At 44.8% G+C, this 62,121-nt stretch overlaps 1 protein-coding gene across 3 annotated transcripts; it reads left to right on the forward strand.

The window, feature by feature from the left end:
• Positions 1-3,615: 3,615 nt before the first annotated feature.
• Positions 3,616-56,163, forward strand: BNIP3 (BCL2 interacting protein 3). Of its 3 annotated transcripts, none has more exons than XM_066601191.1 (6): positions 3,616-3,816; positions 21,606-21,786; positions 23,034-23,118; positions 34,713-34,819; positions 35,205-35,275; positions 47,287-56,163. In XM_066601191.1, the coding sequence occupies exons 1-6, from the start codon at positions 3,771-3,773 to the stop codon at positions 47,307-47,309; spliced, it is 513 nt and encodes a 170-aa protein (XP_066457288.1). In that variant the 5' UTR covers positions 3,616-3,770; the 3' UTR covers positions 47,310-56,163. The 3 variants fall into 3 exon arrangements, with proteins under 3 accessions (XP_066457288.1, XP_066457286.1, XP_066457287.1); XM_066601189.1 differs by having other exon boundaries at positions 3,634-3,816; positions 35,205-35,354; XM_066601190.1 differs by having other exon boundaries at positions 3,647-3,816; positions 21,609-21,786; positions 35,205-35,354.
• Positions 56,164-62,121: the final 5,958 nt, after the last annotated feature.

Raw genomic sequence — 62,121 nt, forward strand, 5'->3', positions numbered from 1 at the left:
GTTGTTGAGAGTTTGTTCCCTTCACTTCATGTCCAGCTGCTGCTCCTGCAGTTACCTTGCTACCTTGCATTCTGCTTGTGTTCTGTGTTCTTCGTTTGTGTACTCTGTAGTCTGTTGTTCTCGTTGTCTGCTTCTGTTTATCCTTGTCCGCTTCTTCCTCCTTTGTTTCTGTACTCCCCGGTGTTGTTCTATCTTTGTCTTATAGGTGTTCTGGCCCGCCAAGGTAAGTCAGCACCTAGAAGAAGACTGTGTGGTTGTCCATATCGTGACGAGTGCTCCGCTTGTAGGCAGGGGTCTCCCCCTGCTGGTTATCAGTTCAGAGCAAGATACTTTCCCTAGTTTCCATCTATATACAGGGCTCTGGTATCTTACCTCCCACACTGGGGTTGGCTGTCAGCCATGCTGGATCGGATCTTCACCTACCCGGTAGGTTGACACAGTGTTTCCACATCCATAGTCCTTACAAGTTTACTCCTATTCATTGTCTGTGGAGGTGTTACAGGTTTTGTCCAGATACGTATAGGCCATAGTCACACAAGTAGATTAGGGGTGCAATTATGCACCGGAAATACGGCTGAGTGTCCTGACCTGACTGTGAGTTGATGTGACCTGACTGCTCTGAGTTCAGGTCAGTAGACCGGCGGTCGGGCCAGTTTATTTGACTACGTATAATTATGCCTGTAATACTGGCCTTAGATATAAAATCTATAACAAGTCCACAGACAGTGAATATGAGTAAATCGCTCCACCTTGTAAAGCCTGACAGAATCCACAATGTGTGAACCTGGTCGGAGCGCTTCTCCTGATTGTAAATGTTGGGGCTACAAAGTTATTGTTGTTATTATTGTTTTTGGTGTTATTGATATTAGGTAAAAAAAAATATAACTAAAAAAATTGGACATCAGCGACTGAAATTCCCTGCTGCACAAAAATATGGAACCTGACCAATCTTTAGTGCGCAAAGTGCAGGAGTTTTCATAGATTCCAATGGGTGATGAATAAAAGGGAGGGGGAGGAGTTCACGCTCGGAAAAGAAGACAGCTGCCTGTATTTTAGACATTAGATGTCATTAGGATGATTTCTACCGACCGCGGGAATTCCGAACATGTGAATGGGTGATTTAAACGCTAATGAAGCTCAGGACTTAATCAAGGAAAATCGCCCGTACATTTTTAGCGGAAATAGCCGTGGTTTTTCTGCACACAGAATTTTTGCACGATTAGGTCCCTCGCGTGAACGAGCCCTTCAGCCTTATTCACACGAGCGTTTTTACGTGGCTAATTTAGCTGTGCAAAAAAATCGTAACCATCTGAAGCGTTGCTTTCCCATTCAGACAAATGATTTTTGGGCACACAAAAAGGGCCGACCAAAAAATATAGCATATAGCCGCTTGAAATCAGCAACCGAAATTCCATACTGGTGAAAAATATAGGCCTTGCCCTATCTTTGGGCCGTACAACACTGGAGGCTTCATAGAGTTCTATAGGAGTCTATGGGAGCTGTCAGGAAAGGAAGGGAGTTTAGCAACGGCGAGTAAATGAGAATGCAGCCAATTCTGCGCCATTTAGGTGCTGAGGTGGCCACAATGGAATTAGAATTGCTGCGGGTATTCCATTGTGGAATACTCAGTGATTCTGCAATGTGTGAAGCCAGCCTTAAGCCTCTTTCACGCAAGCGTTATTTAAAATCTCCAATAGCTGCGCTAAAAAATGGTGAATATTGCGTGAACGAAGAATTGGTTGTGGCTATTTCTCACAGCTGGCTGTGGCATCTTGCAGTGCACTGACGCCGCAGCCCCAAAATCCTTCGCTCGGCAAAACAGCTGTAACGAGTTGAAATGCCTCACTAGACGCACCTGTCATTGTTTAGCTGCCTGTCCACGGGCGTTGCAGTATCCTGCAGCGGATCTCCGCCACAGGAGCTGCCGCCCGGGAGCAGGAGCTGGCAGACGGATCTTCGCTGTCAGCCTATCTGAGAGATAGGCTGACTGTTGAGAATCGCGGCAATTTGCAGCATGCTGCAAATTGCCGGTTGCAAGTGGAGAATCACAATGATTCTCCACTCGTGGACAGGAGACCGGTGCTGGAAAGTTTCAGACAGCGAGATTCGTTGCAGCTTCTTCCAGTTAATGCGATTTTCGCCCGCATTGTGGAATCTCAGCAAAATTCGGCCCTGGGAGCAGCAGCGTCCGCGCATACCTGTCACTTTCAGTTTTCATCTACACTGTTTATGGTCTGCATGGCTTGCCTAGTGATGACGTGGAATCCGTGTGTTTTCCGCAATGTCATTGTGGAAGGGCTGCGGATCGCATAGCTTCCATTGACTCCAATGGAAGCCGTCCGAGTTGAATCTGCGGAAAAATAGAGCTTGCTGCAATTTTTCCTCCACTTGTGGAAACTGCAGTTAGTTTCCGCAAGTGTGGAGGAAGAATCGATTTCCCATAACATGCTATGGGCACTACTTGCTGCGGACCCGCAGTGCGGGCACCTGCCGCAGATTCCGCAGCAAATATCCAGCAGTGGGCAGGAGCCCTTCATGAGTTCCCCATCACCACATCCTCTCGCAGAGAGTTCCATAGTCTCACTGCTCTTACACTAAAGAACCCCCTTCTATGTCGGTGTAGAAACCTTCTTTCCTCTAGACGTAGAGAGCGCCCCCTTGTTACAGTCACAGTCCTGGGTATAAATAGATGATGGGAGAGATCTCTATATTGACCCTTGATATATTTATACATAGTTATTGGGTTGTCCCTCAGCAGTCTTTTTTCTAAACTAAAAAAACCCAATTTTGATGACTTCTGGGTACTGTAGTCCGCCCATTCCATTTATTACTTTAGTTGCCCGCCTCTGTACACGCTCAAGCTCTGATATGTCCTTCTTGAGTACTGGTACCCAAAACTGTCCACAATATCCCATGTGTGGTCTGACCAGTGACTTGTAAGAACAATGTTCTCGTCATGTGACCCTAGACCTCTTTTGATGCACCCCATGATCTTATTTGCCTTGGCAGCAGCTGCCTGACACTGGTTGCTCCAGTTAAGCTTACAGTTAACTAAAATCCCCAAGTTCTTTTCCCTCTCGGTGTTCCCCAGTGGTTTCCCATTTAGTGTGTAATGGTGACATGTATTTCCTCTGCCCATGTGCAGAACCTTACATTTATCAGTGTTAAACCTCATTTGCCACTTTTCTGCCCCCAACTTATCCAGATCCATATGCAACTGCCTTGTGTCCTCTCTTGTTTCCTATTTCTTTACATCGTTTATTATTATAATTAGGATGAAAGTTCCTATTCTGCGTGTTGCTATGATTATTGTTGTTCTTATTGAGATGATGAAAGTTGTTATTATTCTTGTTGACGCACTTCTTCTCCATGCTTTCCTCTAGTCATCGCCTGCTCCCCACTTCCTATGTGACTCTACATATCCCAGTGATCACAGCCAGTACTGCAGTGTCTCAGTAACAGCTCACAATCAAGCTAAGGAAACCAAATGACAAGCTCCTTGCAGCCAATCATTGCAGCCTTGACATAGAACTTGTGCAGAACTAGTTGGGCTGTGTGCAGACCAATGGCCGCCTGTGATATGTCAGTCCTGGCCCTCCAGCATAGAGGGTGGGAGCAGCTCCAGCTAATCAGCTCCTGGCTACGTGTGAAGCGTCATCCTTGGAGCTTAAAGCAATAACAATAACAAGCCAGTGACAAAGCCAGCTGCAGCAGCTGTGACAGTACATGCGAACAGTGGAGCGCAGCTCTGAGCACCCAGCACTGGCACCATGTCCCACTCTGAAGGGCACAACCTCCAGGATGAGCCCCTACAGGGTAAGAATATCTCCTTCTACCCTCTCATCTTCCAAAAAAAAGACCTATACTCTATTATGCATTTCTAATAGAAGCAGATGTAGCAGAGCTGAATATGTCATTTGACTCCGAATGCATTGTATATTGCAATAGCATAGAAGGTTTTTACCGGTATTTAATATTAATATTTCCATAATATGGTGCTGAGTTGTGCCAAGTGATAAAGTCAGCTCTGCTACATCCTCCAAGAATAGCAGATTGCACTGTGTACATTGAGCGTTCTAAGCAGCGCAAGCCTTATTTGCCTTCTAAACCTGCTTCTTTGTATTTGTCGTCTGCGTTCCCTGGCACATGTGAAAAGCATGCGGTGTGATTGCTTTTCCCAGGGGTTTGTTGACATGCTCTAGACTAGGGCAATTGGAGTCCATCGCTGCGTGTTTCCTAATAGTCAGCAGAGCTGGATTCCTGACATCAGCGACCGGTGACGTTGGCTGCTACAACGATTAAATTGTCCCCAAATAGAACCTGTCTGCAGATATGACGTGAAATATACAAGTGTAGCAGAGCTGAGTTTGTCAGTGTAGCAGAAATGAGATTTGGTTCTGCTTTTACATAGTTGTACTATATAAACAGCAGAATGACACAATCAGCTCTGCTACATCTGTAACAGTGTTATGTGTTGGCTTCTGTGTAAACAATGACTCCATGAGGACTGTCAGCTCAGCACTGCTGTATAGGCTATTCTTGTGAAAGGACCTTTGTTGTGTGAGTTATGGTTACAAGGTAGTTTTTTATGTGTATCATGGGTTAGTTTTCGGCCAGCGGTCGTCTACAAACCGTTGCTTGAACTAAGATTGCCAATATCCCCCTTGGAGTTGTAGTTCAGCAACAGCTTTAAGAATCGCAGCACCTTGAAAATAAAGAATCCATTAAACTCTGGTTTATTTCTTCTGATCAGTTATTAAGAGCATGTGGCAGGACGGGGTTAACGCTTCAGTGCCATTAAAATAATGTAAGGGGTTAAAATTCTAAACCAACCGAAACGCAACACATGGAAAGTAACTAATCCAGGAAAATGTAAAACCGTGCTCAGAAAATCTATGGAATTATCTGTAATCACCGGCATAATCTCACAGGGTCGTCCCATGGCAGCTGCTGATGTGCTGCTGCAGTTGTGCAGAGATCTGCTACAATGTATCAGTGTAGGTCAGATGTTGCTGTCTGGGATTCTGAATGTTTAGCTGATTGTTTAGACTGGATACAATTGTATCCACTTACTGTAAGCACAGGCTCACATGTATGTTAGGACTATGAGCTGCTGTGACAGCTTGAAATGTGTCTGCTTGTCGCGCCATTCTATGTCCTTCCTGTTGGGATTTTAGTATGTGTCAGTAAAGCCGTGATTTTACGGATATTGGATGCATTTCTTGCTGTCTTATTGCGGATTTTGATGCCGAACTCACCCCCTCATTGAGAAGAAATGGATTCTGCAGCGTAAGCGGCAATAAAATTGACATGTTGCGGATTTAAATTGCGCGCCGCATGTCAATTTCTGCGCAAGTCTTGTGCAGATTTTTTCCGTAGCATGTGACCGAGATTTTCAAAATCGCATCTACTTTGCTGCTACTGTAAATGCCGCAGATTTTGTCTGTGGGGGGTCCGCACGGAAAATCCACAGCAAATCCGCCCCATGTAAACATGGCCTAAGCAGTTCTAGGGCTGCAGAGGTTTTTGGGCTTTTCTTGAAGAGTTAAATGTTCTATTTTACTGACAGCAAGCAGAGATCTTGAAAATTGTGAGGAAGGGGAATACAAAATATAAGAATTGCTGAATTTTTCATGAGGGCTCCTTCACACTGGCGAGAAAATCGCGCGATTTCCCCAGTGCTGGCCCTATTGAAAACAGTGGGAGAACATCGTGAGAAGAAGAGAACCCCCGCAGGGATGCCAGGCTGTTTCCATGTGAAAATGCCTCGCATCCAGGGGATTTCATAAGGATTGCGAGGGCGATATTGGCAGGGAATCACAGCCCGATATTGCTCTAGCCAAGGTGCAGGAGCCCTGATTGAGGCCGGCTTCACATGAGTATGCGCAATGTATTTGCGCACTGAACGAGGCTTTTTTTGCGTGCGTATCAGCGCATTTCACTGTACTTTTTAGCCCACCGGGCATGTTCAGTTGTGCGCAGGACACAAAAACGCACCAATTGAAGTGGCTAATTCGTCTACTGAGTTGCAGATGTGTTCTTTTTCCTACGGAATTATGCAATGTTTCCCGCATTTTCCCGCGTATTGAGCACGCATGTGACGTCTATGGGAACTTTGGTGCGCAAACACACACTTTTTTTTTTTTGCGTGGCCAAAATGTGCGCACAAATTACAGAAATGTGTAAAATCTATTGATATCAATGACTTTCTATTCTCTGCTCATTAAGTGCGCAATTTTTTCCCATGCAAATACATCTGTGTGAAGCCGGCCTAAAGGGGGGTTTCCTGGACTAAAATATTGATGACCTGTCCTCAGAATAGTCTTGTCACCAGGTGTCCAGCAGCACTCTTATATATATATCCAGTACAGGGTGAGGTATCAGTCCATGCACAGCCAGCGACAGGGGATCATGGACCTTCAAATCCCCAATGTAAGTCCAAAAGCACGAGGAATAGTGGCAGCATCAAGGGTGTAAAGTAAAAAATCAAGATGTCTTTATTGCTTTATGTTCTAAAAAGGCAACGTTTCGACCAGAGGTCTTCATCAAGCCTTAAACACATATGTCAAATGCCAATTTTATATACAATGCAGCAGACATAGCCATACCAATCACCATTAAAAGACCCACCCACAACAAGAATAAACAATAAACACCTGTAAAAACCATCATGTGGTTAATGGATAACATCTTCCAGATCTTTGCCTCCATGTCTCCTGTGTTTTTGTTGGCGAGTCCAAAACGGAAGAGCGCATGCGCGGGAGTATAGAGAAGCCATGGTGATTGGTATGGCTATGTCTGCTACATTGTATTTAAGATTGGCATTTGACATATGTGTTTAGGCTTGATAAAGACCTCTGGTCGAAACGTTGCCTTTTTAGAACATGAAGCAATAAAGACATCTTGATTTTTTACTTTATACCCTTGATGCTGCCACTATTTCTCGTGCTTTCCTCAGAATAGATCATCAGTATAGGGGCTCCTACTCACTTGCATTTTTTTAAAGCTGCGATATCGCTGCGTTTTCTTAACGCGAATGTCAATGGGACTTTCTAATGTTAAAAATACATCGCAGGTTTGTGCTTTGCTATTTTTGTGCGATGCGTTTTTAACATTAGAAAGTGCCATAGGCAATCGCGTAAAAAAAAAAAAAAGCAGTGATATCGCAGCGTTAAAAAAAACACAAGTGGGTAGGAGCCCTAAGATTGGTGGGGTCTGATTTTCAGGACTCTCGCTGATCAGGTCATACGGCACAGCAGCCTTTTCAACCAGCTGATCAGTAGACCCCTGCTGACTTGATATTGGTGACCTATCCTCAGTCAGCAGTATCCATGTCCCAAAAATCCCTTTAATCTTTAGTTGCGTAGAGTCTAGCTTTACTATAATGCATCTACTCATGGATTACAATGTGGGGAATTGATTAAGAGCTACTTTAACACAGGGCTCAGGATCAGGCTTACTGGGGTTTCCTCTAGCAGGGAAGAACAAGCTGGGGATTCGGGCCGGGGCGCTGCTACAGGACCTTGAGGGTCAGTCTGTACTACAGCCGGTATAACTGAAGGAGTCATGGAGGATTCATGAGCCTGTTTCAGAGTCAGGGACATCAAGTTGTCCAACTTGGGCCACGTCCAGTTGGCTGTAAGATGGTGGCGTTCAGCCTCATACGCCGCTTGGGGGTCAGCAACCCAACAGGCACTCTGGGAGAAATTTTGAAAAGATGGAGCCTTACTCATGCTTTGCTTCAACAACTTTAATGTGAATGATAAAACGAGTTTTTAATGGAGGCCTTACTTGGGCGGCTGGTAAGTAATAAAAGTTTCTTTACTGTAATTGAAGTGCTGGTTATTGTAAATCAAGACATAGGTGAGACTCAGCCAGGAGTTCCCACACAAAGTTTCTGGAGTATTTAGATTCCCATACGTTGAGTTTACTTAAACACGGGCTGTCCTGAAACTTGTTCTCGCCATTGGTGCAAACAGGGCTGCATGGTGGTGGAGCCGTAGGGGCCCTTTTACACTTCCCATGCCCGCGGGTATCACATCTTATATCAAAGCTAGAGGTGGTACAACAGGGTACTAGAACCTCCATGCCCACCTGTATCACATCATGTATCCAAGTTTGAGGTGGACCAACAGGGTGCTAAAGCCTCCATGTCCACCCGTATCACATCTCCTATCAAGGTGTGAATATATTTAGCCCTGCACTTTTATATAAGCCACACCTCTTAGAAAGGCCACTCCCATTTGCCCCATTACTTCTCTATTTTACACAATTATAAGCTATGGCTGCTAGGGGGCAACTGCACCATCCTGCAATAATCTTCATACATCAGACTGAATGTCTTTTATACAAAGACAAGTAATAAAGAGCCGAGATGATTTATGTTCTGTCCTATAATCAGCACTGCTAAAATAAACTTCCAGTTAATGTATTATTGATTTGACATTGCTGTGTGTCGCCATCTGATCTTCAGGTCTTAGGTATAAAATGGATTACTGGTATAGCAGCTCAGCCCCCCCACAAGAGCTGATTTTGGGGGTGCTCAGATTCAGACCTCACTGGTCTAACATTGATGAACTATCACTTTTTAAAAAACTTTAAAACTCCTTTAAAGGGAACCCGTCACCTCCTTACAACACTGTAGACTAAGTTATGGTGCTGTTAAGGGACATGACGGGGCCGGGTGAGGTATTTTTTATATCCACCCATTCCCGCGATCCAACACTGTTAGCTGTTGAAGTAGGTGCGTGGCATGGAAATCTGACTCTTTTCAGGGTTCCGTGCATGCGCTGCCCCATAGACTTGTATAGGACCGCATGTGCAAAGGACTCTGAAAGAGTTAGACTTTTGTGCCGCGCCCCAACTTCAGAGGGGGGCATTGCTATAACTTAGTTCATGGGGACATGACAAGATCCCCTTAGAGGGTTATCCCTATCTTTGAAATTATGCTCTATGTCTATGCTTTATGATTGATGCAGATCCGACCTCCGTGGCTCCCATGTGAATGAAGGGGCCACAGAGCTGATTTGGTGCTGCGTCATTTTCACTGATTTCCCCTGCACAGCAGCGCCCCATGCCGCCTCCTGTGCAGGTGAAGCTAAGGCTGGATTCACATACATCAGTTATATCAAGCCAGTTTTGGCGCAACTGACGCCATTTTAGTGCACTTTTTGCACAGCTCCGGCATCCGTAGCCAGAAACAGACGGACAGGAAAACGCTGCATGCAACATTTCTTCTATCTGGTGCAAGGAGGCTTCGGGCAAGAGAAACTGGTGCGCCGGATGCCTAGAACTGTCCCACGGGAAACTAGCTCTAGCATCCATGACCCTCTGGCATTTCCGACCTTTCACTCTCCACATTGTGGGTCTCCCAGTGTTAGACCTCCACTAATGATAAAGGGATGGCAGATCCTTGTGCTAGGCCAAAAATGTATAAATATCACTATAAGGTCAGGTTCACACAAGCGCATGTGTATTTGCGCGCACATAAGCGTAGCATTTTTAAAGTACGAACGGTGCTTTTTTCTGTGCACATTGGGCTATTGCACTATACTTTCTGCACCCATGCATGCAGCAAACTAAGACGCACCAATTTAAATGGCTAATTAGTCTAATGAGTTCCAGATGTGTTCTTTTGCCTGCGCAATTACGCAGGGTTTCATGCACCTCCTAGCATATGGCGCATGCATTTGCATCTCCATTGACTTCTATGGGGACTTTAGGTGCACAAATGTGCAGGAAAATAGCGCATGTTGCGTTTTTTTTCGCATGACCGAAATGCGCAAGATACGTGCATATGAACAAACCTCTTGAAATCAATGTGTCCTATTCTCTGCGCACACAAATATATCCGTATGAAACTGGCCTAAAAATGGTATCCTGTTTTAGAAATTTTTTTTTGGCAATTCTCAACACAAAGTTGGGGCAAATATCTATGAAAACTGTTGAACCGTAAAACCGTATTGGCTATCCATGACAACCAATCAGAGCTCAGCTTTCATTTTACAACCGCAGTTTAAAAACAATGCAAGCTGAGCTCTGATTGGTTGCTGTGGTCGACGAAGATAGTTTTACTGTTATACAGTTTTCATAAATGAGGCCCAAAATGTCCAATGTTAAGTGTTTTTGGTTCTTCCATCCGTATCCAAGCGGCGCACGCCTGAGACATTTATTCCTGCACAATAATGAGGACCAGAAGAGACTTTTATGACCCCCTCTTTGATATCACTATAATTACTGTATAGTGAGATGTGACAAGCGGCAGACCCAGAGGAGCGGTGGTGACAAGAGCCCTGGCCCGCAGCAAGGAGACGGCAGGTTATCTACTGTGCAATTACAGTATGGCGGTAATACAAGCATGGAAGTGATCTTCATATTTCTATGTTTCTAGAAGTCACTCTGGGGATTTCTTAACCCTTTGATTGGCATCTTAGTTCTGCTGCATCAGAATTTTTGTCGGTGTCCGAGTCCTGTCCTTGTATTTAATGGGCAGCAACCAGATCCATTATAGTCAATCAGGCTATACATACAGGCGCTTTTCACATAGAACGATGTGAAAAAAAATCACAGCATGTCCAATCTGCATCTGTATCACGGATGAGAATCAGACATGTAATGACTATTACCACCGGGGATCAGACAGGACATAGATGTGTGTCTGGTGATGTCTGTTGGGTGTTGCCTAAGAATATTAGGTGCAGCTCAAAGGCATAACTTGAAGCTTCTGGGCCCCAATGCAAAACTTGTAACAGGGCCCCCAACTATAATGCTTTATTCATAGTACTGGGCCCCCTATATGGAGAAGAGAGGCCTTATGGCCCCCTAAGGCTCCTGGGCCCGGGTGCAACCGCATCCCCTGCACCCTCTATAGTTATGTCCCTGGTGCAACAAATAACGCTGTGGGAATCCAGACTTATGAGACACTTTTGAGTAAATATCAGGTCATTATGACACAGGTACCGATGTACAATGGGTCACATTTACTAAGAACGGCATTTCATATATCGGCGGTCTTACTGAAATGCCCTGTCGCATCTCTGGCTGTCCGTGTACTCGAAAGTCTAATCTACACCAACCACAGGCCATGTGCAAGAAGTTTATCTCAGTCTCACCCTGCTGATAAATTCATATCCATGTCTAGAACTGTGGAGCCACTTTTAGAGACTCACATCTACTGAAGTGACACTGCGACTCAGAGCATAACCTGAAGCTCCCGGGCCCCGATGCAAAACTTGTAACAGGGCCCCCAACTATAATGCTTTACTCATAGTACTGGGTTCCCTATATGGAGCAGAGAGGCCTTATGGCCCCCTAAGGCTCCTGGGCCTGGGTACAACTGCATCCCCTGCACCCTCTATAGTTACGCCCCTGCTGCGACTCATTTTGTGACTTTTTAAAAAGTTACACTTCTTCAGTCCAGCTTAAAACCTCGTTCTACACGAACGCCGCCACCATTTCACTCCTTTGCAAACGTGGAGTGAAAAACATAAGTCAGTAAAAAGTTGCAAATATTTGAGGGAACTCCCACTTGTGCAAAAATGTTGCAAAAATTTGCACCATTTGGATGACAGAAAACGACTGCACGGCCCTTGACAAGTTCCTTCCAGAGCAAATGTCATACTGATGAAGCCACATATGTGTGAATGTGTTAGGAAAAGTGGGTGGAGCTTCAGAAAAGCACTTAGTGCTACTTATTTCTCGAGAAGTCTTGGGGCAAATTCAGCATTGCATGCTGGGCATGCTCGGAGCTTGGGAAAGATAGAAACCAGGACTGCAGTAATGGGCAGTGACTGCTGCCAGCTCTGTCCATCCCACCCCTGGCTTGCTATATTCCGCCTCTCCCCAGTCCTGGTATCTATTTTCCATGCTCCGAGCATGCTCAGAATGCAATGATGAATAGACCCGTGATGAGAAACACTTTAAGAGGGCAAAGAGAGGTAAAAAGATGTGAGTGACAAACCGGGACTGTCTGTCCCACAGCGGCAGCTGAGAGGTGCTATATGTACGCCAGGTTTATATGAGGATGATCATTCTATGGCAAGCTGCCTCCGATCTGTATGTAGGGGCTTCTAGTAAAATATAACTAAATCTGTACTTTTACGGGCATTTCCTACACCATTTTCCTGAGAACACAATGAGATTATGTCTGAGATTAAGTAACCGGCAAGTCTAGACATGCTGCTCCAGGTTTATACCACCTCTCTGACTAATACAGGAATATAGCAAAAGCAGCATAAAATGATCTACATAATATAATACTGTATACTCACTCATTTAGCCTGTCCAGTAGACCAACAATTCAGTGGTAAGACCCCCATTGATCAAACTTTTATCGCTTTTCCCATGGATAGGTGATAAATAGAGATGAGTGAGCATACTCGGTAAGGCAATATACTCAAGAGCATCGCCTTTTTCGAGTACCTGCTGGCTCGTCCCTGAAGATTCGGGGGGAGCCGCGGGGGTCAGCGGGGGATGAGAGAGAGAGAGAGAGAATATATAAATATAAATATATATATATATATATTAATGAATTATGGAGGCTGCTGGGCTCTTCGGAACTTTCAGCGCAACAGATGTTTTGTGAAGCCTTCTCCAGATCTGTGCCTCCACACAATCCTGTCTCTGAGCTCTACAGGCAGTTTTGGCTCTGATATGCATTGTGAGCTGATTATGGGGTAATAGGTGCAGAATGATGAGAAAAAAACTGATTTTTTGGGAAAAAAATTGCACAAGACCACAACCTAACAAACAGTGAAAGGGTCTGAAGACTTTCTGAATGCATTGTATGTAAACTAGAGAGTGCCCCTTGACCATATGAACTTAAGGGACCCTTAGAGACTTGCTGTATCTCTAATAAGAAGAGTGTGGTAATAAGAAGCTGGCCTGGGCTGGATAGTACTAGGAGAAGAAATATTTCATCACAAGTTTTCTACTTTTGGACAACTGCTTCTCCGTGTCGAATAGCAAGAAGGGGAATCCCTCTTCATTAGGAGGTCTCCATAACTGCAATGCTTGTCCTGCACAGACCTGTCCGCTGGACTACGGGAAACTCTATACTGTTTATCACGTACTTTATTTTTAGAGCAAGTCATTATAACAAGGCCAAGGATACATGCTGACTTCTACCATTTACAGGTACAACTTGGAACTTGCAATTTAAAGGGGTTATCTGGATGTGAACCAGGCATCCAAATCTGTTAACCCTTTCCAATCCACTGCCTGGCATCTGAAGACATTCTGATTGAAGGCTGTACCACTCTGATGTCGGAAGACGTCCGGCAGGATATTCTTACTGTAGATTACTGTCCGCTCTATTGTTGGGGGCCTCTCCAGCATCTCCCATACGCAGTACTGGCTCTAGCCATTGAAGTCAATGGAAGCCATCTGATCCAAGGCCCGTCTGTAGTGACAGCTGTGAATCTGCATCATTGCCTAGCGAGGGCACGGCATCTTCTGTACATCCGCATATGCAGATGAAGACACTGAAGACAGGTATGCACGGGGTCTGCAGGGGTCGCCAGCCGGGCAACCGGTCAGATTCCGCTGCGGGATCCTGCATGCGGAATCCGACTCTGTCGGGTGCATCCGGCCTAATACTGTTTTTCCATCAAGATTGTACAGGAAGTCTTATAAGCCAGGCAGGGCTTCCTAGAAAAAAAGGTATGCAAATAAGCTTGCATCCAGAAGGAAGAAGGCTGACTCTCTAGTGCCCCCTATTGTAAGCCAACTCTATAAATCAATTTCCAACCCATTATAGAGATTATCTAGCCCCTAAATTGTTTGAAAACCTGCTTAGTTTGTTAAAAAAAAAGTCATACTCACCTCACTAGATACTTAACTGCTCTGTTCTACTGGTGTCTGATCCCTTGCTGTTCTCGTTGCTCTCTAGCCAAAACTTTCTAAACTGTATGGTAACTAATGCTAGAAGTCTGACCAATACGTTTAATGAACTGGAAGTAATAATGTCTGAGGAAAACTGCAACATAGCAGGAATAACGGAGACCTAGTTGGATGAAAGCAGTGACTGGGCAATCAACTTACAGTGTTACAGTCTGTACAGAAGGGATCATAAAAAATGGAGAGAGGGAGGGGCTTACCTTTATGTAAAATCCTATTTAAAGCCCACTCTATGGGAGGATATGTGAGGGAGATGAACAAGTAGAGTCTCCATGGGTAGAGATACGTGGAGGGAAAAACAATAATAAAATCCTAATAAGGGTTTTCTATAGACCACCGAATATAACTATCTGGATATGAACTGAGAAGCCAAAACCTGTGAATCTTTTATCAGGAAGCTACAAAAATAACAAACTTTAGGAAGGCAAAGTTTGATCAGCTTGGAGATGCCCATAACCTTACTGACTGGAATAATGTCCTCAAAAATAAGAGTACAAACAATAAATGGGAAATGTTTAAAAACATCTAAAATGCTCACTGTGAGGGGTTAACTCTGGAGAGTAAGCTCTCCACTAAATGTCACCAGTCTAACCCAGGAAGAGGTACAGAGCTGCCTTAAAAAGATTGAAGTAGACAAATTGCCGGGTCCCAATGGCATACACCCCTGGGTTGTAAGGGAATTAAAGGGGTTGTCCCGCGCCGAAACTGTTTTTTTTTTTTAACCCGCCCCCCCCCCCCCCCCCGTTCGGCGCGAGACAACCCCGATGCAGGGGATAAAAAAACAAACCGGAGAGTGCTTACCTGAATCCCGGTGGTCCGGCGTCTTCATACTCACCTGCTGAAGATGGCCGCCGGGATCCTCTCTCTCTGTGAGCAGGGCTTCTGTGCGGTCCATTGCCGATTCCAGCCTCCTGATTGGCTGGAATCGGCACGTGACGGGGCGGAGCTACACGGAGCCGGCATTCTGCACGAGCGGCCCCATTGAAGACAGCAGAAGACCCGGACTGCGCAAGCGCGGCTAATTTGGCCATTAGAGGCCGAAAATTAGTCGGCACCATGGAGACGAGGACGCCAGCAACGGAGCAGGTAAGTGAAAAACTTTTGATAACTTCTGTATGGCTCATAATTAATGCACAATGTACATTACAAAGTGCATTAATATGGCCATACAGAAGTGTATAGACCCACTTTGTTTCGCGGGACAACCCCTTTAAGTAATGTGATAGAAAGACCGTACTTACTTATATTTAAGAACGCTATAGTGACAGGGTCTGTCCAACTGGATTGGTGCATAGTTAATCTGGTGCCAGTATTTAAAAAAGCATTGAAAATTGAGCCCAGAAACTACGGGCCGGTAAGTCTTACTTCTATTATGGGTAAAATGTTTGAAGGGTTTTTAAGAGATGCTATCCTGGAGTGCAGCATCCGAGGAGTGGGCCCCAGCCTAGAAGACAGCGGGGTTTAGTTGTAGGCCTTGTCATGGTGGCACTACCGTTTCCCACCCAGAGGGTAACCAAGGACACATCCAAGGGGCCGAGAGCAGGCTATTAAATTAGGTTAACCCACTGGTGGTTTACCTTAGTTCGCGTTGTCACGGGTGACACCATCGTTCCTTCCTCCGCGATGCAGGAATAAAGAGTCCACACGCAGGGTTGAGGGTTACAGGCAGAACCAGCAACGGTCGGTAAAGCCATTTACTTAAACACAACTTGAAACAAAATCCAGTCCAGTCCACACTTGACATCCACTGGCGGTATAGGTAGTGCAGGAGATCACGTGGTGTGACACAGAGGAGACATCGGAGGACAGAGTGACTTACACAGGCTAAGTTATCTGTGAATCTCTGGTCCTGGACACCTTCTCACGAACACTGACTCTCTACCGGCACACACTCGCGGACTAGTAGATTTGGACACTGTGCTGCACAGCGGGAACTCGCAATTCTTGCAGCTTAGTGTCCAAATCTACTACTCTGTAGTAGATTTTCACTCTCCTATTCCTCCACACGGGGAAGAAGAAGGGGGCCACAACACACGCCTTCTATCCTCTCAGCCTCTTCCATATCCACTACACACAGACTGAAGGTGTCTGTGTGCAGATCGGACTCTCTCAATGACAACTCCTCCAAAGGACAGACTGTAAGGAATCCACACACTCATGCACCTTGCACCCACATATATAAAACAAGGTCACATGACATACAAAGAGATACTTTTCCAGACATAACCCAGACAGTAACCCATTCAGTGCTGCAGGTGTGCAATACACATCATATTCACTCACATGGAACACATTGACAATACACATAAGTACAAGACTACATAGATCATTCAGAAACATCCAGAAGCTTCTACACATTAACTTCTGTACACTACAGAAAATAGCTGTATTATCCATATCAGCATGGGTTTATGAGGGGTCGCTCCTGTCAGACCAACCTGATCAGCTTCTACGAGGAGGTAAGTTCTAGACTGGACCGGGGAGAGTCATTGGATCTTGTACAAACCTGAGTGCTTGATGCTGTGCTGCATAATAGGGTGGTATATAAAATGAGAATGCTTGGTCCGGGTGAGAATGTGTGTAAGAGGGTAAATAACTGGGCAGTGATAGAAAGCAGAGGGGGATATTAATGGTGCATACTCTGAGTGGGTCACATACTAGTGGGGTACCATAGGGGGCGGTACTGGAGGGGTCACCGTTACTAGTGGGGTATCACAGGGGTCGGTACTGGGGCCTATTCTTATTAATATATTTACTGATAAATGCAAGGTCATACACATGGGCAGAGGAAATACATGTTACCATTACACAATTATTGGGAAACCACTGGGTAACCAGAAAACCCCCTTTAGCGGATGAGAAGAACTCAATGACTTATTCAGTGGAGATTTTCCTTTAGGGTCAGCAGAATATCTTTGCATTGATACAACACTGACCGGACAACTATGATGTTGAAAGTGCATTATTGCAGTAACCTCTCTGGGCATTGCATCAGCGACCATGTATCCGGGTCATACTGCCATTCTCTGGTGTTATGCAAGAATCCGGGAATCTTCCATAATGTTACACCAAGTGCTTTTATTTTGGATTATGTTTGCAGTGATAATACTGGCAGAATGTGCCCCCATCATAACATATAAGGAAGCTGTATATACATTGTATTCTCCTCGTGTAGAAAGCTGCAAGATGGCCACATAACAACACCAAAACACATCAGTGAATAGATACGGTGCCAGAACCAAGATCATAAATAAAGCAACAGAACCAAGTTCAGAACATACATACAGGGATATAATAGCAAGGGTGAAGCCCAGCAGCAGACATTCCTGTGACCCCCTTGCGTGTGGCCGAGCATTATCCTGCTGGAAGCAGCCATGAGAGGAACACATGTGGCTGCAGGATGCCCTGAACATATTGCTGAGCTGTCATTGTCCTTCATTTTACTACGGTACTAGGGGGGACAGACAGTTGTATGTGATGGCCCCCAGACCATCACACCAGCAGTGAGAGCAGGATTGAGATGCTCACCCCTAGGTTTCCAAACATGAACATGACAGGTGTTCTTGCCCAAACTAAATCTGGATTCATCACTGAAGACAACTTGGTTCCATTTTGTAGCGTCCAGTTTCGCCGTTCACAACACTAATGGAGGCAACAGTGTGTGGATGTCAGAAGCAGAACACGTAATGGGCACTATGAGACTAAATGTCCTTCAGCCAAGTGCCTGGAAATTGTTCCGACAGACACAGGCGCCTGTAACGATGGTGCCAACTGTCTTTGGATGTCAGACAACGAAACAGTTGGAGCTGTTCGTTCTTGTCAGACGCTCCTCTGTTCTGGTGGTCTGTCAAGGGGGTTCTGAGCCCGGTCACCTTGTGTACTCTCACTCATCCACTGGTCCCAACACCTCCTAACAGTCTGGTCAGACGCTCCTCTCTACTGGTGGTCTGTAGGGGGCGTCCAGAGCCCAGTCACCTTGTGTGCCCTCACACATCCACTGGTCCCAGCACCTCCTAACAGTCTAGTCAGATGCTCCTCTCTACTGGTGGTCTGCAGGGGGCGTCCTGAGCCCGGTCACCTTGTGTACTCTCACTCATCCACTGGTCCCAACACCTCCTAACAGTCTGGTCAGACACTCCTCTCTACGTGTGGTCTGTAGGGGGCGTCCTGAGCCCGGTCACCTTGTGTACTCTCCCTCATCCACTGGTCCCAACACCTCCTAACAGTCTGGTCAGACGCTCCTCTCTACTGATGGTCTGTTGGGCATCTTGAGCCCAGTCACCTTGTGTGCCCTCACACACCAACTGGTCCCAACACCTCCTAACAGTCTGATCAGACGATCCTCTCTACTGGTGGTCTGTAGGGAGCATTCTGAGCCCAGTCACCTTGTGTGCCCTCACACATCAACTAGTCCCCACACGCCCTAACAGTCTGGTCAGATGCTCCTCTCTACTGGTGGTCTGTCGGGGGTCCTGAGCCTGGTTACCTTGTGTGCCCTTACACATCCACTGGTCCCAACACCTCCTAACAGTCTGGTCAGATGCTCCTCTCCTAGTGGTCTGTCGGGGGGGTCCTGAGCCCGGTCACCTTGTGTGCCCTCACACATCCACTGGTCCCAACACCTCCTAACGGTCTGGTCAGACGCTCCTCTCTACTGGTGGTCTGTAGGGGGCGTCCTGAGCCCGGTCACCTTGTGTACTCTCACTCATCCACTGGTCCCAACACCTCCTAACAGTCTGGTCAGACGCTCCTCTCTACTGGTGGTCTGTAGGGGGCGTCCTCAGCCCGGTCACCTTGTGAGCCCTCACACATCCACTGGTCCCAACACCTCCTAACAGTCTGGTCAGACGGTCCTCTCTACTGGTGGTCTGTCGGGGGTCCTGAGCCTGGTTACCTTGTGTGCCCTTACACATCCACTGGTCCCAACACCTCCTAACAGTCTGGTCAGATGCTCCTCTCCTAGTGGTCTGTCGGGGGGTCCTGAGCCCAGTCACCTTGTGTGCCCTCACACATCCACTGGTCCCAACACCTCCTAACGGTCTGGTCAGACGCTCCTCTCTAGTGGTGGTCTGTCTCGGGTGTCATGAGCCCAGTCACCTTGTGTGCCCTCACACATCAACTGCTCCCAACATTTCCTAACAGTCTGGTCAGATGCTCCTCTCTAGTGGTGGTCTGTCTTGGGCGTCCTGAGCCCGGTCATCTTGTGTGCCCCCATCCACTGGTCCCAACACTTCCTAAAAGTCCGGTCAGAATGGCCGGTGTGGGAAAATTCATCGATACGACCATCCAGCTTCTCACATCCCAATAATGCGCCCCCCCAGTAACGGGGTGAAATCTCTTATCTGCGTCGTAGAGGCGTCTAGGGGCCAACAAGCTCTACACAATCGGAGAAGAGGCCACTACACACAAGGAGCCTCTAAGAGCCTTTTATAGGCCAATGGGGGGAACCACTTTTAGGGTCTCCGGTGACAAGGCCATTCCTCTAATCACCACAACTCTCATCATTTACATATCTGCCTGAGATGGAACTGCATGCCGACTTCTGTAGCAAAACAACAACTTCTTCTCGGGGCGGATTGTTTTTGATGAAGACTGTATGTGCTACGTTAATAGAAAGATGGTAAACATGGAAGTACTCGAGTTGGCACTCCCCGAGTCTCTGTGACAGAAACAAGGCTGGCTGCCAAATTTTTCTCCGGGCTATTAAAGCGGTACAACCTCTGACAATGAACTAGGTAAACGCTTCATTCTCTTTAATTAGCTAATGAGTGGGTTAAAGATTTCCACATCTCTGGCTCTCTGTGTGGCCGTTGGTTTTCTAGTAACGGCTAAGGACATATTGTATAGTTATTTTTAAGTGAACTTTTGTACTCTTGCCTCCGGTGGACGGTGAAAGCAAATGGCATGTGACATTTACACCGAGAGGAATGATGATTGTGATAGCGACCCGGTGACGTGATGTATGTTCTTCTTGCTCCTGGTAAATAATGTCACTGTTTTGCAGGTTAATAATAAAACTGGTGATGCCAGTCCTGCAGCCTGAACCTGAGTAACCTTTATCTGTGTTTATATTGTGCAGAATTACCCAAAGCGGAAATACATTGTTTGGCCACTTTATTAGATACACCGGGTTTTTAACAGTTCGAGTTTTCCTATATGCAAATTAGACACATGACTTCAAAGTGCGGAATAAAATCACATGACAAGTTTTCTGTGCATCCACATCAGCATAGGAAAATCCAGCAATCTGATTAACTTCCAAGAAGTCCTGGCCCTGTCTAGAGTAGCACCAATAGCCAGACCTTCTTGGAAGTTAATCAGATCGCTCAATTTTCCCATTCTAATATGGTGTCAACCTTGAGGGATATTCTGTCCTGCAACGGTGAGGAGTGTGTACTTAGCATGGTGTCATCAAGGAAAAACATGTGGATCCTGTTGGCTTATATTGACAAAAGGGGTTAACGGAGGATGTCAAGAATCATTCTAATGAACAGGTGTTGCTGTCAAGAAAATTGCAGCTGAAGTCAACATTGGTGCTCCGACTAATGAGTCCCATTGCAGTGCTGGCCTTTGGTTAGATGGAATCCTGTATGGAATTTGTTTTGTGCCCCTCCCAGTCATAAGAAAAACAATATATTTGCACCGATAGGCAGTCTACCTGTATTCTGCAGAAAGCAGCACGATAGCAGCATAACCACAGCAGAACAGCTCAGTGAATAAATGCTATAGAGAAGCTAGCTCGTAACATAAGTACAGCACCAGAACCAAGCTCAGTATATAAATATAGCACTTGGACCAAGCTCATAATAAAAATACAGCACCAGAACTAAGATTCTTATATAAATTCAGTGTCAGAACCAAGCTCATAACATAAATACAGCACCAGAACTAAACTCAGTACATACTAGAACCAAACCTATAACATAAATACAGTACCAGAACTAAGTGATTGTGTTGTGGGGGCACCAATAGACTGACAGACTCGCCTTTGAACATCAGGGGGAAGAGTTAGAGCCAGGAGGAGGATGATTCATGTAGCTCCACAAGACACTGCTGCACAGAGGAAGACCATTTGGCCAGGCGGACCTAAGAGTGCGACCACCCCCAGCTTATCTGGTTCCCTCCATACAAGCTGTTGGCCCAGGTCGCATGCAACTAAGGATAGCCATGTTGAAGTACACAACATTTTGTTCCTTAGCACTGATGGGATAGTAGAACTTGTGAGATGTCAGCAGTTCAGCCTGGTAGAGGTGGAGTAATAGTGTGGGGAATGTTGTCTTGGATGGACACCATGATGAACTGCTGCGTTCTGAAGACCAAAGCAGGTCAAACACTCTTCTAGATGGGGGTCTCTAACAGAGTTTCCTAATCGTAACAAACTTTCTGACATTTTTGACTTGCTGTCATTGTAAGGAAACCTTCTTCTGTCCAAGTGAATGATACATGTGCATGGCTCATTAGATATAAAGTCTATAACGAGCCCTCTGCTCAGATCTGCATGCCTGAGCGTGAATAATGAAAGTTGTTGTTTATTGTCTGCAAGCTGAGATCTGGAAAGTTGTGAGAAATTGATACAGAGAGTAGATTGGAAAGTTGAAGAACTTGTCAATATACAGTAATTCAGATAGTAAAACCGTATGACAATAAGTCAAGAATGAATCTTCTTCCACTCTATTATAACTTTCCTCATGCTCTTGTGTCTTGGCCAGCAGGTTCCTGGGTAGAGCTGCATTTCAGCAATAACGGTAATGGTGGCGTGAGCACAGTAGGAGGACAAGAACCGGGACCAGCGTCCATCTCCATTCACAACGGGGACATGGAAAAGATATTACTGGACGCTCAACACGAGTCTGGAAGAAGCAGCTCCAGAGAGAGCTCCCATTGTGATAGGTATGACCAGATGACTCTTGTATGTGTATGGGGGCCTGCTAACTCTCCCCCTACAGAACAGGGATTGGGCATACTCAATTTCCACTCTAACCTGGAGATAAACTGCCGCCAGAGCTGTCTGGTTGGGGTTTTCTCTACTGACTCCAAGTAAGGGTACTTTTGCATGGGCCAATAGTCACCCAAAAAAGTGTTTAGTGATGACTATGGTCCAATGTACACAGGGGACCCAACAGGGCAAGTGGGTGAGAATGGCTCCGTTGTCGAAGGTGCTTGGTCGTTAGCTCACCTACAAACCAAGTGACTAATGGCCTGCTTGGTCTGAATGGAGCCAGGTTGTCAGAGGAGTTCTCCGGTGACGATCATTGGGACAATACGTATCCGCCAGTCGTCCGTGTAAAAGAACCCTAAAACAAATGAATGCTTGACCAAACTGAATGTTCACGTGTTTGGTGGAGTCGGGGGGAATAGATGTCAGCCGAACTGCCTAGATTCATTTCCCAACTGTAGGATCTGCACCTGTGTTAAAAAGGGGGGTCAACTGACCTGTGTCTTGTACGGTGGAGAAGAAATGGGGTATTGGCCGTGCAGCGTGGCTCTCTTCATTCTTATATATGGGTGTTACAGAAGCAGCTCGGCTAACCCCATTCTCAACATAGGTGCAGGTCCCATTTATCAGACATTTGTGGCATATCTTGTGGATGGGATGGAAATACCCCCATGAAGTTCCAGTGTAGCTCATAGAACTACATTGAGAGGGACAGTTCTAATATTTGGATCAAACTTAATTCCTCATATTGCTTCCCCTAACAAGTAGTTGACCCCATCAATCATCAACAGGATAAGCAGCTGCTAAGCACATGCTGCAGGCACATGGCGCACTATGTGGCCACCATTGAAATCAATGGGTTCCCTTGTTGTACACGGATGTGCCATATTTACCAGAATGAGAGCCGTTCTTTGCAGTTGGGGACGCTCCTTCTATTACCTCTTTATGCCCTAATATCGCATATGGAAAAGGGTTGTCGAAAAACGCCACCCCAATTATTTATGGTCCATGGTGGGCCCACAATAGTAGACATTTTGGATGACCCGGGTTCAATAACATGATCATACTATTCGAAACTCCTAATGTAGTATAATATGGCAAATCTGAAACGGCATATCTGGCTTTAGGCTTATTGGCAACCAGTTCTAAGATTTTTTTTCTCATTGTCCTAATGTGTTGGATTCCTTCTATACTTTTCCAGCCCACCCCGATCTCAAACACCGCAGAGCATTCAAAGACTGAGTGACACCGACACCCACGGGAGTAAAGAGAAAAGCAGTTCCCAGGTAAAGCAAGGTTAAGCTGATGTAACACTGCATGTAATGCTACAGCATTACCGTCCACATAGTTGTACGGGGGGGGGGGGGGAGTTTTTTGTGGGACATCCTGTTCTTGGAGACCAAATGATCAAAAAAGCACAATCCTGACGTTGCTTTTTTTTCTCCTGCCGTTTACCGTGCGGGGTAAATAATGCATTACTTTGATAGATCGGAAGTTTATGGGCGCAGCAATACCAAATATGCTTTTGCTTTTTTTATATTTAGGTTTTTTTATTATAAATATGGCAAAACGGGTGTTTTTTATTCCTTTTTATTTCTTTCTTAATAATTACTAAAACTTTTTAAAACTCATTTTTACATTTTTTTTTAGTCTCCACAGAGGACAAGAACTTGTGATGGTTTGATCGCGCCTGCAGTACGGTGTAAAACTGTAGTAATACATTATACTGCAATCTGATAGGCAATCTGCCATGGCAGCCCTTGGGACTTTCAGAAGGCCCATGGATACCATGGTAACTGCACAGGACCCCCGAACATTGCTCGGGGCATTTGAATGACTTCACAACTCCGATCAGCGTCGCTGCTGATCAGAGCTGTTGCGGGCGGGTGTCGGCTGCAAGAAACGACCCCCGATACCCCTACATGCAAACCTCTAACCTCTAGGACGTAAATGTACACCATGTAGCATTAAGGGGTTAAAGGGGTTGGATGTGACTAAGAAAATGTCAGGATAGACATTTGTGGATCCGCTGTGCCACACACTGGTTTGGCTTGTGGCCAAATCCAGATTGCACAACTGAGGTACCCCAGTCTTCAGCTTTTAACCCCACCAATCGGGATGAGAGCTTTGCTATGGGGTCCCCAGGCCATTACTTTGGAAGTGGTCCTATTAATATGGCAACTGATGCTACAACAGACTAAAGCATGGTATCTGAGGGTATGTACAGGAGCGTAGTCAGACAATCTGGGTCGGGTCAGGTGGTATAACTTCAGAACAAGCTGGAGGTCACATGGAACAGGTCCAGCGCGATAGAGTTTGCTGGAGGTCGGGTCATTGATAACCAGTTTCGCAAGATACAGCAGGCCAAAGGTTGGGGCAGGCAACAGACAGAGGTGTAGTCTGTATAACGAGCCAGGGTCAGGAGCGGAGACAGGAACATAGTCAGGAGCAGCCAAAGTCAGGAACTGGAGAATCTGGACAAATTTGAAGTAGCACATATGCAGTACCAGAAGACAAAAACCTCAAGCAGCCTCCACAGAGAGAGAATATCTGATCTAGTCAAGGGTATGAGATGATTAGCAGGGGAGGAATTAAATGTGTGCTGGTCCTTTGAGCCTGGCCAATTGAGTGTGACCTCCGGGCCCCTGTTAGAGAATGAACAGGAGAGCGTCTTCTCAGGAGGAGTGGGGTACGCATGCTGCGGCTGCCAGGGGGGGCGAGCTGGTGTCTGCAAAATGAGACAAAAAACCTGGTTGCTTTCTACTAGAAGCAGCGCCACATTAGTCTGTAAGTTGTAAGTGGTATTGCAGCTCAGCCCGATTTATTTAAAGAGTACCTGCTCTTTCACCTTCAAACCGCTTCTGCTCTATCTGACGTTTTTGGCTTTTTCCGGCATCCGAAGATGACCCCATATAGCGCATCAGCTGCTGGAAGGAGCTGAAAATGGTCAACGGAGCAGAAGCGCTCCGAAGGTGAAACTACAGGTACTCTTTAAAGGCTATGGACATCTTTGGGGGGCAAGTTTTTTTTCACATAAATATATAGATTTTGGGCTGACAAGATAATCTAAATTAGTTGTTAAGAAGGTGCAGGGTAGGAGAGATCAGAGGAGGAACTACCAGTCATGCCGCACCTACAGGTCTGCTACTGCGACTAAGGACTACTTCACACAAATGTGCGCATTTCAGCGCCACTAATTTGTGCTACAAACGAGGTTGATTTATACAGGCGTAGCTTACAGTACTTTTTGCGCATGCAGGGCATTTTCATACCCCACTCCTCCCGCCCTGATTTAGATAGCTATTTAGCCTAATGAGTTCCTGATGTGTTCTTTTTTTCACGGAACTGCGCAGCGTACTTCGCATTCGCGCACCTCCCATAGTTTTCTATGCGGACCTTTGCTGCGCAGGTACGCACAAAAACAGAGCAGGTCCTAGATTTTTATGCACATGAGAAAAATGCATGCGCATTAAAAGGAAATGCGAATCAACCTATTGATATCAATGGGTTCTATTCACTGTGCATTGCACGTGCAACGTTTGCATTCGCACATACGCCCGCGTGACGGAGCCCTTAGCGTTCTTTTACATGGGATGACCTTCTTTCTAACGACTGTCGCTCTCACATAGGAGCAAAAATCATTCCGTGAATGAAGGCAAAATGTCATTCACTGTGGACAGGCAGTCATTCATAGAGGAATGACTACCTGTTTAAACTGAGTGAGAAGTTGCTTATTGGTCACTGCTTTTCAGTGAGCTGAGACAAACCGACTTATGAGCATTTTCTCGCTCGGTACCCTGTCAGGTCCTGCTTTTACATGAGACCACTGTTGGGGAGGATTGCTCATTTGAGTGACTTTTCTGCAGAGAGTCGGTTCATGTAAAAGTTCTCTTAGACTGCGGTTTCTATGTATAGTGATATGTAGAAGCTGCAGAAAGCAAACAGTGCAAAATTTCTAATGAAACCCTATAGCAAAAATGATTGTCAGTCCAAAATACATGCATTTAAAAGAATCAAGGAAGAAGAAATAATATTAGCCCTCCCCCCAAGTTGTCCATAGCCATTACATAGGGCTGCACTACAATAACTTACACAGCCCATCCCTAAGCATTGCTGACATTGCCTTTACAGCCTTGTTGCCTAATGTTCTATAAAGGAGCCTCGCTGCATGGTTAGGTAACGTTTTATGCCTGCCACTCTTCTCGTTACTCTGGCGTTCCACGCTGTGCGTTTCCGTGGAGTGAGTTTTCATTACAATGCGTCCTCTTTTAACCCCGAGGTTCTTAATCTCCTTTATCTTTTTATTGTTCTGCTTTTCATTTCATCGACTCAACGTGCAAAGACAAATAATCTCTAATGGAAAACTACCAGAAGTGATACATAAAAGGCCGTTTAATGCTTATACAAAATCAGAGAATAGTTTTATGGGCTTACCCTTATCAGTGATACAGCTCCTCTGCGTCCGCGTTCCTATGACAACACTAAAGCGTTTTATGGATGTAATGTAATCATACGGACATTATGTGGATAAAGATTGCCATCCCAATTGGTATCCATAATCTGCCTTTGCTAAATATATGTGGTCTTATATACATATTGATGGACTAATAGCATAATGTCCCTATGATAACACTGAATCACCAGACCACAAACACAAGTGGTGGTATGGAAATACAGAAGCAAAGTTGTTGCGGGTCCATCTTTAAATTGAGGCACTGTTAACATTTGGGGGCTATGCAGATGACAAAACTATATTCATGGTGAGCCTTAGGTAAGCGTGACCCCTGCAGTCAGCCACCAACTTGTAGGGAGGGCACTAGGGGGTTGTAGGCTTGGGACGATCTCCTACCTTAGATCCAACAAGACATATGATCCTATTCCTCCATGTGACTTCATCTTGTGGGGTTAGATGAATCATCCTTCTCCTGGCTCTGTCTCCTCCCCTTTAAAGTTCCGAGTTGTCATGGTCAGCTTATTGACACTCTTGCAACACAGTCACTCAGTTCTGCTACTGTATTTATGTTATGAGGTTGGTTCTGGTATTGTATGTATGTATGTACTGAGGTTAATTTCTGCTGTATCTATTAGTTTGATTCTGGTACTGTATGTATGTTATGAGCTTTGTTCTAGTGCTGTATTTATGTTATAAGATTGGTTCTATTATTATATGTATACTGAGGTTGATTCCTGCTGTATTTATGAATTTGATTCTGGTGCTGTATTTATGTACTAAGCTAGGTCCTGATGCTGTATTTATGTTATGCGTTTAGTTCTGGAGCTGTATTAGTTATAAGATTGGTTCTGGTGCTATATTTATTATGAGCTTGGTTCTGGTGCTATATTTATGTTCTGAGCTTGGTTCTGGACCTGTATTAGTTATGAGCTTGGTTCTGGTGCTGTATTTGTTATGAGCTTGGCTTTGATGCTGTATATATGTATTGAGCTTTGAGAATACAGGCAGACTGCCTATCAGTACAATACAGAGTATATAGTTTTTTTCCTTATTGCAGGGGGTGCAAAAGATTTAAAAAAAACCCCTCCTCACAGGGTTCCATCTTACCTAAGACCTGCACTCGGCATATGGGCAGACTCTACCCTTCATAGTCACTTCTTGTGTTTCAGTATGGTAACTCCTTAGGCACTGTGTTCTTCCTTAATGCTTTTAGGGAAGAATGTTTTTGTGTAGCATGCCATGATTATTACTTTTATCATCACATATTCATATGGATTCTATATACAGTATGAGCCCATGGCAGGCTATGGGCTGCATATTATATCTCTACCACACAAGTCCTCAATATGGCAATGCGTATGAGGGGCTGCTGATAAGTCTTTGGCTTTGTGTTCTTTTTTTGTTTCTATGGTAACGAATGTTACATCACATGAAAGCCTTATGTGTCTAATATATGTGTTTGTAGCTTATGGCATCAGTGATCTCGGCACGCGGGAAAACAAAATGGCGGAGTCTAAGGCGATATTCACAGCAAATGAGAGCAGAGGAGGGATAAAATTCTTGTTTCTGCAAGGAAAGTCGGTGAAGGATATTCATGGTGATATGTGGCAGACATTGGGGGATCAATGTCCTTCATATTCTACAGTTAGGAACTGGGTTGCCAAATTTAAAACGGGCCACTTCAGCACCAATGATGAGGAACGTCCTGGACGACCGAGAGAGGTTGTTGTTCCGGAGATCGTCGATGCTGTGCACCACCTCATACTGGAGAATCGGCCAATTTCAGCTAAAGTAATAGCTGACATCATGGGGATTTCTGGTGAACGTGTTTGTGTCATTATCCATGAACACTTGAACATGAAGAAGATATCTGCAAAGTGGGTCCCCAAATGTCTGACAACAGATCAGAGAAGCATGCGAGTGAAAACTTCCCGGTCCATTTGTCAGCGTTTCTGGACTGATAAGATCTTCCTGGATCGACTGGTCACTATGGATGAGACCTGGATTTATTCGTATGACCCTGAAACCAAGGAGCAGTCAGAAGAGTGGAGACACAGGGGTTCTCCTCGCCCAAAGAAGGTCAGCCACTAAGGTGATGGCTTCTGTGTCTTGGGATAAGGAGGGCGTGCTGCTAGTGGACCTTCAAAATGGTTCCACCATCAATGCAAGGTATTACATTGAACTTTTGGACCAATTGAAGACAGCTCTGAAGGCCAAAAGGAGTGGCAAGCTGTCCAAAGGAATCTTGTTCCTGCAAGACTACGCCTCCGCTCACACTGCACAAGCGGCCGCAGCAAAACTGATGGAGCTAGGCTTCCAGCTGGTTGACCACCCACATTATTCACCAGATCTAGCTCCCTCCGACTATCATCTGTTTCCAAACCTGAAGAAACACCTCAAGGTACCAAATTTCACACCATTTCTGATGCCATGGCTGCTACGGATGACTGGTTTGAGGCACAACCAAAATCCTTCTTTTTGCAAGGCTGACAGAACTTGGAATCCAGATGTAAGAAGTGTGTTGGCATCAGTGGAGAGTATGAGGAATAAATGGAAAGTTTCATCTTCCGATCTCGTTTCTTTCTGGGTAAAGCCAAAGACTCATCAGCAGCCCCTCGTATAATCCTAATAAGCTCTGGAAAATGTTTTGTAACATCTTAGTGGTAAACTTTCAACCAAGCAAAAATTATTAGACAATGTAAGAAACAGCAATGATAACATCTCACCCGCCGGCAGGATGGAAACTACTTCTCAAAACTCCATAGTCATTGTTTAACTTGCAGATTACAATGAGAGCTCAGGGCAGCCAAGGGAAATGTGAGATCCTGCAAGAGACTTCTGTATATTCTGATTATACCGCTCGCTTTACTAACGATATATTTAGGGAATATTTATTGATAAGCTGTATATTTAGGGAATTTATGTGGCTGTCTAATACTTTATGTAAAATGGCCAAGAACTCCTATCAGTGCAGGAGGAAGATAGAACAGTGAAGCATCCCTATTAGAAAATTGTAGTGATCCAAGAGCTGTAGGAGATGTGGCAGTGCCAGTAGGTTGTGATGCCACAAAACTTTGTCTGAAAGTGTTGCAGGCCCAAACATATGCCAAACTGATAGGAAGGGGTGACAATGACCCGAGAGGCAAATGCAAAAATGGGGCTTTGTGCAGCTTTCCTTAAGCAAACACAAACAGCAGGGTTGCCACATGAACCTAACTCATCCATTTATTTAACAACTAGCATACTGTACATAATGCGTTTCGAGGCAACATGCCTCTTCCTCAGACATAAGCTGGACTGTATACTAATATACATTATGCAGGGTGTAGTCAAAGAGATTTAGGGTGGATTTAGACTGGATGAACGTCAGGCAAATGATGCCCGACACTGGTCCCCGCACATTCTCGCTGCTGCACGGGAGCTAGTATCACTGGATTTCACTCCTCGCGCTCCCCTGTCCCTCTCCATTCACTTAACATAGGGGCCTTTCTATACTGAACGGCTGCTATTTACACTGCATCGTCATCGTTCATCGTTTATGCTGCATAAACAATGGACGATGAGCTGAACGCTGATCATTCACTGTAAATAGCAGCCGTTCAGTACTGAACGGCAACTATGTTAAGTCAATAAAGAGGGGCGAGGGAGCGCGAGGAGAGAAATCACCTGCAGCCTCCCTGCCCCCTTGTTGGCCGCTCTGAGAGCGAGCCAGCGATACTAGCTCCTGGCATTCGTCCAGTCTAAATCCACCTTTACTCGAGGTGCCCTCCTTCTGCTTTAATAGGGGCAGATCATCCAGGAAGTCATCCACAGTCGTCCGCAGGAGATTAAGGCACTGATCTGCATTGAGAGTCCCTGGAATGAACACAGATCCAATGGTCGCGCCAAAGGGAAGCCACTTTGGGAACGCTTTTCTTACTACAGTCATAGAAGTGGTCCCACAGGGCTTAGAGAAGCAGAAAGAGGATTTCAGCTTCTCACATGCTACTCTACAACTTTGCAATTGGGTTTTACTCTCTATCTCTTACAGGGGCCACAACACTAAATAGAAATCCATGTCCCAGAGCCCCTAGGGGCCATGCTCTATACCACCCTGTAGCTCATCCATGCCTTCCTATTCAAGTATGCTACTGTTACTTCACTATAGGACACCAGTATTGAGATATAGCGCTGGAGCAGTCTTTTTGACTACACCCTGCATAGGTACGAGAAAAAAGAGGAGGGAAAAAAAGAGAAATGCAGGCAAACAAATAAATATATTGTGTCAACATTCACAGGGTACAGAGGGAAAGTATAATGAAACATATATAGAAGATGTCTTTACCAGACGTTTGCAGGATGAATGGAGGGAAATTCCAGCTGAAGTGTATCAGATGTTAGAAAGTATGCCACAGAGAGTATCCAATGTCATTAGGGCCAAAGGAGTCCTGCTAAGTATTAGCAGATGGAAATAAATACTACTTTAAAATCTTGCTCAAGTCTCCAATTACGTTTGGTAGGATACCGTACCAAAGCTTTTCTCAGTCAGGGTTATATAGAGATATGGTATGCTTCTGATGGGAAACATTACAGAGCACCATATGGCGCCACATGGGACTTCATGTGTGATGTACTTTTTCTCATTGTGTTACTATTTTATAAGCTAGTATGTTATTAACTTTCACTTATTTCACTGTTCTGCCCGCCCTACAACAGAGATTTGTTTGGTAAAGCAGGAAGTGAGTTGTTTTCTTGTGCCTTCTCAACTCCAAAAATAGTTTGTTTCGCTTTGTGGTTAATGTTTAGTTGGTTTGGAAAAAGTTGAAATTTTGTCTCTATCAGACTCGTAAGAGGTGCATGCCAGTGTGATATCAGGCTTTTATGTCTACATCCATTTTTTGTGCTTTCCCTGAAGTATCAACCACCACTGAATCTTTTCCGCTGAAGTTCATTGTTGGGATGCACAGAGATTTGCCTTCCATACTTTGCCTCTTGGCTCGCCATATCCCGCAATGAGTGGAGTGAAATGACCAACTTTGAAAAAAAAACAAAACATGATTGTGCAATACTCTGCTGGGAGATGTGTATCCTTTGGGTTTCTATGGGTGGTCACCCAGTGGTTGTGCTGTAGATTGCAGCCTGTTGCGGGATTTGATGGTGTGTTGCGAAAATGTATTGAATTTGTGTAATGAGAAAATTAAGTTCTTAACAAAATTAATGGAAAGTTAAGAGTGGACACCGCTGTACATTGTTTTTATGTCATGCCCATCCATGTACAGCAGTAGGGTCCTCATGGTTGGTGCTACAATCTGTGTCTGCAGTCGGCGACTCACCCCTCCTGACAGCCGCGACACACAGACTTTCCTCCTTCTCAGACAGTTGAACAAGCAGTGAATTTGGCCCAGAGGGAGGGCACACACTTAACCATGGTCTTAAAGGGCCAGTGTACCGTTCACTAAAAAATCTCTCCCTATAGCTTTTTACCTCTGCATATATCATTCACCCTCCACCTGTGGAGGGTGCCTGAGTGTTTCAGTCATTTTGGTCTCATTCAAAGAGTTAATTCTAATTCCCCGGTTCTCAAAACTGGTTATCCCTGACTACGTTCCTGTATCTACTTCTAACTTCAGTTTATTATACTGACTACACTTCTGTCCGTTGCCTGCTCTGACCTCTGGCCTGCCTATCCTTACTGAACCTGTTCTCAGTGATCCAACCTCTGGCTCTTTTCTTGTACTGTAATGTGCCACCAGCCCCGACTATCTGACTACGATGCTGTTCACACCCTCAGGTACCACACCTAGGCCTAAAGTAGCATTAGCAGTCACAATATTGGGACCACTTCCTGAGTAACAGCCTCTGGACCTCACAGTGAAGTCTACATACCGACTGGTGGGGTTAAAAAGTGAAGATTAGGGTACTTCAGATATCACTTCATGATTTCGCTCAAAGCCAAACCAGTCTGTGTCTCAGTGAATCCAGTGCGCTAATACTGAGGGTTGTATATACAGAATCTTTGTGAAGCGTTTAATAAATTTATGATTAGCATTTGGTCACTCTGTTGAGGCTATCATTGCCAGACTGGCTCACAAGATGACCCACTAGTAGGCTCAGGTTCACAGTAATCAAGCCCAACCATAATAGTAGAATCCATGAGGCTCAGCAGAAGACTACCAGATCAGAAGTTGACTTTGGAGCAGATCACTTGCCGCTGGGGTCTCTGACTTTTTGGGGAGTCAATCCACTCCTTATCAGTTGCTGGTGATATGTCCTATGTTTCCAAAAATAACAGCAGAGTGTATGATAAGCTGAACATGCCCATGTTCTTCATATTTGAAGGGTAGACCGAGAGCCTCGGAATTATTCCTTCTGGTCAGTCAATGGTACTCAAGTCCAACACAGGATTGCATCCACAAGCTTCACACATCTCTTACATGATCTCAGATCAGCTACAGGACTCTTCAGAAGTTTGGAAGCACCCTATATTTTAAATAGCAGATCACTAGTAAGAACCATATCAGGGAGGTTACCCACCAAGAATGGAAATGTACCCCAACTAAAAAAACTTAAAAGTTGATCCACCACATCTGAAGAGTAAGCAAGGTCACACAGTCAGAGAGTGAAGACTTTGTGGAGTCCAACATTTAAAGTTATTTTCAGATTTTAAAAGTCCGTCATAAGAATGAGCTGCTTGTATTTACTTTTTATTTTAATTCAATGAACAGAAACAATCCAAAGCGTTGAGATTTTCGACTTATTTATTCTCAATGTTACATTTTTAACCCATTAACGACTGCCCATACACCTTTGTATGGTGGCCGTTAAGGGGCTTTATTCTGATGCATACGCCTTTTTACAGCGCTGCATCAGAAGCCTGGCACAGGTCTCCCATGCTCGGGGGAGCGGTGGCCCAGCTTTAATGACAAGGACAAGCAAAACTATCCATCCCAGCCTTTTAATCCTTTAGATGCCACAATTAATGTGACAGCAGCATGTAAAAGGATGACAATGGGGTCCCAATGCGTTGCCATAGCACACTGAGGCTCAGGTTGAGCTTAATAGGCTGTATAATACACTACAATACTGAAGTATTGTACTGTATTATAAAAACTATAAAAAGTGGTGAACTTCAAGTCCCCTAATGGGACAAAATTTAAAAATGAAAACAAATTGTAAAATTGTAATATTTACAAAAAAATCAAAACCTTCCCCCGTTAGTATTTAAAAAAACACACACACACAAAATTACCACAAATTTGGTATCGCCACTTTCTTAAGGACCCACATAAAAAGTTAGTACATTATTAAACAAGCCGTGAAAAAAAATGGCAAAAAACTGCTAATTTTGCATATCTCGCCTCACAAAAAATGGAAAGTGATCAAAAAGTCGTAAGGGTCAACAAATGGTACCATTAAAAAAATATAATTCGTCCTGAAAAAAACCCTCACGTAACATAGTTGGTGGGAAAAAATCTTTTATAAAAAAAACTGAAAAAGTAGCAAAACAGACCTTCTATAGATTTGATATCGATGCAATCGTATTGACATGCAGAATTAATTTAACATAATTTTTACACTGCATGGTTAAAAAAAAAAAACATGCCAGAATTGCAGATTTTGTTAATCTTGCCTTTAGAAAAAAAATAGAATAATAAGTGAACATAAGCTTCTCCCGTAGAAACAAGCCCTCATACGTCTATGTTCATGGAATTATTAAAAAGTTATGGCTCTGGAATTGCAACCAAAACAAAAGTGAAAAATTAGTTGGTCATTTAAGTGCAAACAGACTTCGGAAGGAAAGGGTTAAGGGCTGTTTCCAAACTTCTAGAGGGTACTATAGTTGAGCCAACAAATGTGGCACATTGTAAAATTCTATAGACACTAGCACAGCTGCAGCTTAAATGGCAATCACCTTCCTATTTAGGAATCTTCCCTCTTTGCCTCAGTATTGATGTATATTTGTCTCAGGCACTCAGCATATCTAGGTTGCCTGTCTCAGGACTGTTTTGTCTGTTTGATCCTGTTCCTATATCTGTTTATTCTGTATGTTCTTTAGCCTGTGTGCGTTTATCTATTTCCTTCCAGTCTGTGCATCGTTCCCGTCTCTGTGGTAAGTCATTCCTGTTCTGTGTTCTGTGTGCCCTATGCTCAGTACTTCGCCCCTATGTCCTGTAATTAGCTCCAAGGTTCCAGCTCGGGGCCGTTCTTATCAGGACACCTACCCTGCTTTTAGGCAGGGGTCTTCCCATCCTCCTGATGAGCTAAGGGTAAGATTTCCCATCTGAGATTGCCTTGCAACCAGGGTCAGCTGCAGGCACACTAGGTCTGATCCAAAAGCCTGGCTGGTTGGTTAGCTCAGTGAGTCCACAATCACTCATGAATTACTTGTACAGTAAAAAAATTGTGTGTGAACTAAAACCCATTTCTCTATTTTCTTCTGTCATGCAGTCAGAAGAGGATTACATCGAACGAAGGAAAGAATTAGAAAATTTACTAAAGAAGAATTCAGACTGGATCTGGGATTGGTCTAGCAGGCCAGAAAATATCCCTCCAAAGTAAGATATTGGACATTTTATTGTTTTTGGCTGTGTTGGATGGGGTAAGTTTTTTTTTTACTATTGGTTGGAGCTGGTAAGACAAGTGGTACCTAACAATTAGGATCCGACATGTACAGAGTATGCAGTAATGTAGCCTCTGTTCCCTACAGTACTACGCAGCCAATTCATTGAACCTACCACCTATTGCACTTAAATGAAGAAGTAGGGCATCCAAGATTTATTAATTATGCCCAACTTTTTTTGATAAGTGTTGAGAGCTCAGCTAACCCTTAGACACCAATTAGAAGTAAGATATACGTAGCGTGTAACAGTTATGGGCATGTAACAACGAGTAACATCGGGATTTGATCCAGAATCTCATTACGGCCTTTTTTTCATACAGGGAATTTGCCTTCAAACACCCAAAACGAAGTTCTGCATTAAGTATGAGGAACACGAGCGTCATGAAAAAAGGTGGAATTTTCTCAGCAGAATTTTTAAAGGTCTTTCTTCCATCCTTACTGCTGTCTCACCTTCTTGCTATCGGACTGGGGTATGTTTTTATTGACCACTTAAACACCGTACCACATTATTGTCAGTGCAGACCTGTGGGATATGTCGTAAATGGCTGGTAGCTGAGGATCCAAATTCTAAGCTCCCCAATTTTCAGGAGAATGGGGGCTCACTGACACTTGTTTGGCAGACCAAAGTTGCTGGCTTCACTATATGTAAGAGGAGTTAAACCGAAGAGCTGATCGCTTATATGTCCATCTCTCCCCATTGTAGTGTATGAGAGTAACGGAAACAGGCAAAATCAGGATTTGCAAGACATGGTCAAGTCTGGGGGTCCCATCTAGCTGTCTGGTTCTTATTCTTCATATATAATATTCCTTAACCCCTTACACTTCAGGACTTACATTTATGCCATGGAGGTTCTGGGCTTGTATGGAGGGGGACCGAGGATTGATCCCACTCCATACAACGCGGGTGCTGGCACCTGCCAGCAATCGCTCCGATCAGCCCCCAGGGCTTCCATTGCAGATTACCTATCAAGCCATCCCCGTGGCGTGGCTTGATAGATTGCCTGGCAAATCGCATTATTACTTCAGTATTACATCATACTGCAGGAATGATGAAACCATCACATGTTCTTCTCCCCTATGGGGACTAAAAAAAAATTTAAAAATCAGTTTAAAATTTCTTTTATGAATTGTTAAAAAAAAAGGTAATAATGGTCTTCAAAAAAAAGTATTTTTGCCAGATTTATAATAAAAACGTAAATAAAAAAAGACAAAAACACATTTTGCATTGCTGCATTCATAATAGTCTGATTTTATCAAAGTAACGCATTATTTACCCCGCATGGTAAACTTATATATTTAAGCCCTTCCCGACAATTCATCCCGCGATCGCCGGCAGCCCATTGCCTTCAGTGGAACCTGCTGTATTGCCGGCTCCATTGAATTCAATGGGCAAACATCGTTCTTCTCTGCCACAGCTGTTACAGCTATGGCAGAGGAGAACGATCTTTACGCTGACAGTGCGGGGGGGGGGGGGGGGGCACTCTTGCCGCTATTGTAGCTTAATAGTGGGACCTGCGAACTTGAGATGCAGCCCAACATGTAGCCCCTCGCCTGCCCTATCCGTTGCTGTGTCGTTCCCATCACTTTCTTGAATTGCCCAGATTTTCACAAATGAAAACCTTAGCGAGCATCGGCAATATACAAAAATGCTCGGGTCGCCCATTGACTTCAATGGGGTTCGTTACTCGAAACGAACCCTCGAGCATCGCGAAAAGTTCGTCCCGAGTAACGAGCACCCGAGCATTTTGGTGCTCGCTCATCTCTAATCGTAGTAATCGCACTCACCCATGCAATAAAGTTATCAGGTCACTTTTGCTGCAGTTTGTACACTGTAGAAACAAGGCCCCTGTCCCCCCTCCCCCCGTCCCCCAAAGATGGCGAAATATCGTTGTTTTTTTCGATTTCACTCGACTTAGAATTTTTTTCTACAGTTTTGCAGTACATTATATGGTACATTAAATGGTATAATTGAAAAACATAACTAAATGATAAACTCCCTCCCCCTTCCCTCCGCCTCTCCTCCCCTTGCCAGCTGTTAGCAAAGGGAGGGGGCGGGATAGGGCAGGAGAATAGCACACTAGCTACCACCGTGTCCCGACCCCTTCCTTTTCTGACAGCAGGCAAGGGACAGAGAGGGAGAGGGAAGGGAGAGGGAGTTTAGCAGAACTAAACTCTCTCCCCCCGCCCAGCGGTATTATAGGTGTGGCGTATACCCGCCGCACCTGGGGCACAGAAATGGGAGATGCAGCCATGACTTGCAAAAATAGCAGCGCCTGTGTGAAGGAGCCCTTACTTGAACATAGTGTGGAGGCAACAATGATATTGATATTCATGTGTCAGACTCTTGCATACAGTACACTATACAGATATATATACCGTGTTTCCCCCAAAATAAGACAGTGTCTTATATTAATTTTTGTTCAAAAAGGTATAACTTTTTTACATGTGTAGCTGCCTGGACACTATTTAAATTGACTTTTTAAATGAACTGTTAGCAGGGCTTAATTTTGGAGTAGGGCTTATATTTCAAGCATCCTCAAAAAGCCTGAAAAATCATTTTGCATCCTCAAAAAATCTGGAAAATCATGCTATGTCTTATATTCAGGGAAACAGGGTATACAGCATCTTTCACTCCTCTTCGTTCTCCCTTTTGGTTGCTCTGAAACACTATGCCGCCCGAGCAGGACACTTTATGTAACTTTTGGTACACTTGGCAACTTTTACTGTTGTCTGGGAATTTATAACTAGGGGAGGATTGCAGCATTTGTATTTCATCAGACTTTCCCTTGATAATTAACTAATTTAGAAATGTACCTAAATAAATAGAATAGAATAAATATATTATGGCAGTTATAGGTTTTTAATAGAGATGAGCGAGCGTACTCGTCCGAGCTTGATACTCGTTCGAGTATCAGGGTGTTCGAGATGCTCGTTACTCGAGACGAGTACCACCCGATGTTCGAGTCACTATCATTTTCTTCCCTGAGAAATTTGCGCGCTTTTCTGGCCAATAGAAAGACAGGGAAGGCATTACAACTTCCTCCTGTGATGTTCCATCCCTATACCACCCCCCTGCAGTGAGTGGCTGGCGAGATTAGGTGTCACCCGAGTATTAAAATCTGCCCGCCCGCGGCTCGCCACAGATGCATTCTGACAGAGATCAGGGACAGTGCTGCTGATGCCGGAGCTGCTATAGGGAGAGCGTTAGGAGTTATTTTAGGCTTCAAGAACCCCAACGGTCCTTCTTAGGCCATAGTCAGAAATCGCAGATCGCACCTATCTGCGATCTGCGATTCCTGTTCTCTTCTCTATATGCGCTCAATGGGGCCGGCGGCAGCAGCGCCGACCCCATTGAGAACATATAGAAGACAAATCATTCTTCTCTGGCACAGCTGTAACAGCTGTGGCAGAGAAGAACGATGTTTGCCCATTGAATTCAATGGAGCCGGCAATACAGCAGGTTCCACTGAAAGCAATGGGCTGCCGGCGTGCGCGGGATGAATTGTCGGGAAGGGCTTAAATATAGAAGCCGGCAGTGGGTGTGAGCCAATCAGGGGGCAGGTCTGACTCACACCCCCTTCACACCCACTGTAGGCCGCGCTGAACTCCGTCTGCCGGGACAAGGTAAACATATATATTTTTTTTATTTTTACACATTTCTGGATGAATTGCAGGGAAGGGCTTCTATATTTAAGCCCTTCCCGACAATTCATCCCGTGCACGCCAGCAGCCCATTGCTTTCAGTGGAACCGCCTATAAGCATGTAACCCAGGAGAAGTGGCAGCGGAGTGTCATGCAGGCAGTGATTGTGCTTTGTTGGAGGTAGTGTGGTGCTTAGCTAAGGTATGCCTTGCTAATGAGGGTTTTTCAGAAGTAAAAATTGTTGGGGGGGCCCACTCTTGCCGCTATTGTGGCTTAATAGTGGGACCTGGGAACTTGAGATGTAGCCCAGCATGTAGCCCCTCGCCTGCCCTATCCGTTTCTGTGTCGTTCCCATCACTTTCTTGAATTTCCCAGATTTTCACAAATGAAAACCTTAGCGAGCATCGGCGATATACAAAAATGCTCGGGTCGCCCATTGACTTCAATGGGGTTCGTTACTCGAAACGAACCCTCGAGCATCGCGATAATTTCGTCCCGAGTAACGAGCACCCGAGCATTTTGGTGCTCGCTCATCTCTAGTTTTTAACTCTTTTTAAACTTTGGCCATGTATCTTTCACCAGCCAAGAGCTATAAGATGACAAGTAGGCAACCATTCTCTTTGACTCTGCAGGGGTTACATTAGTTGGAAAGTGCAGATCAGACATTGGTGGTGTACTATAGTGATATCCTACAAGTGTATGCTTATATGGCAACGTGAGATGCAGCACTAAGTAACCAGGTAGAAAAGTCCAAAATTTGCACAGATTAATTTCTACATGTCCTGTAGTCTAGTCTGGAAGAAGTAGTTGGCATGTGTTTTTAAGTGTGTGTTTAAAGGGGTTGTGTGCTTTCAAGATAATAATTTTTAAGGGCTGGACAAGAGTTAAAATAATAAAATTAAAAAATAATTATCACCTGTCTTTGCCCCGCCCCTTCCCTTTTCCGGTGCACAGTTGACTGGTTCCCTCTATCTGTCCCTCTCCTTTTGTCATTGGAAGTCAGGTGACCACTGTAGACCGTCAATGCCACCTTCTAAACTTCTAGCAGTAGTGCTCCTAAGCGCCATCATGCCAAGAGTTCTGATTGGCCGCAGTGGTCACATAACTTCTGGTGGTGGATGACGAGGACTGGGCAGCAGGAGCCGGTTAACTGTGCCTTGGAGGGTGAAGACAGGTGAGTTTGTTTTATTTTTACTCAGGCCGAGCCCTTAAAGTGGTTTTGTCATAAAAAAAAAAAATTATCTAAAACTTACCTATCCTTTCCCTGTCTGTCTTCTTATCACATCTTCTCCTGGTTGAGCTTCTCCAGTGCCCCAGGTCAGCTCACTGCAGGCTGGGCCCAGCTTGTTATGAATGCTGCTCATCACAAACTCCTTCCTGCTGGGTCAGTGAAGGTCACATCCCTGTGCTGTAGCTTCACTGCCTAGGAAGGAATTGTAATCTATTTCAGAGACAGCTTGCATGAGCAATCTCTGAAGAAGATAGACAGTCCTCCTACTGGCCTGTGAGCTGTGACATAAAGTACATTGGCAGACTGCCAACCTAATGTACATAACCTCACAGGAAGGAGCAGAATCAGGCAAGTGGAGGTAAAGTGAGCCCCCGGACTGCAGGAGACAGGAGAACATGGGGAGGCGAAGATCTAGTAAGTAGACTGATGGGGGAGGAATAGATAAGTTGAGCATTTTTCTTTTTTAGTGACAGAACCCCTTTAAATATTTTTATCTTAAAACCACACCACCCCTTTACAGACTACATAGTTAGCACTGGTGCCTGGTATAATGTGTCAATGAGCCTGACAATCACACTTGGATTAGGAAGAGTATGGTTTGTCCTTGTGGAGAGCATCTAGAAGACGTATGAGGCCATGTCTGCTTCTCTGGGAAATATGCCTCTACAGCGCCACCTCTTAGATGGTAGCATTCCTGCAAGCCAATGTCCAACCTTTTCATAGACCTTGTAACAATGACTAGAAAATAAGCCAGAGTCTTCTCCGGGAGGAAAAGATAACCATGCACAGACGGACTAAAACCCTGAAACAGCCTGTCTGTACATGGGTGTCATTTCCTTCTGGAGAAGACTCTGGATTTGGCTTATATTTCCAATCATGTTCCAAGGCTTGTGAAGAGGTCTGACATTGACTTGCAGGAATGCTCTCTTTGAATCGGAGGCACTGTAGAGGCATTGTTTCATCTTCCCATTTACATTTGGATTGCATGCACGTAATCTAAGACATGTTCTTCCTGCACAAGACACAACAGAATGCTTGAAGACAGACAGAGAAACCGGCAGCCAAGCGCTGCCACAGCTGACAAAGTCAGTACATCAGCCGAGCGCCATCTGTTCTGCATATCAAAATTACCAAAGAAAACAATGAGAAATGTCTTCTGGCTGCATCACAACCGCATCCTGACCTCGTATTCTAGCTCCTAATATAGCTTTTATAATTTATATATTATTGAGGACTAACTCCACTGCAAATTTCTTCATATCCTTGTCACCCACCTATATCCCACTCACAGGGGTCCAGAATATGAGATCAGATTGTCAACTCCACCATATATTATACAATCAATGTCAAAAACAATCCCTCCCCTAGAAGTTGTCGGAATCAAATACGATATGTGATTCGGGTGGCATGGAGGCTCTAGTACCCTGTTGTACCAACCCTAGCTTATATACAAGATGTGATACAGGTGGGCATGGAGGCTCTAGTACCCTGTTTTAATGCCTCTAGCTTGTATACAAGGTGTGATACGGGCGGGCATGGAGGCTCTAGTACCCTGTTGTACCGCCTCTAGCTTGTATACAAGATATGATACAGGCGGGCACAGAAACTCTAGTACCCTGTTGTACTGCCTGTAGCTTGTATACAAGATGTCATACGGGCAGGCATGGAGGCTCTAGTACCCTGTTGTACCACCTCTAGCTTGGATGCAAGATGTGATAAGGGCAGGCATGGAGGCTCTAGTACCCTGTTGTACCACCTCTAGCTTGGATGCAAGATGTGATATGGGCAGGCATGGAGGCATACAGGTTCTGTATGGTATCCTGCGGCATATGGGTCCACATTTACTGTAACTGAGCCTCAAGATCGTGCAAACTTGTAAGCTGTCCAAGTTACTGCTGGGGGTACATTCACGGGGTAACCCAATATGTAGATTACCTTAAAAGTCCTGTCACTCGTGACGCCACCGTTCCTTCCTCTGCGCTGAATCCGGGTAGCAGAAAATAACAGTCCACACATGGAAAACGTTTAAAGAGCAAAGCTGGGAGCGGCTAGCAGTGCTAGTTTACTTGTAGAATAACTAGGTAATGTCTAACAATGGTCCAAACTCACGCCAGCAGGAAAATGGTGCAAAACACAAAGTGCTGTGACAGGGAGGAAAATCGCAGGATAGCAGAAGAATCCACAGTCCATGTTATCTGTGGGGTTCTGTTCCTTTGCTCTCTCCAGCTCTCTACCGGTCAGCACTCACATTTGGAATGCAGGCACTCCACTCTGCATGGCGGTTCCTCTCTTTCTCTCCCTCACAGTGTTTAGGGGTAACACTGGAATCTTCTGGGGAAAGTAGGCCCAGGGCAGGCTGGTGGAAACCTCTCAGCCTCTTCAGTTCTGGACCACACAGGACAGATGGTGTCTGTGTGGCTCACTTGCAGAACTCCAACCTCTCCTTCCTTCTCTCTTGCAAGCCCAGACTGGAAGTCCTTGCAAAATACCTTACATACACATATATACAAAGCACGATCACGTGACCCACAACAAGATACATTTTCCAGACATCTCAAATACTGGACAGTCAACCCATTCAGTGCTGCAGCTATGCAATACGCAACATAGAAGACACTGACAACACGTAGGCACAAGACAAATGCATGCATACATTACGGAGGGGCCCTGCTACTCTGGGCCAACAATTGTCCCTTGTACCACTACTAAGGGTGACCGATTGTCATATGCGATGGCCCTCCGAACATCATACTGGCTGTGGGGGCAGTGTGCAGCTCCACAACAAAGGCGCTCACCGACTTGGTTTTCAGATACGAACACGGCTGTCCAGTTTTGGAATCCAGTTCTACTCTGTAGCAGTCCAGTTTTATCATTCACAACACCACTGCAAATATATATTATCCGCTGCTTCTCCCTTCCCTCCACTACACATTTTTTCCGTCGCCCTCACTAATCCCTCACTATTCCTAAAATCTGAGGCGCCGTGGCGTTCAGCCAAGTAATCTGCTGGCTATGTCTGCTACCTACTAGGTAAACCTCGCATGGTAGAATACTCTGTAGGTTCCTATTGTATCTGAGAGCCATGAGGAGGATTTGATGATATGAACCACTGCAGGTTCATCTTCTGGATGTGAACCAAATCCTACGAGTTCTTGTAATGTGGGATGAGCTCTATTATTTTCTAATGGAGCTAAGTAATATTGTGTAACAAAGGGCGCTGCAGTACATTGTGATATATTAATGCAGAATAGATTAAAGGGACTGTCACCATCTTTTTGCTCCCTCTTTGAGAGCAATATAACACTGATTACAGTGATATGTCTGCTCTGTGTATCTATGAAGTAGTTTGTGACAAACTTGCATTTTATCAGTAGCAGCCAGACATAAAAGACTACAGGAAGTAGTCATCAATATGCATAAGCTGCAGGTAGCCCTGCCTAAAGGCCCATTTAGACACAATGATTATCGCTCAAAATTCGCTCAGTTTTCGTTAAGATGTCGCTTATCGTTGTCTTTCAGCATGCTGAAGGACAAGGATGAGCCTTATCAGGAATTCACAGCGGGATACAGCTGATACTATTGTTTCAGCTGTATCCCGCTCCCTGATGACAGGCTGGGTATGAAGAACAGAACGGTCCAGCTCTGTTCTGCATACCCAGCATGGAGCGCTCGGCTGTATAACAGCCAGGAGCTCCGAGCAGAGAACAGCTGGATGCAGAAGACAAGCGGGGACACCCCACTTGTCTTCTGCATCCTCCGCTTGGAGTGCTCGGCTGTTTAACAGCCGGGCACTCCGAGCGGGCAACAGTTGGATGCAGAAGACAAGCGGCCCCGCTTGTCTTCTGTATCCTCCACTCAGAGCGCAAGGTGATCGCTCAATGTTTGAGCGATCATCTTGTGCTGTGAATGACACAATGATTATAGCTCAAAAGTCGCTCAAAATACATCTTTTGAGCAATAATCGTTGTGTCTAAATGGGCCTTAACCCATGCTCCAGCCACTGATTGACATCTGTCTGCCTATTGCTATGCATAGAGAGGCAGCTGGCAGGAGGGCGGGATGGTTGGAGCTAGCTGCAGCCTATGAATATGGAGGACTACTTCCTGCAGCCCTGTATGTCTGGCTGCTACTAATAAAATGCAAGTTTCTTCCAAACAACTGTACAGATACATACAGTCGATATACCAATGTCATCATCGTGACTGTCACTACCTTATGACGCTCTCAGTGAGAGTTGCGAAAAGATGGTAACAAATTCCCTTTCATTTTATAGTTAGACTAAATTTCCATTTATCAGTTGTGTATAATAGAGAGTCTGGCAGTCAGAATAACTTCCTGGATTACTGACTCATCTGAGTAATCAATGACTATACCATGTAATATTGTTATACCCAAGAAAGGTGTACAGTCATAGTGCGCCCAAATGTCCCCTTAATTGTCATAGTGTCCAGAAATGTCCCCTTAATAGTCATAGTGCCCCCAGGTGTCCAAGTAATAGTCATAGTGTCCCCAAATGTCCCCTTAATAGTCATAGTGCCCCCAGGTGTCCCAGTAATAGTCATAGTGTACCCAAATGTCCCCTGAATAGCCATAGTGCCCCGAGTTGTCGCTTAATAGTCATAGTGCCTCCAGGTGTCCCTTTAATAGTCATAGTGCATCCAGGTGTTCCCTTAATAGTCATAGTGCCCCCAGGTGTCCCCTTAATAGTCATAATGTCCCTTGTGTCTCTTTAATAGTCATAGTGTCCCTGGTGTCTCTTTAATAGTCATAGTGCCCCTAGATGTCACTCAATAGCCATAGTGCCGTAGGTACTGTCCCCAGATAGCAAAACAATATATACAGTACTTACCTAAGCATGCTAAGTATGGAGTGCTCCCCTGGCCTGTTAAAGGTGTTGTGATGGAATGGCTGTGTGCGTCAGGATGGTGAAAGTCCTGGCCCTGTTTTTAGACTGCACTGCCTGAGGTGCTGACTTGCGCATAGATATGATAGAGAGAGAGATAGAGATGAGAGAGATGAAAGAGAGATAGATATAAGAGAGAGATGGATAGATATGAGATGAATAGATAAAGAGATAGATACCCTGGGGCCCGGACCACTTCTCTGGGTCAGGAAAGCAGCAGGGCATGCAGACACAACCGCCGTGCAGCATGAGGCAGGGGCAGCAGGATGACATCATCATCCTGCTCCACTCTGCTTCGGCTTCCCCTCCGACTGGTTGCACTGCCGGCTGTGTGATTAGTGAAGTGCAACCAGCCGTTAATGCACTGAATGTGCATTTGTATATGGTGGAGGGTGGCCTCTGGGCCCCTCAGTGCAAAGGCCCGGTTGCCATTGTGACCCCTGTCGGTACACCTATGGTGACTTGTATTTCCTCTGCCCATGTGCATAACTTTACATTTTTCAGTGTTAAACCTGATTTGCCACTTTACTTCCCAAACCCCCAGCTTGTCCCAATCCATTTGCAACCGCATTCTGTCTTCTCTCGTGTTAATACCTTTATTAATATTTGCAGATGAAGCAAAACTATGTATTTTACTGCACAATCCTTCCGCCAGGTCATTAATACATATATTAAAAAGAATAGGGCCCAAAACCGACCCCTGTGGTACCCCACTAATAACTGTGACCCCTCCAGTACCGCCCCCTGTGGTACCCCACTAGTAACGGTGACCCCTCCAGTACTGACCCCTGTGGTACCCACTTGTAACTGTCGACCTCTTCAGCACCACCCCCTGTGGTACCCCACTAGTAACGGTGACCCAATCAGAGTATGGACCATTTATAACCCCCCCTCTTCTTTCTATCACTGCCCAGTTACTCACCCTCTTACACACATTCTCACCCAGACCAATCATTCTCATATTATATACCAACTTTTCATGCGGCATAGTATCAAATGCTTTGGAAAAGTCCAGATACATAAGATCCACTGGCTCTCCCCGGTCCGGTCTAGAACTTACCTCCTCGTATAAGCTGAATAGGTTGATTTGACAAGAGCAATCTCTCATAAACCCATGCTGACATGGCAAGAGGGGTCCATGGCATATGAATGAGACATCAGCGCTAGGAGCACTTCATACAGGGGTTGGCGATGAAAGGGAGAAGAGGTCGGGCTTCATCTATGATGGACTAACTCGGAGGGCTGATGGCACCTCTTTGACCCTAGGGAGGGCATTTACGTTTTGGGCACTTAAGATATAAAGTAATATTTCCAGTTACTGCTTACTGGCTTGTTTTTGGGTGCAAGCATGTGAGGACTACTTGTGTAATGCCCCATTACAATGTGCTGGCGGTTCAAAAAGGTATTTTCTTGTGACAAGTTCCCTTTAAAGAAGTTGTCTGGTCTCAGACGCAAAACAGGCAATTTTGGAAAATGGAATAAAACAATAAAACAAGCACTATCTACCTATTAGATCCAGTGTCATTGTCCCTGTTCTCCCCACTTTGTTGCAATGATACTGTCACGTCAACACCATATGATCGCTGCGCCAATCCCTGCAGCGCTCAGGCCGGTGATTGGCCACAGTGGTCACCTATTATTGACTTATTGTTGCTAATATACATTTGGTATGTTAGTAAGAAGAAGGGACAAATGGAAGGGAGTTGTCTTCAGGATCAGACTACAGGTTGTATGTTGTCTGTTACCATGGAGATACATAAGTTTGAATAGGAACTGTACACTAAAAAACTATAAAGATATTTTTAATCAAGATTATTTGGAGAGTTACTTCACAGTTTATTCCAGATGCAATGAAGCAATTAAAAAATGGTTGCAAAGCTGGCTATAGGTGTGAACTCTATGACTGCATGAAGCAGGGACATAACTATAATGGGTGCAGAAAATGTGGTACACCCAGACCTAGGAGCCTTAAGGGGGCCCTAAGGTCTCTCTTCCCCATATACCAGTACTATGAATTAAACATTCTAGTTGGGGGGCCCTTTTACAGGTTTTATATATTGGGGCCCAGCAGCCTAAAGTTATATAGAGGATATGGAGCTCTGTAAGGGCTCGTTCCCATACGTCCGGCTTGGTAGTGAAATGGCAAAGGAAAACTGATGCCATGACTGACCCCATAGTGCTCAGTAGGATCAGTCATGGCATTTGGTGCATTCATGGATGCCAAACCGGTGTGCACAAAAATGTCATCAATTGTGTCCAGCTCGGGCATTAAACAACAGCCGGATGTAACTGATATATGTGAATTAATCTTAACAGAAAAACGGAGGGCGATCCGATGCCTATATTTATTCCATCTCCCTTATTTAAGGCTTGAAGGAATGCTGCCTTCCAATAGGTGGCACTGTGGAGGTTTTATTCCATCTGACTTATTTGCATATTACCCAGAGGAGCGTGCGTAGCCATTTTAGTCTCCTCACTCACCGTCTAGGTGCTCTCCCTAAGGAGAAAAGATAGCATTTCTGACCCCGATTCCTATAAAGACATATCATGAAATTAATCTTTGAACTTAGATTTTTTGGATATTACTATGTGTCCAATATCTGTATTTGCATTTGTCTCTTTACAGGGTATATATCGGAAGGCGTCTGACAACCTCTACAGGGACATTTTAGATCAGGGAGACGACGTCACAAATGAGAAGACCCCAGACCATTGGTCATCCAGTATATCTACTTCTGTTGAATGTTATATAAAAGGCCTGTCCTGCTTAGAATGGGGGTAATAATCTCTATATCTAAGGTATCCCATTTCATTCAGTGGGCATGTTTTAAGTAGATTTTCTTCAACTGTGAATCTTAGTTGCTTAAGTATTGGTCAATATTATGTACAAAGTTAAACAATTCCTAGTGCCTATTCTCAATAGTTGATTTATTCTGGCCCAAATGGTTGCCAGAACATATATATATATATATATATATATATATATATATATATATATATATATATATATATATATATATCAACATTTCAGTACTGGATATATGTTCCTGCTATGCTGCCGGTGACTGACGAAAGGTTCTATGTCTCCATTTAAAGCAAACGCCTTTCTACAAAGGGCTACACAATACCTGCCTTTTCAGTACCCAACATTTCCCTCGTCTCTTGCATGCTTTCACCTTTAAACAGCATTATTTATTGTGCTTCTTGCAGTCCATTGTTAGGGATGTAAAACAAGTCTGTGCAGCATGGAGAGGCAGTCTATTGTATGGCGGAAGGAACTTCCTGTGGTCATGTCACCTAAGGTACAAAAGCCTGCAGAATACACGAAGGGGATCTGCTGGGAGGAGATGAACAGCGCTGGTCACAGTAGAGTTGGGCTTTGATGGTTCCCATATTGATATCAGTCTATTGTGTATTCTCTGTGTAGCTTGCAGCCAACATCATCTAATGATATTGTTGTCGTCATCAATAAAGGAAGGATTCATGCTTTCACTGTAAAGCCATTCTAACGCCGATATCTTCAATATGGCTGCAAGTAATGGATCCACCATTAGGGGTCAGGTTTCTAGAAGCACGGAGAAGTAGGAGACAGCACCAAAGAATGTATAGGAAGGGAAGGAAGAGTGAGGTCTAAGGCCAAAGAAGTCATCTAAGTGTGCAATGCAAAACCGTAAAGCGACCCTCCAGTTTCTGGACGGAGTTCTGACCCAACGCAGGAGGGGCGGACTGATATAGTACCTAAATTTTTTTTTCTTCTTTGCCAATCCACCGGTTTGGGGCTTTGCTTTCAGCTGTCCATGATGGCTGCAGCAATTTTCTATCTAGTTAGTACACACTGTACAATGCTCTCTGATTGGCCATTGTTAATCACATGAGAAGCTTTAGCCAATCAGAGAGCAGGTATAGCGCTTTGGTATTCCTAACGGGATTAGTTGGTCTGAAAAGGGCATTAGCATTTTGAAGGACTTAAAACAGGACCAGAAAGTGGTGGATTGGATTACCAGTCCACCCCTCCTGTGTTGGGAGGGGTCACTTTAAAGGGATTGTCCCATCAGAGATAACCCCTTTCAGAATGCGCCCGGGTGCTGTTGCCCTGGTTTCAGCTCCTGGCACCCCTGGTGAACTAGAGCTGATTTAGATGTGACCATGTAGAAATGTGGTAGCAGGTGAATGGCTCCCCTTGTAACACAAATACGGATGACCACTCGCCACAATGGGAGCCATTCTTACAGTGTGGTTCTCTATTGTGGATATTGAAGGCGGTCCTAAGTGAGTATGTGAACAGGGGTTGTGTTCTTGGGACACATATAAGAAAAGTTGAGGTTTTACATATACTGTGAAAGGTACAATCAAAGATAAAAATTAAATAGTCTGGGGTGTTGCGTTAAGTTAATGTTAAGTTCTTAAAGGGGTTTAATGAGTCTATGAAAGAAAGCTGTCTTCCAGAAACAGCACCACTCTTGTCCATAGGCTGTGTGTGGTGTTGCGGGTCAACCTCTTTTACATACATGTTTTCATATAACCCCTTCAATGTAAAGATATGGACAACGTTATAGACATCTCCCCAAACTACTGCATTTTGACCTTATGAGTCGAATTAAAAAGGTACTGAAAGCTCTGGGGCAAAAACGTGTGTCTTGTGTGATACTTCTGTGTGTATGCAGTAAAATGAAGTGTAGGGAAATTATCATGGTAAGATATGGCATTGACCACATAGTTGCAAAGGAGCCTATAGGCCCTCCAGGCATAGGGGCCAAGGTACGATGGAACGATTAATCATAAATAGTGTTGAGCGAACCAAACCACTAGAACCCTGTTTTGGGTAGGACTTTGCTGAAAAATTGGTTCGACAGAAGCCTGAACTGAACTTTTAGCAAAGTTCTACCTGAAACAGGGTTCTACAGGTTCACTTTCCTCAACACTAGTCCTGAACAGTGGTGTATAACACTGTCTAAAGCCCCATTTACACGCAACGACTATTACTCACAATTCGTTCAAACGATGGCTTTTGAGCGATAATTGTTGCGTGTAAGCGCTTCGATCTTTCACTGTTTTGGCTGAACGATGATTTTTAGGTAAGCATAAAATCCATCGTTTAGCTGGAGAGAGATAGCAAGGACCACACTCTGTGTTCTCCACGGGAGCAGCTGATTACATTGTATTCAGCTGCCAGCCCGCGCCAGCCCGTGAGAAGACGATGCAGCTGAGTGCAAAGTCCAGGCAACATGCTGGGATTTGCAAACAGCTGCTGGAGGCTTATGCACATTCAAATGAAGCTGATAAAGTGCTAATGGGCATTAGTGCCCATTAATACTTTATGCAAAATGATCACTAGAACTGTCAATCTTTCAATCGATTGAAAGATTGTCTTAGTGTGTAGATGAGCCTTAAGTGCCATGAAAGCCCTGTATAACACTCTGAGCGTCTTATACGGGCTTTATGGCTGTTAGACAGTGTTATACACCAGTTATGGGGTTTTTGGTGAACTTCTGGTTTAATTTGAACTTCTTCAGACCCAACCCAACGTTTTACAAAAGTTCAGCAAACTGAATACCAAACTTTTCAAAAGTTCACTCATTGCTATTCATGAACAATACAGATTATTCTGGAATCACTTCATGCCTCGGACAACAGAAAGCATAATATGGCAAAGTGCAATGTGTTCCCCATATGATTAATGAGGATGTTTCAATAGAGAATGATGCCATATCAGTAGGCTGTACCATTAATGACCAGTTGGTTTGGGTTTGGCTGCTGTGACTTCTACTGATTGCTACTAAAGAGCATTGAACATTGAAATTCCAATAAATTACATGCAATATGCACTAAAATAGTTACGAGCGACCATACAGAGAAAACCTGGGCTTCTGCATGCTCAGTGCTTGAAATCCAGTAAATTAATGGGGTTTATTGAAGACCATATCGGAACTGCTAACCTATGTGCCACAAGTCAACCTCTAAGCACTGAAGGAAGTGTCTATACTCGAGGAACATCACGTTTCTTCATATCCACAGAATGGAACCAGATTGACGAGTTTGTCCAGATGAGCAATGTCAATAAAGTTTATTGAATATAACACAGGAAGTGATTCAAGTTTGTAATTTCATGGGTCACAACTCAGTTCCTGTTAATATATTAGAAGTTTATGGGTACAAAGTGATTACTGTACGGCCAAGAGGCGGCGAAATCCCCAGCGACAAAAGCCACAACAAATAAATGTTGTTTTTGTTGGGGATTTTGATCCGGAAATGCTGTGGATTTTTATGTCAATTTCACACATTGCAAATCGGTGGTGTAAATCTACAGTATAAATTGACATTCTGTGGATTTAAAGTGACCCTCTGCTTTCTGGAAAAACTTCTGTCCTGGGACAGTAGGGACAGCGGGTATATTACTTGCAGTTGCTCTTCCCTACTGCCCTTCTGATCTCCTAGTTTCTCGGCCCTGTTTTTGGCTGTTCAAAATGGCCACATCCATTTTCTGACTACCTGATGAACACTATGCATTGCTCTCTGATTGTCCAATGCTGATCATGTGAGCCGTTCTGCCCAATCAGAGAGCAGTTATAGTGCACTGATAGTCTAACACTACCAGTTTACTATGGGGATTAGGTAATGTGAAGATTGCGTCAGTCATGTTGGCTGAAAACAGGACCTGGAACCGATTTATGGAAGAACTGCAGGTGATACACCCCCTCCCCTTCCGATCGTGGTACAGAATTTTGTTCAGAGTGTTGCTTTAAAAATTAACCTGTGTGTTAATTTCTGCACTGAATTAGTTAGGTTTTTTTTTTCTACAGTATGTGGATGAGATTTCTTTAAATTGAATCCGCTTTGCTGCTGCGGTAAATGTTGCAGTATTTCTGCACAGATATTCTACAAAGAAAATCCACAGCAGAGCTACCTGGTGAGAGCATAGCCTTAACTTTTTCCAATCCCCTGTCTGACGTCTTCCTACATTTTGATTGAAGCTTGTACAGCTCCAATGTCAGAAGACGTCCAACAGGGTATTCTTACCATCTATTGTCTGCCACTGTGCTGTGGGAGCCTCTATGACACACACGCACACGCTTTAGCCAGCAGATGGCACCGTTGTATAACCGCAAAAAGAGAAATCGTTTTAGGAAACCCTGAATCCAAAATTGGATTGGAAAGGGTTAATTCCGCAGGTCAGCAGCAACTGGACCTGCACAAACTGCACAATTATAGTGCAACTCAGATCATAAGGATTTAGTTTACCATCTGTAGACTAACATCTTAAACAATTTTTTAAAAATCATTCCCCTCCCATGAGGCGTCCCCAGGGGGGAGGGTCGTGCTGATGACGAGGCATTGATCTATCACATATATGCAGAATGTGTAATAACAATCAGGAGGTGAGCTTGTCCAGCATTTGCAAGCATCGTCAAGGGTGTTTTGCAGAAACAGTGCTGCTCTAGTCCTTGGGTTGGTACTACACCGCAGCGGGGAGCGACAGAGGCACAAAAATACCAACTTTTTTCACAAAAATAGAAACTGGTTTTACTACATAGGAGGGAAATTTGATACTTTCAGGGCTTCTTTACATGGGCGTTTTTGCGCATGCAAAATTTGCACGTGTAATACGCAGAGAATAGAGCCAAGTGATATCAATGGATTCATACCCCTCATCCATTTTGTTGCGCACAGGTAAAATATAGGTCATGCTCTATTTTCCTGCAGTAGAGGTCCCCATAGAATTCTAAGGGAGATGTGCAAATGCATAATACGCTGCGCAATTCTGTAAAAAAGAATGAACCTATTTGGACCTCATTTAAATCAGGACGTGTTCGCCTGCTGCTTGCCAATGAACGTGCCATGCGTGCACAAAAAGTCCATCAAAATGCCCCGAAACCAGTGCAAATCCACCTCTTTCATAGCGCAAATTCGTTGCGCTGAAACGTGCGCATACGCTCACCCTAAATGTTACATAAATGAACTGTAAGTCCCATATAACGTATATGTCCATATGTACTATTTTGTCCTTCTGAAGCAACAGATCTGATCTTTACTCGCCTAGTAGAGGAACTCCTGATGTCGTGGACCTTCTTTTAAGCATGCTAGGAGGCCTGCTGTGATATCACACTATACATATCTAAATTGGGGCGATTCTCGGTTAGAGAAGACACTTCAGTCACTCTTGTAACTACATATATCCATAGTAGTACTCCATCCTCACAGGTGCAAACCGATATTTCATGGGCACTTCTGTCTTACATCATCTCGCATAGCACTGCTACCCCGAAGTGCCTTGTTTCTCCGTTACAATCCATCACATACTGTATCTTCACATGGCACATTTTGCACACATGGTGCCATGCATGACCTTTCCCACTTTACTACTCAACGTCACACAACATAGTAACAACTTCCTTTATCACAGTCCCTCTGTTGTATTAGTTCGTCACAGTCCCTGTAGTGTGCACACTAGTGCCTCCTTGGATCGGTCTAGCTTTGCATCCATGGCACTATTGCCAAGTCCAGGTCCATGGCGCTGTCATCTGCTTCAGGAACCACATCCCCTACAAGAAGGGAAACTCTTTCCCCTTCCACACAGTGCAATGACATTTTCAGCCCCTAGTCATCAGGGCCTTTGGCTGGTACCAACTCCCTCCTGTGCTGCTCTCATTCCATAACAGCCATTGTGGCTGCTCTCTACACAAGGACCACTGCCAAGTCACTGGCCCACTGCCCTGTCTCTGCTGGGCTCACTCTCCCATGTGCTACTAGACAGCAGTCTCCTTTAGCTGCGTCACACTCTGCAGGCTCTCACACGATGCTGTTCCCTGTGATGCAGCTATAATTACATATAGCCAAGATCGCTGCCGTAACATCACCTGGGGGTGGGACTTAGTCCTCATTCACACTTCCAGGACCTTTCTGGGGGCGTGGCCAAAAGTCTATTTCACTCCACAGCCATAAGATCACAGTACATAGTCATGTGACCTTTGTCTCTGCCATTCCTTTATCATATAGAAGTCCAGCCATGTAGAGACAGACACATCAAAGGGGGTTTGACCCCCTATGTTCTCCCTTATATCTGTATCAGCATTCAAAGGCTGAGCTGCAATATCAGATACTGCCCATAGACAAAAGTGGCGCTGTTTAGGAGAAAATAAAAAGCAGTTCCTGGACAATCCCTTTAACGCTGGCCCTTCCAGGCATGGGCCTCACCAATGAAAAATATATTTCATTTGCTTACTATTGGAAATCCTGATCTATCGCATGCCCAGTAGTCGGGCAGCTTAGACTGGTGGAAGATGTAATCAGTATCTGACGTGAGAATGCTGCAGCGGCTACATGTATGGCTCTGCTCACATCTCCGGTGTAGATCCAGCATGGAATATCGGACAAAAAGTCATGCATGAAGCCGGTAAAAATGCCAGACAGGTGCAGGAATCCTGCAGACCCCATTATAGTCAGTGGGGTCTGTTCGGCGCAGTTTGGTTTCATTATGAGACGGATCTGTTCATCCAGGGGATTCTGTTTTCTTGCTCCCATAACGGATTCCCTAGTGCAGATGTGAATTTAGCCTATGCCATAAAAAGACCACTGGCAATGTAAGGCTGCAGATTTAAAGGGGTTGTCTGCACTCTTTTGCACTGATGAACTATCCCCTTGATAGGTCATCAGTAGTTGATGGACAGGGGTCTCAAACTCTGGACCCGCATGCATTAGTTAATCGTCTGTCCCTCTATCCAGTGTAGAGGGCTGGATGTTATCATCAGCGGTCAGCGCAGGAGGAGCAGCGCTGCTATGGCACTTACTACTCAGGACTGGATGAGATGCCCTCACCAGGACAGAAGTAGGAAGTGGAGGAGCCACACTGCTATGGCACTTCTTGCATAGGACTGGTTGAGACGCCCTTACCAGGACAGAAGTAGGAGGTGGAGGAGCTGCGCTGCTATGGCACTTCCTGCTCAGGACTGGATGAGGCGCCCTTACCAGGACAGAAGTAGGAGGCGGAGGAGCCGCGCTGCTATGGCACTTCCTGCTCAGGACTGGATGAGACGCCCTAACCAGGACAGAAGTAGGAAGTGGAGGAGCCACAGTGCTATGGCACTTCTTGCACAGGACTGGTTGAGATGCCCTAACCAGGACAGAAATAGAAAGTGGAGGAGCCACGCTGCTACGGCACTTCCTGCCCAGGACTAGTTGAGACGCCCTCACCAGGACAGAAGTAGAAAGTGGAGGACCAGTGCTGCTCTCCCATTGATTTCAGCAGGACAGACGATCAGCTGATGGAAAGAGGTTCCAAGCAGCGAACCCCCATCCATCAACTACTGATGACCTGATAGTTCATTAGTGGATTAAAAGGCCGACAACCCCTTTAACTATAATATAGAATGTCACATGCAGGTATAGCAGAGCTGAATTGGTTGTTTGACCTTCTGGCCAGCATTATGTGAGCATCTAATAACTCTCTGCCTTAAAGGAGCACTCTGGGAAAACTGATACGTTGTGAAAGGCCTGAAGGAATTCTTTGAAGTTCCCTTGTAAGTCAATGTCCAACCTTTTAATAGCCTTACAATATGACTAAGGGTATAAGTGAAACCAGATGGATGGCGCTAGAGAGGCATTTACTCACCTCCCAAGGACCTATGAAATCCTTATTCACATGTCCGATTTTGGTGCATGAAAAACGGACTGATTTAACATGTGTATATGTCCATGTGACATCCGTATCGCAGCGTAAGTCCGTTTTTAAGCGCATATGTCTTGATGCAAAAAAAACTGATGGAGACCCAATTTTAGTAGCGATCAGTGAAATACTAAGAGCACCATTTTTTTGCACTTGAATGGATGACCGTAGTCCTAAAAGTTGGACCAGAATAGGACATACTGCAATTTTTTTTTATATAGTACGTGTAATAAGAACCTGCCTGTATAGACCCATTGGCTCTAATAGGTCTGTGTGCAGTCTGTTCGGCAGGGCAAATTATGCGGTGGATGGGACTTCTATAATCCCATCTGCAACGAATTCTGTTGCAGCAAATCCGCAACATTTCTGCCCCGTGTTAAGATACCCTATGACTCCCCACGCCATTGCAGTGGTCTCCCTCCCCAGACATACCCCTGCCCAGGCCCTACAGCAGATATAATACCGTGCATCAGTTTTTACGGAGGGCTCCACAACGCATTGTGATATTATGATGACCGGAGGCAGAGGCGTAACTTGAAGCTCCCGGGCCCCGATGCAAAACCTGGAACGGGGCCCCCAACTATAATGCTTTACTCATAGTACTGGGCTTCCTATATGGAGAAGAGAGGCCTTATGGGCCCCCCAAGGCTCCTGGGCCCGGGTGCAACCGCATCCCCTGCACCCTCTATAGTTACGCCCCTGACCGGAGCCAAATGGCAAACGGAGCTCTGCACTACCTGTACTAATATAGTGCTACGGCAGGAATACACTTGCATTGTACAAAAATTTCTGGAAAGCACCTTAATGTCTGCACATTGTATAATAAACAGATTTATATTGTAAGTATATGTGTGATTATATTCTGTAACGGTTGATTTCTGTGTGTGTATATACATTATATATATATATATTAGTAAACGGGTATAGAAATGTTCAGTAAAGTTTAATATTTTTGATTTGTGAAGCCAAAGTCATCCTGAAGAAACGTTTGTCACCAGAAGAGGCGCCCTTTAGGTTTGGTCATTTTTCCTATGCCCTAACAAAGCTGATGTAGTGAACACCATTACAAGAGTCCATGAATAGTATGGAGTAGAACCTTGTTTTGGGTCGAACTTCGCAAAAATCTTGTTTGGGTTTGAACCGAACTTTTGGCAAAGTTATACCCAAAAGAGGTTCAGTTTGCTCAACATTTGTCCTCTACATTGGTGTATAACATTGTCGAAGAATCATAAAAGCAGCCATAAAAGTAGCAACAGCGCCGACCCCATTGAAAGCAATGGGAAAACTCAGCGATCTTCTGCCACAGCTGTGACAGCCCCGGCTGGAGGAATCCCATCAGCCCCGCTTGGGGGAATCTCTTCAAATTCAGCTGGGGAATCCCTGATTCACCATAATGATGCGAGGCTGTTTTCACATGAAAACAGCCTCACATCCACAGGGCTTTCACATGGTGGAAAGTGCGGTATCAGGGCTGTAAATTACAGCCAGATATCGCACTTGCCCGTGTGAAACTAGCTTTAATGTTACACACCAATTTTAGGTTTTTTTTGTCAACTTCTGATTTGGTTCAAATTCATACAGACGAAACTGAACTTTTTGTAAAAGTTTGGTAAACTGGCTAGATCAAACTTTTCAAAAGTTTTAATCATAAGTGTCTAGACTGCAGGACTCCTTTGCCTTTTCAGCTAGTATGCTTTGGAAGTCATGTCACCTATGGAGAAGAGCTTATGTAACTGTGCTATGACTTTGCAAACTTCCAAATTGTACAGAACTGGCTCAGTGGTTAGCCCTGGTACCCTACAGCACTGGGGGTCCTGGGTTCAAACCCGACTAAGGACAATGATGTGTTTGTGTGGCTTCCCTCCAAAAACATACTAATTCGCTAGTTTGGGAGCCCCACTGGGGACAGGGACTGATGTAAGCAGGCACAATCTCTGCACAGCGCTGTGAAATAGATGCTATATAAGTGAGTAGCTGCATACAAAGCCGCCTATAGGGCCACATTCTGCCGCAATTACATGTGGGGTTTTTCCTACAGGGCAATCCTATGGAGTCATAGGGAGTCAACCGTGCATGCGCGGTGTTGAAGGGCACCGAGGACCCACCTATTCAGCTTTGCCAGGACATCTACCAGATTTCTAATCAAACTAGATTGTATACCTGTGACAGTTCCCTCTAAGGATGTATTTATCTAGCTTACTGTATTGAAAGACGCCCCATCAGCTCTACTTATAGAAACCCTTGTATCATCCTTAAAATATATCAATTTTGGCTTACCGCTCCTCTGTTATTCCTCCTGGAAATGTAGGAATGAATTCTGATTAAAGAGTGTGAGAATGTGTAGGGACATGCTCCACTGACAAGGGGAACTTTCCCAGGTTAAGATATCCACCTGGTATTAATGTTAGGACCCATCTGAGAGCTTGGTCACCTGGACGTTGGTAGATGGGCCAATGTAATTTGATCAAATTATATACTAAGAACCTTGCATTATTTAATGTGGTTAGATTATAGGTTTGTATACCTCTGATAGTGAATTTATTTTGCGTGCTGCTGCCAATTTTGGTTTCTGCCTTTACAAGGGGAACTATAATACCCAGTTGCCAATGTTTTCATACTTTACCAGGAGGGATAACAGAGGAATGGCCCAACCTAGAGGAAATTTTCAGATATATGGAAACATTGGTGGCAGTGCATGCGTGAGGGGGTGACAGATAGAACAAAAAAATACAACTATTCACCCTGCTCCTCCGCTTCCCTCTTTGCCTGCTTTACAGCAGTCATGTGGGTTGTTTACCCACGTGACCACTGTGGCCAATAGAAGGTTCAACAGGGGCGTCATTAGTGACAACCCGTAAGCCTGCTAGGGGCTTCTACATTAGAAGACCATGTAACAGGTTTACGGACACATAAGGAGAGGCGACGGGTCCAATTTAATGTTACTTTCCTGCTTGTGTTTTTGCGTCCTGCTGCCCTGCGTAGAATGCGTCAGCCACGTGTGGTCATTCTGTATCTACTACTTATTAAGTCTTTACCTGGAAAGACTAGCCTGTATTTTCTGGTTCCTTCCTTCCTTCACCGGTGAAGAACATTTGTGTCATTTCTGATGTAAACCGTGACTGTCCCTGGAGTTAACTTACTGAATAAAGTTTTTAGTGTTCCTAACGCCAATCTGCTGTGTTCTTTCTCGTCCGTCAGGCCCGCAAGAGGCCCTGTGTGTCATGTGACTGCAAACTTGTATATTCTTGTAGTAGTGAGCACACATACTTCGAAAGTTGGGGAAGGCAGATTTTGTCCCCCCTTTGATCGTTACTCTGGTTATGGTTTTAGAGAAAGGCAGTTTGTATGGCGATTGATGTAGACGTTAGAAGGTGTACCAGTCACATTGCCTAGTTGGAGTAGGGAGGATGCGGGGGGGTGGGGGTGGGGGACCCTAAACTACAGATCTCAGGGTCCTCTGGTTGGATTTATGGCCGGAGATACAGGAAACACACAAGCAAGGCGCCAACTCTGCTTTTATCCCGGATGGCTACAAGAGAAAAAGTGGGTGATTGTAAATCGGACCAAACAGTGAGTCTTCTGGGCCGGCTTGTTACAAGTGAGACCTGCATACAGTAACCCCTTCAGGGCCAGACATTTTTCCTTTTTTTTTTTTCATCCGCGTCTTCCAAGAGCCATAACTTTAGTTTTTCCATTGAGACGGCCGTAGGAGGGAGTAGTTTTTGCATGACGATGTATGGAAGAACTTTTAGAGGATGCAACTGCGCAGTAGAGATGATGCATGGACTTTATTCTATGGGGCAGGAGGATTGCAGGAGACTAAGTTTATACAGTTTAAGGTTTTCAATTTTTAAAAATCGTAAATAAGTTTTTTTTTCTCAAAACAGAAATGCCACATTGAGAGCCGTGACTTTTTTTTGTCGACTGGGTGGTGTGAAGGCTGTTTTTTTTCTTTTTTAAAGGGTGAGCGGTTTTTATTAGTACCATTTTGGGAAACTTGCCTTTTAGATCCCATATTATTTAAGGTTTTTGGGAGGCGGGCTAACAAAAAAGGCCACAATTCTGACTTTTTTTTTTTTTATAGCCTCACCGTGCAGGATAAATATTGTGCTACAGGAATAGTTTGGACTTTTGGGCAGACCGTGATACCAAATGTGGCGATTAATTGCTTTGATTCTTCAATGGGAAAAGGGGTTTTTATTGAATTTTAAATACATTTTTTTTCCTATTAAAAAAAAAAAGACAAAAAAAAATCCCTCAGTCCCCATAAGGGACTTGAACTTGTAATCATTTGATCGCTTGTACTCTATACTGTAATACTTCAGTATTGCACTAGATAGCGATTTTTGATGTTGGCTTTGCACTGCCATGCTAGTCCATGGGCATACCCCAATCACCAACGGGTGCGGGAAAGAGTCTCCCACTCCTACTTACTGTTTAGATGTGCGGTCAGCTCTGACCACGGCATCTGAACAGCTCACTCTGATCGCAGCAGTCACCGCTGCTGCCAGAAACAGCCGATAGCCACGGGTTATGGAATGGACTCCGCTCTCACTACATACACCCTTTATGACTGCAAGACGCATATTTACATTATGTGGTCATGAAGTGGTTAAAGTGTAAATAAACAAACGGTCTAGATAGAATTCAAGATTCTATTGTTCAGGAACAACTCCAGACTAGTTCCTGATTGCTATGTAAATTGTACTGGGTAACCGATAACCAACAGAGCAGATGGAAATGTAAAAAAAAAAATTGAAGATATGAAACTTATCCTTAAGGAACAGGATTAAAAAAAAATGGCCTAAACTCTAACATTAACCATTTCACTGCCAGTTCCATAAAACAGCACTGCCGCACTATCAGGGGCTATTCCCATTTTATAAACTCCTAACGGCTAAGTGTTATGGTGTACCATTACTTTATGACCGTTGGGGGTCCGATCTCTTATCAAGTCTTCACGGCCCAGCCACAGGACAACATACACTTGACACTCGTGCCGGAAATGACTGAAATGGATACGGATGCTTTCTTATTAGCGAGGTCACTGTCAGCCCCCCAGTCATCATAAAGTGATGGCACACCCGAGTAATTGCTCATAACTTTATAAAATAGAAATACCACTTTCAGGCCTTAGTCAGACGGGCGTTTTTTCGTGCGATTTGCGGATCGCATGACGGATGCGCATCCGCAAATCGCGTGACCGGTGCGCGCAAGTCGCCCGCAAATCTGCTCCTAGCCGCGTTTCATTAGAAACGGGCCGAAGCTGTCCAGCGCATTGCATTCAATGGAGACGGCAATACAGCCGTCTCCATTGAAAGCAATGCGCTGCGGGCGAGCCCGGGATGAATTGTCGGGAAGGGCTTAAATATATAAGCCCTTCCCTGCAATTCATCCTAAAATGTGTTAAAATAAAAAAAAAATTGTATACTCACCTTCTCCCGGCAGCCGGAGCTCCGCGCGGCCGTCCTGCAGTGGGTGTGAAGGGGGTGTGAGTCAGACCTGCCCCTGATTGGCTCAGCGCTGAGAGGCAGCAGTCACTCACCCATTCATGAATGGGTGTGTGTGTTTTCAGCCTCTGATTGGTCAGGGCTGTGACCAATCAGAGGCAGATCATTCAGCAGGCGGGGATTTTAAAGCTGAATAGTGCCAAGAAGCAGTTCAGGAGAACTGCCAGCGGCCGTGGCTGGACTCCGGCTGCAGCGGAAAGGTGAGTATACAATTTTTTTTTTATTTTAACACATTTTAGGATGAATTGCAGGGAAGGGCTTATATATTTAACCCCTTCCCGACAATTCACCCCGCGCAGGCCGGCAGCCCATTGCTTTCAATGGAGCGGCTGTATTGCCGCTCCATTGAATTCAATGGGCAAACATCGTTCTTCTCTGCCACAGCTGTTACAGCTGTGGCAGAGAAGAATGATTTGTCTTCTATATGTTCTCAATGGGGTCGGCGCTGCTGCCGCCGGCCCCATTGAGCGCATATACAGAAGAGAACAGGAATCGCAGATCGCAGATAGGTGTGATCTGCGATTTTTTGTTCTATAATTTATCGGACGAGTGCATAAAAAGCGCTCATGTGTCCGATACCATTGCAAAGCAATGGTTTAAAAAAAAAAAGCCGGATGCATGCGCAAATCGCAGCTAAAAACGCCCGTCTGACTAAGGCCTCAGGGTGCATTCACGCGTTGCAGAAACAGCGGAAAAACTAAAAGTGAATGGAATTAAAGCAAATCTGGTTCACATTTGTAGGCTTGGATAACATAAGATTTGGGAGGGGGTGGAGCATAAAGACAATTATTCTGTTGGAGGCCTAGAGAAGGCAGGGTGGCAGCACTACACACCGCTGCTACTTCATGTTCTCTGGTTGAAGAGGATTGTTTTTGGAGACTATTAACCCAGGTGCACAAAAGGACTTTTCGCATAAGGTCCGTGCGGTCGCTTTTACTTCCACGTCAACGAATAAACTTAAGACCAATTCTTTTTTTTCCCCTGCATCTCTCTCTTTTCTCTTTCTCTAGAATTTATATATATATATGCACGCATGCACACGGACGGCCGCCCATATTATGGACCTCTGTAGACTTGAACCTCATTGTGCCCGCAACGAGTTTTCTCCTGCGATTCACGATAGTGTAAACACCACCAGTACATCTTGCTACCCCGACTATGCGACCACGTGCTGCCGAGTCTGCGCCATTTTTCACTCGGACAGCAGAGTCCTAAAAATACCAGTGCGCCCGCGGCCTCAGATTAAAATGTCTGTCCAATGACGCTACCATAAAGCACGCTGCACTGCCCA

This window comes from Eleutherodactylus coqui, chromosome 4 (assembly GCF_035609145.1).
Source record: "Eleutherodactylus coqui strain aEleCoq1 chromosome 4, aEleCoq1.hap1, whole genome shotgun sequence".
NCBI classification, from domain to species: domain Eukaryota; kingdom Metazoa; phylum Chordata; class Amphibia; order Anura; family Eleutherodactylidae; genus Eleutherodactylus; species Eleutherodactylus coqui.

Bases quoted from the DNA above. Each gene is read 5' to 3' on its own strand.
- BNIP3 (XM_066601189.1), top strand. From the start codon at position 3,771: ATGTCCCACTCTGAAGGGCACAACCTCCAGGATGAGCCCCTACAGG. The intron at 23,119-34,712 runs GTAAAGCAAGGT...TCTGTCATGCAG, and splicing joins AAGAGAAAAGCAGTTCCCAG to TCAGAAGAGGATTACATCGA. The intron at 35,355-47,286 runs GTATGTTTTTAT...GTCTCTTTACAG, and splicing joins CTTCTTGCTATCGGACTGGG to GGTATATATCGGAAGGCGTC.